A 65,539-nucleotide genomic window follows, 5' to 3' on the forward strand; every position below is an offset into this window, starting at 1 on the left:
ATGCTCATGTACATTTGTGTGCGGATGATGGTGTGCTATTGACTAAGGACCTAAATAATTTGCAACAAATGTTAGATTGTCTGATACAATGATGACCATGGATCTGAAAATTAATGTAGTCCGATATAGATGTATTTGACAAGAATATGAAATGAACAATTTTAGTGATTAAAAACTAGAACAAGATGGGGGTAGGGGTGGGGATGATGATGATGATGATGATATCACCTTGGTAGAATTTTGGGAAATAGAGGAAGAAATTTTAAGATGCTGGGGAAAAGGTACTGGTGGTATATGGTCTGTGTGAGGAATGAATGATTGTGCAAAGGGAGAAGAAAGCTGAGTGTAAAATGTGCTTCTCCCAAATTTTGCAAGTAAGTAAGTATGTTAGATGACACATAAATTGAATGATGTGGTAATGAAGTACTTAAGAAGTATGTATAGTAACATAAGTAGAGATTGATCAAGAATGGATGGATGCTGAAGGAATGTGTTAAATGATCAATGTGAAAGGGGTACACTAAAACAAATATGTGAAATAACAGTGATTGTGTCAAGAGGGAGCAGAAGAAGGGAAAAGTCATGTTTGGATTGAGTTCATGAAAGAAGTGAGAAATTTAAAGGATAAAAAAGAATGTATAAAGGAGATTATGAATGAGAGCACATAAGCTTTGCAAGGACAAAAAGATATGGAGAAGTCTATTGAATAACTGCTTTCCTTTCTTTTCCTTTCCTTTCCTTTCCTCTCTTCTCCTCTCCTTTCCTTTCTTTCATTTTGCATAAGGTTGTAAAGGGAATAGCATGATATGTAAGTTTATGGATTTAATGCATGTATTTTTGTTTAAATGTACAATCTAATTCATTAATTATTTTGACGGGCAAAATAAATCTCTACCATTAAAACAAGTTGAAGGGGGGGAGAAAAATGAAGGTAATTTTGCTGGCCAAACAAGAAATAGACTAAATGATGGTTTACACTTATGGTCATAAGGCTGATCTTATGAAGTGGCTGGGCTTGTGTAATTGCAACCAACATATCACATACAGTTCTTCCTCTGAAGGTCTGGAAAAGATTCTGAAATATTCAATTCTTGTAGCACTGGAAACAGGATCATCCACCAAGGAAGGATCAAAACATAGAAGTAAGCAGCCACGGCAACACAATCAAAACCATGGCCCTTTGTATAGGCATAGAATATTGATGCTTATATAAAAGGGGTAAGGTTTGATTGTGTGGTTACAACCACCATCTTGACTGACCATTCCATAGATGCACTTGAGTGGAATTTTAATTGTCTATCTGTAACAGCTGTGCAAAATCTCAAGTGACTATATAGGAAAAACAGAGATACAACCCAGTTCCTATGTTGTAGAGCACTAAATCCTATATGGTTCCTTTTCTGCTGATTTAATTTGAATAATTAGGAAACTATACATTCTGGTTTTGCTAGGTTAATCCCAGTTTTAGATGAGGTAAACATGGAAAATAAATCAATTTTCAGGGCCCAATCCATCTGGCTGTAGCCCAAGTCTGCATTTGCTGCTCATTAGGTTTGCATGATATCTTGAGTTCTTGATGTAGATTATGTGATAGCAGGAATATTTATAGAAATGGCATTTCAGTATGAGGCTCTCTTGAAATACCTCATAGAAGAATGGAAAATGGATGTGGAAAAGAAGATCTGCTTTATTCTCCACTTTCTGACTGATAGATAAAGGGATCTCTTGTTGGGCTGCTAGATTTGGTCTGCGTTAGAGTTAGTATTTTCTGTATCTATTTCCTGTCCTACAGTGGCCATTGGCATGTTAGCACTGCTGATTTGGTAGCTGTAGTCTGTTGTTTTGTTTGTTTCTTAGTCCTTAAGAGGATTTTATCCTGACATGGTTTTATCACAATGTAAACGTGCAATAGTGAGCACAAAGTATCTGGAATTACTGAAAGACTAAGAAGAATAAGGAGAAGAAGAAGGAAAAGGAGAAGGAGAAGAAGAAGAGGAAGAAGAAAAGAGGAAGAGGAAGAGGAAGAGGAAGAGGAAGAAGAAGAAAGAAGAAGAAGAAGAAGAAGAAGAAGAAGAAGAAGAAGAAGAAGAAGAAGAAGAAGAAGAAGAAGAAGAAGAAGAAGAAGAAGAAGAAGAAGAAGAAGAAGAAACAACCCTTGCAAACATTGAGGGGGTGGGATTTCTCTCTGAAACTTTTATTTGTGTTAGTAAATGTATACAAATTAATACATCCCTCCAGAAGATCTAGTCACCTTATGAATTATGCAATCTTCTCAACTGGTGCTAATTGTGGAAGAAGATGTAATCAGACCTATTTAGAAAATCTGAGCTACCATGAGTCTCTGAATGGCAAATGTGATTAATAAAGAAAACAAATAAATAATGCATCTTTCAAATGAGCATAGATTCCATTCCTTTGCATAAAAGAATGTGAGCATTATCTGACTACGTCTAATGAAACCATTCACTGATCTCAGCCACTGAAAACAATCTTCTCGAAGAAGGAAAACTATTTTTTCTCACCCAAGCTAGGAGGACACTCTTCAAATGAGCCACATTTTGTAAACTAATAGATTGAAAATAGATAACAGGACCCCTCTAGTGCTCCTCTGTCTCCTATATTTTAATAAATAAAATGTTATTAAAATATGTTAAGTAGCAATGAAGCCAGACATGGGTGTTGAATTTAGTAACAATGGCAAAGGCTTCATACTGTTTTGGATGGCACTCAATATACTACTGAGGAAAAATGTTAAGAACTTTTGGAATACTAATGGTGTTTAAGATGTGGCTAATTAAAATCAGGTTAAGCTGCTACTAATGTTGCCATACAAGAAAAAATAATTTAAACATGCAAAGATATAAATGCAGATGGAAGATGAAATGAACATGGGAAACCTCAACAATGGAAGATAAATGAATGAAATTAGCATTTTAGGCAGCAGAGAATTGTAATGCCATGGAATTGGCCATGTTCAGCCAGAGAGTTATGCTGTTTTTCACAGGCATAAAGAATATAGCAAGGACAGTACTAGGCTATAGTACAGTCAATGACCAAAAAAACACAATTTTTACCTCATGGATAATCCTGTCATTTGGTGATTATCCAAGTTTATGCTCCAACCAGTGATGAAGAAGAACAACTTGATAATTTTGTAATTAACTTCAATCTGAAACCAACAGAACGTGCAAGCAAGATGTGATAGTAAGGAGGACAACATAGCTGGACTAGGAACAGAAGCAAGAAAAAGATTTATCGCTTTCTGTCAATTCAACAATTTATCACTACCACATACTTCAAACAACCAAAGTGATGCCTTTATACTGTACATAGATATCACAAGACAGAATATGCAGAAGTTGATATATTATTAGTACAAGAAGGCAGAAGAGCTATGGAATGTGTGTATACCTATTTATTTATATCTCCAATGCCACAATAATTATTAATGCCATTATATGTGTAACTCTGAACATGTATTTGAACTTCCCCATGTTATAACTGAGAGGAATTTCTGAAACACTTTCTCATACAGCAGGAAAGGAATGATAAAATTCTGTCAAAATAAAAATTAATCAGAATTACATACCCAATTTGCATATCAAACAAAGAATATTACTTGTGCCTGGGTACATGTAGATATGATGTGGATGTAATTTCATGTTCCACAAAATAGGCATTTAAGAGCTGGAAGCCACTACTCATTTGGGAGGAAAACTGTTCATGTGCATAAGCTACTTTTTAATAATTGTTAGGTATTTCATTTCTCCCTGTGTTCTCAGTAAACAGCTAGAGAAACATGGCTTCAGAGAAACCTGTGTGAGACAGTGAGAGTGAAGTAAGGCTTCATTCCTTTAGTCCACAGAAGCTTTCTGTTTGCATGGATCAATTGAAATCTCCTGTTTTCTCTTTCCTGTCTCTGGAAATACTAGTGGCTTATTGGTTCAAATATAAAACAACATTTTGAGAATGAATAGGACCTGAGCCAGTCAAGTCACCTGTCTGAGTGAAAAGCCAAAGGGCATTCCTTCCTCTGAATTTCCTTTAAAGCTGGCAAGGGTAGCTCAAAGCACTTTTGACACTAGTTTGGAAGACTCAAGACAGATACTACAATAAACAGTTGCAGCAGAAAGAAAGACTTTGTTACAATTATTGGCTTCCTTCCATCACAACATTTGCTAGCTGGAGAGCTTAACTCAATGTAGGTCACGGCAGAGGTGAACCTACAAAAGAAAGATTTATTCTTGTTTACTACTGTGAGCTAGAAATGAGGATGTGTTTGTGGGAATGTAGCAGAAAGAGCAAATGTTGCCATCCATCTGGTAAACTCACAAGATTCATTTTTTTTTCGCCATGTACATGTATATATCTGAATTAGACTATGTCATTTCTCTGTTGTATAATATATGTGGGTATATGCATAATTTTGTATTTATCTATTTATTTATTTTGTCATGGTTATGTAGTGTATATTGGAAGTGGTGACCTGTTGAAAGCTGTATGCAATGAAATTTCATTATAATGTATGCTGATTAGTATACATTCAAAGTGACAATTAAGTTATTCTATTCTATTCTATCCCATCCCATCCCAGCCTATCCTATCCTATTCTTATATACTTCAATGATAAAGAAACAACCTTTTTTTAAAAAAAAAAAGTCACATTTTATTAGATATTTTTATCAAGTAGCAATTAATTTCACAAAGGTACCAAAGTTAAGATGTGTCATGTAAGTTGACTGCTTGGAGTCTGAGCAGATTAATTAATTAAATCAAAACACCCTGTAAATGGAAAAGATGAAAGGACTAATCCATTCTCTTCCCTTTCAGCTTATAAAGAAAAGATGAAGGAGCTGTCCATGCTTTCTTTGATCTGCTCCTGTTTTTACCCAGAATCTCGCAACATTAATATATACACATATGATGGTAAGTAATTTTCAGCTGCAGTTGTTTTCCTTAGTGAAGTGTGTTATTTGTTCTTCCATGGGAGATGCATATTTTCCTCTTGTTTTATTCTTTAACAATGATTTCCAACCTGGAACCTGCAAGATATGTTGACTTCTCTTCCCATGCTGCAAAACAGCACAGGATTATGGTTTCTGAAGTCAAGTATATTAGAAAGCAACATGTTGGAAAGATTGATTTGACACTTGATGAAATATAAAGTTTGTATGGCAAACTATGTTCATGTTTGGAAATTGAGATCATATCATGGAAACTCTCACAAAATGACTGTCATGTTATGATGATAAAATTCCACTTAAAAACAGCTTGCGCAGTTCTGATCATTCACATGTTCTTATCCTCTGGTGTATCTTTGCAAATAGAAATGTTTTACAAAGAATCAATATCCATTCACTATTTTTAAGTTTTAAGTGTATCTGAGAAGTTTATATTGAATTCAGAGACCTTCTTGTAATTAGAAAGTATGCTAAAAGCTGGCGTTTTGCTTTTCAGTATACTAACTTCCTATTTAATTGTTGGGTTTAGAATTAAAGGAACAGAAAGCTTGATAGAAGAAGCTAGTAGAGATATCTCTGAGCACAGGAGTTACAATACTGATTGTTTGTCCTAAGAGAACTTTACTATTATTATTAAAATTAATATTTTAATATTATTACCATTCAACTAAATTATGATATATAAATATATATTTTAAATACATTACATTCAGTAAAATTAGATAGATTATATTCGTTTAGAGAAGTCTTAGGTTTTACTATAATTGTGAAATATCTGTAATCTACTAATTATTACATTAGTTGCATCATAACTGACCATGCAATTTCCAGAGATGGGAAATATTAACGCATATTCAATATTTTATATTTTGATATTAGTCTATCTATTCCTAAAACATTAATTCATAAAAGATGTATATTTTATCACTGATTTCATTACTGTAGTAATCACAGACCTATTTGCATTTCTAGAGTCCCAATAATCCTTTTATTTTTATTTTCATTTTAATGGGTTTGAGTAAGTCTCTTGGCAATTCTCTCTAGTTTTGAGAGAGGTTTAAGTGACTGAATGGGTGTGTTAAACTCCTGCAAGGATACCAATTTTATACTTAAAGTGTTCCTCCCACCAAAAAAATTCAACCGATCTATTACAATTATTTCAAGCTAGTAGCATCTATTTCTTTTTGTGGCTCCTAAGCAAACAAAATACATCATTGCAAGCCCAAAATAAAATTTTGTTATTAATATAAGCCATCTGTAAACATGCATTTTCTCTGGCATCTATTTTAATGAAAATTACCTATACCTCTTAGTTATGGCCATTACACTTCCACAAATTATCTATTATTGATATCCCATTTGAATTAGAAATTTCAACTTTACCTTCACAGATATGGAAGTCAAACATATCAACAAACGTGCCTCTGGCCAAGCTTTTGAACTCATCTTAAAGCCGCCATCTCCTGTCTCTGAAGCACCACGAACTATAGCCTCTCCAAAGAAGAAAGATTTGTCCCTTGAAGAGATCCAGAAAAAGCTGGAAGCTGCAGAAGAAAGGAGAAGGGTATCTAACCATATATACAGTAGAGTGGGTGCATGATGATATTTCTTGGGTTATTTTATAAGAGCCATGGTGGTGTAGTGGTTAGAATGCAGTACTGCAGACTACTTCTACTGACTGCTGGCTGGCTGCAATATAGCAGTTCAAATCTGACCAGGCTCAAGGTTGACTCAGCCTTCCATTCTTCCAAGGTCGGAAGATTGTTGTGGGCAATAGGCTGAAACTGTAAACTACTTAGAACAGGCTGTAAAGCACTGTGAAGTGGTATATAAGTCTAAGTGCTAGTGCTATTTTAAGGTTTCATTTGCAATCTATGACACATGTGGGTTATTGAACTGATGTGAAAAATTACATCTTAAAGCTCATTCTTGAGTGTTCAGAACTGAATCTATATTTGTTTCATTTATGATATGTACAATGAGATCCATGTTTGAAAATGCAAGAAATTGTAACTTAAGATCAGTCAAATACCTGAGTGTTAAGAAACAGGATTGCTAATCACATAGATACATGTTTTTCTGACTTGTACTTCACAATAAAAAAAAATCAACTTAGATTACCAGAAAAATATGCTTTATTACATCTGCCTGTAGTTTAGAAGCATGACCAGGTTATTGAGATTCTAGGGCAGAATTAAGCTAGCAAAAAAACTCCAGAAACACCTTATCAAAGAAAATAGCTTTAAACTTGTTAATTGATTTCACACAGTCTTAGAATTAAACCTCTCCCTAGTAATTACATTAGTGTTTATTAATCAGTAGTGTCAGCCTCATGCACAAGTGTCAATAGCAAATTACATAATTGAGAATCCCATTAGAATCCTAGTTCTCTGGCCATTTTTCATCTAGGGTTGTTAAATTCTCCTTTTTCTCCCTTTTTAACTTTCATTATTTACTGAGACAAAAATCATATTTTCTGATCTATGATCGTAATAAAAGTGTTTGATTTGACATAAATCATTGACATCTGAGAATAAATAGTAATTTATTCAGGATAAATAATATTTATGGAAAGTAATTTTGATGATGGTGTATAACAGTGTAATATTTGCCTTTCCACTCCTTTTCTCATCTAACTTTTCTAACTGGAATAAAGCCTAAAAGATACGGATAAAGGAGAATACTTGTAGTTTGTGGTTGAAATGGGGGATCCTTAGTGCTGTCTGAGCTTGGTTATTTTCTTGCAGATATTTCATTACTTGAACCAAGTAACATTGTCAGTTTAATGGGGAGTGAGTTTGCTCTCATTTTATATTCTTGTGGCTTGCCTTGTGAGAGCTGGTGGGAGAGCTTGATGGTTCTATGGTTGGGCTGTTTACTTGTCTGGCAGCTTGGGGTATTGTTTGCTTTTTGATTGTTGGTGTAATATTAATCTTGGTGTTAATCTCTGCACATTTAGGTGTTGATTGCTGGTGAGAAAGTTTTTTGATCTTTTTTGCTTCTCCTTTGGCTTGTTGATTGTCTCTTTTGAATTAATATATAGATGTTGTTTATGTCTATGTGCCTGTTGATGTCTGATTTGTCAGACTGCCAGGCTTCCACGAATACTTTAGCATTTTTGGACTTGGCCTAGGATGGTCACAGTTCCCCAGCTGAAACTATGGCTAAATCTGTCCATGTCCAATCAACAGCCCAACTAAGGAACCATTAAATCCACTTCCATCAACACTGACAGGGCATGCCACTAGAATATAAAATGAAAGCAAACCCCACTCCCTACTAGCACTGATGCTGTTACATAGTTTGAGTAATGAAATGTCTGCAAGAAACCACCAAGCTCAGAGCACACCAAGGATCCCTAAAATGCATCACCCTTCCAACTTCCTTCTAATTTGTCCCTGTGCCAATGGCTATTGCTCATGTTTATTTTCATTGTTGAGGTGTGGGGGGTGGATGTCACAGAATTTTGCTACTCTTGAGAAATACTACTAGTTGTTATCCATATATTTTTGCGGAAGGAAGATTCTATTTAAGATAAACTTTCTATTTAAGAAAGTTCTATGAAAGATTACTTTTTTGTTGATTTGCTGATCTGTCTAAATCAAACTCAATAAAATGATAGCAGTCTTCTAATATTTGGCACAAAGAAGAGGAGGTTGCCCTATTCTCAAAGCATCTGAGGGTAGGACAAGAAAAGATGGAAAGAGAGATCGAATATAGAATTAAGGAGAAATTTCCTGACAGAAAAATTAATCAGTGGAACAACTTGTCTTCAGAGGTTGTGGATGCTCCATCACTGGAGGTTTTTAAGAAGAGATTGGACAGCCATTTGCCCTGAATAGTACAGGGTTTCATATTCATGCAGGGGGTTGGACTAGAAGATCTCCATGATCCCTTCCAACTTTGTTATTCTGTATTCTGCAAATTTATGCATCAGAGATTGTATCTGCTTTATATTCAGTCCAGATCTTTTTGAGAGTTTCAAAATTTAAAGGAAAAAACTGTTTAATCTTCCCCTTCCTATCCTTGTGGTCCAAAGAAGACAGAGGAATGATAGGAAAACTTGTACTTATCAACTTTTTAACTTGGGCAAACTAGTCATCTTTTGTTTCTGAACATTAGAGTTACACTAAATCTATTCTATTCTCAATATTTTTGTAATCGACTGGCTCATTGTTTTTTTATTTTTCAACTTTACACAGTCCCAGGAGGCCCAGGTGCTGAAACAACTGGCAGAAAAGAGAGAACATGAGCGAGAAGTCCTTCAGAAGGCTGTGGAGGAGAACAATAACTTCAGCAAAATGGCAGAGGAAAAACTGATACTGAAAATGGAACAGATCAAAGAAAACCGTGAAGCTAACTTAGCTGCTCTTATTGAACGTCTTCAGGAGAAGGTAACCAGGCTGGGATCAAACCAACAGTCAGTCAAACAGAGCTGATAAAGCACCGGCGGTGGAGGGGGCAGGAGTCCTACTAAGATGTTGAGTAGGGATGTCTAAGTAGTAATGTTCGGGTTAGGTAAGATTTTTATTTATGCTTAAGTGAATGTGGGAGTAAGCCCCCCTGCCGGCAGGTTTTACAAAAGCTGAGGATGAACATTCTGACTATTCAATCAAACTCCTGTCACTTTCTTGTACGTGACCCTCCTCCTGACTCAGGCCCCTGCTGATTCAATATGGTCCATAAAGATTCATCCCTCTTCGATATTGAATTCAGAATAATGCCTTAATCTATGCATAATCTATGCATTCTTCCCCAGATAGTCACCTTCTTAAGTATTTTGACTTTCAGCCTGCAAAATTCTGGAAAATCTTGGCGTTGAAATAGAGCGTATCTGGAGAGTACCAGGCTAGGCACAGCTGAAGTATATGAAAAGCTTCAGGCCTTAAAATACATAAATATGTCAATCAGGTGAACAAAGGGGATCACAAATATATATTTTGCCTGGAATAGAAGTAAGATCATACATGCAATATAACCTTCTGGTTCTCTTACCTTTCAACGTACTTTATGTCTATAAATTGGATATTTTGAGCATATAGACTAGCCCTGTTTGGATAGTTAACTGAATGTCTGAGTGCTAAAACTGAAGAATTGCACACTAGTTTCATTCTGTACATATTTTTTCCTTGCACACACAATGTCCTTGACTTTCATGAAATTGGCTTGAAGCAAAACTTTATTAACATTAAAGTGAATATGCTTGGAAGCGCCTTCCAAATTAGTACTTTTCATAAATCAGTTGTGTGATTGCAGGACATTTCCAAGCATATTCACACTAAGTACATTAAGTTCAAGATTGAATTGATGTGATGTCTCATTTGTAGATCTTGTACTCTTCCTTACTTTTAGTTCTCAGTCATTTCTGTGAATACCAGAATAGGGCAGCTATATAAATTTATTGGCACAAATAATGTGTTCATTAATCTACCAAAATGTAGATTCTTGGAAAAGAAGTAGGCACATGATTTCACACAATACAGACTTTTCACATACAAAGACTTATTCAAATTCCTAGGTATCTGCAGAGGGGTGGGATGTGTCATGCCCTTGCTAGAGTCGGACTGAGGGAGAGGAGGAACAGCCGATAGGGAGTGGAGGTGTGGCTCCAGAGGTTGTGGAGGAGGATGGGGAAGGGCTAAGGCCAGCTGGGCACTCAGAGGAAGAACCAGGCGCATCCCCTTTTCATCCTAGGACATGCAGGGAGGAACAGAGAAGAAAACAACTTGGCTTACAAGAGAGGAAGCGGCCATGATCCCCCTCATTGGTTGAAGCTGGCGAGAATAGTATATAAGAGAGAGGGTTAAAACACAGAGTTGCTAGAAGCAAAGCGTGTTTTATTTTGGGCTGAAGTTATCTTGGTTGGCATCCTTCCAACAGACTGTGCCTTGTTATCTCCTTGAAGTTGGTAATTACTTATCCTGGTCCGTTGTGAAAACTCCTTCATTGTAGTTTGTTTTGGTTTTTTATTTCACCTTCATCTGCTCATTGAGTTTGGACTGTATTGCTTACTTTTTAAGACTATTTTTGAATAAATTTAATCTCCAACTGAGAATTATTGAACAGTGGGGCCAAGTTGGAGGCATTAAAGGACATTTGTTTACGTTTGGATTTTATTACGTTTGTGTTACACTCCAGGTCATCACAGGGTGGATGAGCAACTATCACATGGCAATGCAGACCCCATCTGCATATTATCTCATGAGACAGGCACACAAGGCCTAGTTTTGTGTTGTGAAGTTGCAATACACATGTCTTCAGCATTCTAGTGGGCACTAGATACCTAGTCCAAACTGTTCTATTAAGTTTTTCTTTTATTCAGTTTGTGAATAAAACAATTTCAAATTGACTGTAGGGTATGTTATAGACCAGATTCAGAACAGTCCTGAAAGAAAAGGGCAGGAAGGCAATCTTTATCATTCTGTTTTTCCTCTTCCTTGCAATCTGTTGTCTGAAATGGTATAGGGCTTCCTGCGTGAGCAGGTGATTCCAAGGTTCCTTCCAACTCTGTTCTTCTATTCGTCTGCTATCATGAATCAAAGAACAAGAATTGTGTCCCGCTTCATTAAGAACGCTTCTTTTATAGCCCTATTAAAGCTAAAGTTGCTGGCCAAATCTTGTTGCCATTTAACATTTCTTCCCGAAGAAAGAGAGCAAGTCGGATGTTAAACTTGTCTCTACTTTCCCCCTTTATTCCCAGGAAAGGCATGCTGCAGAGGTCCGCAGAAACAAGGAGCTCCAGGTGGAACTGTCTGGCTGAGCCCAACAGTAGAGGGAGTCGGATAACTCCCTGGCCTATATTATTACAGATCATGAAATATTAGTATAGGAAATGTATGACACGGTTTAAAAAAAAAATGAATCAAGAACTCAATAAAAACAAAACAAAAAAATTAAAAACAATGCAGTCTTTGCAGAATGATTTGCTTGATGTTTAAAATTAAAACTTGGATCTTATTTTGTAAATACTTACATTTTTGTTAAAAAATACAAGTATTGCATTATGCAAGTTATTTCATAATCTTTACACGTCCTGTAACAGGCTTTTGATGTTGTCTGTTTTCATTCAGTTAAATTTGTTAGAACTTTGCTATGAAGTTCTTTGCAGCAAAATCCATGCCAAACTATACTTGTTCTAACTGAAAACCAAGTCAGCAGAAGGTCTACGGTGCTACTGTCGCGTCATTACTTAGTAACATGGAAAGCTTTGCAATCAATAAGCTTAAGTCAATAAGCCAATTACAGGTAGGCATTCTTATTTGATTAAATGGTCTAGAAAAATGAAGTCATAGAACATTAAGAAATCATAATTTATTTACAACCCCAGTGTTCTGCTATAGAAAAAACAGAGCTGTGCTATACAGAAACAAGCTTCATGGGGTTCAGTGAAATTTAACCCCCGTAAACATCTAAGGGAAAAAGCCTTTAGAACACATTAGGATTAATGTGGTATAAAACAGTATTCAGTAAAGCTGCATGTCTTAAGTTTAGAAGAAAGAAAGAATTTTCCCAACAAGAAGGGAAATAGATAATAGATACTTTTTAAAAGGCGTTGTATGCAGTAGGGAGTGAACAACCATATTTGACCAAATTACAAAATTTCCCAGTTTCAGTTTCATTGCCAGAAAAATTCATGGAATTTATAGGAATAAAAACTGCAGTCAGTTTCATTTTCTTAGCCTCTAGTCTAGTCCAATGTTTTTCAACCCTGGCAACTTTACAATGTGTGGACATCAACTCCCAAAATTCCTTAGCTTAGCTGGCAATGCCGTCTAGAGAATTCTGGGAATTGGTTCACACAACTTAAAGTTGCCAAGATTGTGAAACACTGCTCTAGTGTTTCAAAATCTGGTGCACCCCTCTTGTGATGGCACTACAATTCCTAGACTGCAGTTCCTGAAGTTCCATAACCCCACAGTATCTGAAGGATACGAGTTTGGGAAATAGGCATATTGTCTTGTCTCCAGTTGCTAAAATCTGTGAAGAGACCAAGAGCATCTTTGCAGATAGAATTCCAGCCTTAAGCTTTGTGATTTCATAACACTGCAAGATGTTCCGTGTGCTATTTTTCATCCCAAATCAGTGAGCTGTTGTTAATCCTACTAACTTCTGCTCTACAGTGTTAGTCTGTCCTGCCTACTTTTAAAACACTATCTAAATCAGGGGTGTCCAACCTTGGCAACTTTAAGACTTGTGGACTTCAACTCCCAGAATTCCTCAGCCAGCTGCTGGCTGAGGAATTCTGGGAGTTGAAGTCCACAAGTCTTAAAGTTGCCAAGGTTGGACACCCCTGATCTAAATGATGAGGGCTGAAGCGGTCAGGATGACTAGCCAAGGTGCTTGTGTCAAATAATATCACCAATCTCAACACACATATTGTCTGAAACAGCTGCCAACTTGAAGGTATCCCAAATTCTCCTGGAAATTGCTGCCTGCGTATTCTACTCTTCATTAATGCTATTTTCCTGTATGTCATTGTGAGCAAGCTGTGATTAATAAAGAATTGGAGTTCTGTGAACTGAAAAAAAAGTGTCATCTTTTGTCTCACTTGATGCCTTTTATCAACACAATACTAATAACTAGTATTGTGGAATGATCTTGTTATTCTTATATTAAACATGAGATGGGGGATTTTTTTGTTAATATTCTGCTACTTTTTTAAACTTCACTATCATAAGTTGTGAGTTATCCATTCCAGCATAAAATTTGGTAAATGTAAAATCTCAACTGTTGGGAAGAATGAGAAGATGTAGAACAATTTAAAATTGGTAACAAACTCAAATATTGGAAATATTTTTGTAGGCAGATGAAAGTTACAACTGATTCAATTTTGATGGTTCTAATTACTTTTCCAAATTCTGCATAGCACTGCTAGGTTGATCTTTTGCACTTCTGTTAGATGATGGTAAAGCTGATAAATAACAGGAATGTCTATTTGATACAGGAGAAGTGTGGTCAAAATATTATTGCACAAATCAGGAAAATCAGCAAATATGTATCTTTTCTCAGTAGCTCAGACATTTTTGAACAATTATTTATCTTATTTAACTTAATTTAATTTAAAGGCTGCCCATCTTACTTCAAGGTAATTCTTTAGCCTTCTAAATTCATACTATACCACCTATGAGTCACTAGACATTCCATTAAAACTACTACAAAAATATATGAACGGGGGAAAAATCATTCATACTTTGTGACCTCTTACTTGGGTTATTACAATGCATATTACATGGGCCTGCCCTTGAAGAGCATTCAGATAATTCCAATGGTGCAGAATACAGTCCCATGGGTGATTGGCGCATGTGACACCAGTCTGCTATTGAGTGTCTTTCAAGGTGCTGGTAGCCCCACAATGTATATAGAGCCACATTACTATGAAGCCATCTCATTCATACATGCATACGTACATACACACACACACACACACACACACACACACACGCTTACAAAATACACGTGAAAATAAAGATAGTGGGGGAATAAAAGAAGGGGAAGAGAGAAGCGTGGAGTAAAGGGAAAGCAGGGGGAAGCATTAACTTTCAACTCTTTTCAGTGCAGTAGAATAAAAGTAATCAAATTACAGTCTCAGCTTTTGAGCCATCTCTTTCTGACTGCTAATGGCATTGACTAAGGAGTGTTGGCTGGCAAGGCCCCAAAGAAAAGCCTCTTCCGCTGTGGCACCCAACGTCTGGAAGATCATTCCTCTTGAAGGATAAAGGACACTTCATTACCAGGTGTCAGAAAGCTAACAAACCAGATACCAATCTGGAACCAGTCAATAGGGAGGGAATTCCGGAATTAAGAGAGATACCACTGGTATCTTCTAGCAGCAGTTCACTGCATCTCAGGATAAAAGAGCAACCAAAGAAAAATTCTGAAGAGGATTTTAGGCTATGGTAATCCTCCAGGAAGATGCATACCTTTACATACAGTGGTCCCAAGAGAGTTCTTCTTTTCACCCATTTTGAAAGAGGGTGGGGCTACCATGTCAGGATATATAAATTTCTGGACTAGAAGGAAACAATGAGATAAAGAATTGAACAGAAACAAAGCCCGAATATAAAGTGCAAGTGTGCGTGTTCTAATATATGCAGTAGTTTTTCCTTCAAATCAGAGTTAAAAATCCTTTAGAGAAGAGGGAAAATAGAGTTTAGCAAAATTTACTTCTCTGTCAAGTTGTTACAAGGAGGCACAATACATAATTTCATTGTACAAGGTGCAATGACAATAAAGTAAAATAAAGTAAAACATAACCCGGATGTATATCTGAATAAATAGGATTGTTTAGAAAGCAATATTCAAGTTATTCCATAGAAAAATAACAGTGATTAGACTGACAAATTTAGAACGACATACAAGGTACCAAAACTGAAAACCAAAAGATAGAACAATAGCCTGAAATCAGCAGCAAGACCAGCATCAGCACAAATAAAAATCAAAGATATTTATTTAAGTAACTGGTGGAATCACAATATTGAAGACATTCCTCCAAAGATAGGAAATTTCATACCCAGATTACCACATCTGAATAAATCTAAGTTCAGATAAAATGATCATAAGCAAATCCCATTCAAAAACATTTATCCTGAACTGGTGCATATCAGAAAATACTTTTCATCAAATTCTTTGTCTCAAACTATGCTGGATCTTATACGTCAAGAAAAAAACATTGACATATGCTGAAAAGCAAATAAGCAGCTGGTACATCTTGTGAAGAATAGGTACTATATAACTATAGTTAAATGTCTGCAGAGATTCTGTCATCCAGGTCATGGTTGTCAACTTTAGAACCAGGAGCACTACCCAGGTGACCCTGAGGACACAAATAAACCTCCAAGTGCTCCAACGACCCTCTAAAACAGGACTGTCAAACTCATGGCCACGCACTGGCCATTACCCCGTCCGGTTTAGCAAAGGGGAAAAAAGTCCCGATACGTCATGTGACGCTGCCATGATGATGTGAGTTTGACACCCCTGCTCTAAAAATATGCAGATTATCAGCTGTCTGCAAGGAATATAAATCCTTCCATTCTCCATTATACTGTCAGAGCTGAATAAGCTTCTTAGATAAGAAGCAAAACGTCTTCAAAAGAAAAACCAAGGAAGTCCGGTTGCCTCCTGAAAAAGCAGCTTTGGGATATAACTATGGTCTTTCTGTAACCAAGTCATATCACCTAGCTGCAGCCACTGAGCCAGTGAGCCATGACCAACAGCAGCTCCATGCAGGCTATTAAACTACCCACACTTGAGGTGTCAGAGGTAGGCACCATCAGGAACCCAAGAAAGGCCAATAATTCACTTGAGGGAAGTGATGCTGAGACCTTGCCACAGTTAGTTGTTTTTTCTCACCTCTTTCCAACTCTCTAAGTCTAGTTTCTAGTCAAAGAAAAAGAAGCGAAAAAGTGCAAACTGCAACTGAGAGAGTTACCATTACCCTTGATTCATTGGCCGTCTCTTTGGTAGGCAAGTAAGCACAGCAGGCTGAAGGTGTCAATGGGAGGCTCACAGAGTAATCTCACTGGATGAAAAAGCTATGCCCAGCCTAAAAGGCTGGAGAGATACCGATCATACTAGTTGTTAGAAACAAATACCTCAGTTTCAACATATTTTATCTAATTTCGCATTGGATTTTTTTAAAATGTAAAATTGTAGCTCATCACCAGGGGGCGACATAGGACCATGAAGCAAGGAGAAGTAATTCTAAAACATGGGGCAAAGACAGTTATGATTTTTTATTTATAGCATGCCTTTCTTATTTTTATATATAACTCAAAATGGCAAACATACCCAACTGAACTTTTTAAAATTAATTTGTCATCTGCTTCTACAAGTGAATAAGCCTTTAGCATGCTCAATTCTTACACATGTAAAGCGAATGTAATGAACACAGTAGAAATCTTTAGTGGTGTTTAATCATCCAGTAAGGACTAACCATGCTGATACTGCTGCTTTAGAAATGCCTCCTTTAATGGTACAATTGGGTCATTTTATATTCTGCTTTCATTTATTTATTCCTTTATTTATTTGATTTCTGTAGCTGCCCATCTCAACAAGTGATTCTGGGCAGCTATAGAATGATAAAGTGTGGAGAGCATGTTCCTTTGGATATGAACATGTATTACTTGGAAGGAAGTACTATTTTCTGGTATAAACACCAAATATATGTTTTAAGCATTAAAAAAAACCTAGCATCTATAATATAATTTGTTAAAAGAAATTTAAATTTTAAATATTTGCTGGTATCCCAGCACTGTTATTAGTAGCTCCCTCGGTTACAAGGTCCAGGATTGAGGTTCAGCAATACTGCAAGCATAAATTCTACATGTTCTAAGTCAGGATGCATCATATGTTGGCCATGCCATGCCCAGTTTAGTGAAGTGGAGGAACTTGCGACACGTCATGTGACGATGTTGTGACGACGCAAGTTTGACACCCCTGCTCTATGTGTCTTCAAGATTAAAACACTTTTTAAAAAATCTGGTGCACTAAATTTAATCTTTGTAATCCAAAATATTTGGAGGATAACAAGGTGGGTTGGCAGAAAACACACACACTTTGCAGCTGCAGTTAAATAGAACTGGTTATTTGAACAACAGATTTGTGTTTTCACGTATGATGTGCTTTTTCATGAACTACACATCTCAGATCTTCATAAATCTAAGCAGGAGAGAGAGAGAGATTGACCCTTATAGTATTTATCAACACTAGTTATATTTTGCAGGTCTAACTTCTCACTTCTCTTCCTTTTACTTATGTCAATTAAGGAGGTGTCTGCCAAGTCACTTTTGCTAACCTGCTTCTTGTTTGGGACTTAAACCATGTTTTCTCCTTCTTTTAGATAATAGATAATAGAATTCTTTATTGGCCAAGTGTGGTTGGACACACAAGGAATTTATCTTGGTGCAAATACTTTCAGTATACATAAAGGAAAAGATACATTCATCAAGAATCATAAGGTACGACACTTAGTGATAGTCATAGAATACAATAAGCAATCAAATCATACTAGGAAACAGTCAATATAAATCGTAAGGATACAAGTGACAAAGTTACAGTCATACAGTCACAAGTGGGAGGGGATGGATGATAAGGTATGATGAGAAGATTAGTAGTGCAGACTTTGTAATAGTTGAACAGTGTTGAGGGAATTATTTGTTTAGCAGAGTAATGGCTTTCGGGGGGGAAACTGTTTTTTATAATGGATCTTGTCTACTTCTGTCAAGATCATCTTCCTTACTCTGTATAGAAAACACAGTTCTTTTACCTTTACCTTCCTGCTCAAAATTTAATAATCCCCTGCAGTATCTTGAAGGCTATTTCTGGCTCTGTCATTTGTTCCTAAATGGGTTGGTTATATAGTAAATAACTGTTACTTGCTTTGAAGTGTCCCTACCACATCTCAAATGTCTTTCCTAGAGAGGTATTGTACTTCTCTTGACAGACCCACTATCTAGATTGCCTCTTCAGCCTTTCTCAGTAGAGAAACTATTTATTGTTTCCTTCATGACACAGTTTTCAAAGAGCAATATTAGAATACAATTTATTTAAAGTTTTCTGACCTTCCTTCTTCAGAATTCTCAAGTCAACTAACAAAAAGGATATCTTAAGTTTGGGTGTTACGTTATATTAAAAGAACAGAAGAATTTTAAAAAGAGGAAGAAATTAAAAACAGTGTAATATAGAAAAAACGATAATGATGATGGAAAGTTTTATTTCATGATTCAAGAAATTGCACATATCATGGAATTCTGATGTCTCTGTGGGAAGGGATTAAGTGACATATTTTAATCATTTAATCCTTTCTCTATTGCAATTGGCCCAGATTCTGGACTATGCAACTAACCATAAATATATGCAGTTCAATAAAGAAGTGTTTAGTGCTACCATCCTGTTTAACCTTCTTTTCTTGTTTCCTAATCAACCAGTTCAAAAGCAAGCATGCTATTATAGGCTATCTGAATGATAAAATTGCTCTTACAATTCAGCATAAAGCACCAGCAACGTTCTTATAAAAGAACTGATGGGGAACAAAATAAACCTGCCATTTATAGCACTCCTTAGAGACCATGATTACAATAAGACACAGTGTTCCAGCTCATTAATTGTTGTGTGCTAAGTGGACTTCAGTGCATGCTTCCTGAGCTACCTAGCTGCGGCCTGCTATGGTTCTATACTGTTTTTTCCTACATCACTTTGGAAAACAGTCTCTTCCTTAGATGATTTCTTATAAGACAAGTGAAAAAAGAGAAGCATGCACTGAAAGTGGAGAAATTTGATTTATCATCACTTCCAATGTGAATCATTTCAACAAGGTTTAAAAACTGTTTGGAAAAAATGTTTTCCTATGTCAATTTGTTGTCTAATTCAGTTAGATCATATATTTAGGATGGGATGCATCCACTCAAAGGAAAAGAAATCTGTTCTAGATAGCTGGTCTTGCAATGATTCCCTTTTGCTCTTCATACTATTTGACCGTATGATGTTAGACCTAGGTTACAAATAGGCTCATTTCCAACATGGAAGATTTTGCCTTCCCTGAGAAGATGATCTCTATTCAGGAAACATGCCAACCAGAAAATATTATGATTTTGAGCTTCAAATCTTTTTGCCCTATTATTCTAAATACACCTATAAATTTCCTGGCTTGTTCTCACCCCAAGTATCTAGATTAAGGAGATACAATGTACTGTGAACCTTGGGTTTCATTAAACCTGTGATGGCATGCATTCCCAAAGGAAAAAATCAGGACCACACCTCAATTTGCATTCAGTCGATTTAAACCAAAGTATAATTAGAGTAAAATGTAGTTAATACATAATTTCCTCTTGTTTTGGACTCAAGCTATGTTTTGCTCCTCATTACTTTGTTAACCGATCTTTGTTCTCTTTACTTCCTGCATATGGCAAGATGTAGAGTTCACAAAGGTTTTAACCAAATTATGTCAGCAAATTTAGAAAATATGGCTAATAGATTGGAAGAGATCAGTTTATATACCAATACCAAAGAAAAGGGACAATTGAGGGTGTGCAAACCTCCACAATCTCACATACTTAAAAATAATAATAGTTATGTTAAAGAAGAAGATACCCAAATCATGGTCAGAAGCTTATATTACACTTGTCCCAAAAGAGGAGGCCGATCCATTACAAATCAAGAACTATAGACCTATTTCCTTACTAAACGCAGATTATAAAATTTTTGCTTCAATATTGGCAGAAAGACTTTAAAAATACTTAAACAATTTTATCCATCCTGATCAAAATGGATTTCTACCAAAGAAACAAATTAAAGATAATATGAGAGTAATCTTGGACACTTTGGAATACTACGAGGCACACCCTGAAAAACAAATGGCTTTGATATTTCTAGATGCACAGAAGGCATTTGATAATGTGAATTGGCGATTCATGTTATTACAGCTGGAACAGATGGGCTTTGCTAAAAAATTCAAGCAATAGAAGCTATACATCATAAGCAAACAGCAAAGGAAATGATAGAGGGAGAACTGGCAAACTCTACTGATATAAGAAAAGGAACAAGACAAGGGTGTCCACTATCACCTCTGTTGTTTGTGTTAACCTTGGAAGTATTAAACAGAAATATTAGAGAAGAAAAGGGTATAAAAGGGATGAAAATTAAAAAGGAAGAATTTAAGTTGTAAGCATTCGCAGATGATCTGGTTTTCATTTTAGAAGACCCCCTAGAAACAGCATCAAAATTGATAGAAAAGATAGAGGCATATGGAAAGGTGGCTGGTTTGAAAATAAATAAAGATAAGACAAAGATCTTGACAAAGAATATGCTATCAAGACAAAAGGAAGAACTGGCAGATTCATTGAAAATTCAGGTCACGAATAAGATAAAGTACTTGGGGATACATTTGACAGCAAGATGTAGTACACTAAAAGAGAATAATTATATCAAACTTAAGCAGCAGATAGCACTAGATTTGGCAAAATGGGAAAATATACAACTGTCATTAATAGGGAGAATATCAACAATCAAGATGAATATATTACCCAGAATTTTATATCTGTTCCAAACAATTCCAGTTAGGCTTGGAAAAGATTATTTTGAAGATTTAAATAAAATTGTGTTGAAATATATATGGCAAGGTAAGAAAGCGAGAATAAAGTTAAAAGATGCCAGAATAAGAGGAGGATTTGGTTTGCCTAATTGGGAGTTGTATTACCAAGCTACAAATTTGATGTGGGTTAAGGAATGAATAACATTAAGAAATACTAGATTGTTGACATTAGAAGGACATGATCTGTTGTTGGGGTGGCATGCTTTTTTATGGTATAAAGGAACTAAATCACAGGGGTACTTTAGAAGACATTATATATGGGAGTCTCTGTGGTTAAACTGGGAGAAGATTAAAAGACAATGTTATTTGAAAATTCCAGTCTGGCTATCGACTATTGAAGCATTTTCTTATCCTATAATATACACAAAGGAACAAACAGTTAGATATGGTGAAATATTGAATGAAAAGGGTGAACTTAAATCTATGCAAAAATTAGAGGAACAAGGAATAAAGATGGTTTTCATATGCACAAATACATTCAAGGTATGATAAAGATTCTAAAACAGAAGGTTTCTATGATAAACTGACTGACTTAGATAAGATTTTGACAGGTACTGATGAAAAGGTGATTAAAAATTGTATGGATATTTATTAGAAATTAAACTAGAAGAAGAACAAGTTAAAGAAACAATGATTGCTTGGGGAAAGAATTTTGGATATGGGATTGATCTAGAGAAATGGCAAAAATTGTGGTTTCAAAATTATAAAATGACAATGTCAACAGCATATAAAGAAAATTTGTATAAGATGTTTTACAGGTGGCATTTTCCCCCAACAAGAATAGCAAGAATGTTCAAGAACAAATCTGAAAAATGTTGGAAATGTCATCAGACACCTGGCTCATATTACCATATGTGGTGGACTTGTGCGGATGCTAAAAAATATTGGACTAAAATCCACACGTGGTTGGAAAAAATGACAAAAAAGCATATAGACTTGAAACCAGAAATATTTTTATTGGGAATTTTACCTGAAATATATAGTAAAGAGTCAAAATACCTGATTGTAAATGTATTAACAGCGGCTAGGAATGTATTTGCCAAAAACTGGAAAAATGAGAAAATACCATTACTGGAGGAAATCATTAAGAAAATATTGGAATGTGCTGAAATGAGTAGATTGACATTTGAAATCAGAGAACAAGGTGATAAACAATTTTATAAAATTTGGGATCTATTCTATCAATGGTTAGACAATAAAACATGGTGATGAAATATGTAGATTCTTAGAAGATAATAAATATATAAAGATGTATTCTTTTCTTATTATATCTACAAAATGATTGTAGGATAGATTTGAGATGATAATATGAACTGTCATAAAACAAATTAAGTAAAATATGGATTATTTCGTAAAACATGAATGAATAAAAGTATAGTCAAATGATTGATTAACAATGATATTAATGTATTTAATATTGGATTGAAATTATGAGAATATATACAATGTAATTGTAAGTGAAGACTAAGAAATGGAAGCAGAAAACAATTTGTAAACCAACCGGCACACTGTATGTATATATATGGAAGAAGGCTTGATTTATTTATTTTTAAACAAATTTTATTAGTTTTACAATTAAAAAACAAATCTACAACACATACACAAATAGAAAAACCAGAAAAGAGCAAGCAAGAAAGAAAGAAACGCGAAAAGAAAAGAAAAAGAAAGAAGAAAAGGTGAACACTTAAAAACATTTTCATTTTTGACAGTTTGTAAGATCTTTTCTCTTCTTAAATTGTATCATATACGCACATCTTATCCATATCTATATTTAGATTACACTCATATAAGTTTATCCCATTCTTTTTTATACCTTATGATACACGATCTATCTTTGGTCTAACCATTTATACCAGGAATTCCAATTGTTATAATATATTGAAGAATCTTTGTTTTTTAGGGCTAGGGTTAGTTTGTTCATTTCTGCACAGTCTGAGATTTTCTGGATGATCATCTGTTCTGTAGGTATGTGAGGTAGTTTCCAGCACTGAGCAAACGTTAGCCTGGCCGCTGTTAAGATATATATTGTTATATACTTCATTTTTTTTGGTAACTGTTTGTCAAAAATCCCTAACAGGAAGGACTCTGGTTTATATTCAGTTTGTTCTTTGGTTATCTCCATTTTCTAACTCTTTGCCAGTATTTCTGAGTTTCCTTACATGACCACCACATATGAAAAAAGGTTCCGTCTATACTTTTACATTTCCAACATTTTGGACTCGCTTGATGTTTTTATGTTTTGTTTGTATATGTTTGTCTTAAAAACCAATAAAAAAAAATTTTTAAAAAATAGTTAGGAACATCCAACAAAGATTAGAGCCCTACATGGAAATGGATATTCATAATGTTCTCAGAAAAGGCTGAGAAACAGGTCATATTACTGGTGTTTCACATGACTAACCAAGAAAGCCAAAAAAAATAAAAAATAAGTCAATGTATAACTCATTGACTATAGAAAGACCTTTGATTGTGCCAAGTGGTAAAATGTGCTTAGGAAAACTCCTGAAACCTTCTTGTTCTCAGGATAAACCTAACACAGGTTTAAAAGGCAAGGGATATTACAAAACAAATTAGTTTCAGGTTGACAAAGGAATTAAACAAAGCTATATACTCTATCCTTATTTATTCAGACTACATGATGAATGTATATAAATTGAGGGAAGCAGAACTAGAAAAATAGCTTTAAAATTGGATGGTGAAATATCAACAAACCATGTTATGCTGATGACATTAATCTGATAGCTAACAATGTATATGATATGTAAATTTAGATATGAACATCAAGGACAATAGTGAAAAAAACTGGAATAATTAAATATAAAGAAGACCAAAGATAACAAAGATAATAAACAGCCTTAAGAGTAACAATGATGGTACTGAAGCAATGCCTAATTTCTGCCTTTCAAAAGCAACTATCAACAGTAAAGATTCAAGCAATCAAAGAATATGCTACAAGTTACTATTTCGTAAAATAGAAACAAAAGCCTTAGGAAAAAATATTCATAAATGTATACCTATCAGAATTGTGTAAAGGTTTTATCTTACGGAAGCAAAAATTGGATTTTAAAGAAGCAAGATAAAAATATCATTGGTGTTCTTGAACTTTGATGTTGGAGAACACTCCTGAGAGTATTAGAAAAAAAGAATATCCAAGAAAAAGGCTATCAACAGCTATGTAGATGGACTTAATTATAATAGTGATGGGTGCATCATTGGAAGATCAGAAGTATCAAAATGGAAAGATTGACATTACTTACACTGGAGGAATGATTAGTGAAGATTATGGCACTTAGTGACAGGGATAAACTGACTTCTTTGATCAGAAAAGAGACAACATCTACATTTATTGCTGGCTGCAAAGCTCTTAAGGACTTTTTAGTTTAGTTTACTTTATTGTCATTGCAACTCGTACAATGAAATTAAATACCATCTTCAGTGTACATTATGACTATGAAAATAAACACAAACACACAACCTTCACATTCTATACATTGAATTGAAAACCCCTGATATTGCATTAATATTGCACCATACAGTAGAATTCAATAGAATTACTGCCCTGGAATAGAAGCTGTTTTTCAGCCTATTTGTGCATGTTTTTAATATTCTGTACCGTCTGCCAGATGGTAATAGTTCAAAAAAAGGGTGCCCAGGATGAGATGGATCTTTGAGAATGGTTTGAACTTTCTTAAGGCAGCGGGAGCTGTAAAGCTCTTCCAAAGAGGGGAGAGGGCAACCAGTGATCTTCTGGGCAATGACGTTAACCCTCTGGAGTGCTTTCCTATCTGCCACTGTGCAATTGGCAAACTGTACACAGATGCAGTAAGTTAAGATACTCTCTATGGTGTAGCAGTAGAAGGTCTGTTGGCATAAAACAGAGAAAATATAAATTAGGTTGTGATGATTAGACAGGGTAGATTATATAAAGAAGGATATTATGTTGTAAACCTAAAGAAAGAGATAAATTTATTATTATACTTAGTCAGTTCTTTGTATCTTTTTTTCTATTTTTCTATTTCTCTTTTTCTTTTCTCTTTTATTGTACTTTTAGCTTTCTCTTTGATTTCTTTCTTTTACTTTTTCTTACTTTATCAGGTTTTTTTTCCTTGTAAAATATTGGTAAGGAAGAGAAAATTAGTTACTTTTATCCACCCTCTAGCAGTTAAGGGTGTTTTCAAAAGCTTTCCTCAGAGTGTATCTTATGGCACTAAGTGTTGATAGAAGTGTCTAAATAAGCAGACTGAATCCATGAGTAATGCTATATATTTAGTAAGCGTTACTTGACTCATAAGAGAAGCAGGATTGATAGTTTAAACAAAGAAACAAGCAAACAAAATTTCAATGACCTTAGCAGAGCAGGATTAAGAACACTTCTTGCTCCAATTACAATTATCAGGGCTTTACTTTAAAAAAGCAAACAAGATTTTAAAAAAATATTCTTCCTGATCTTGGTGCAACATGCTGTTAGACAGATGAGATAGATTGTTAGGATTACCATACGTGGATTGCAAAGATCCATATGGCCATGAGATATCAGCAGAGAGAGTTGTCTACGTTTCTTTGCTATCATTTTGTGATCTTCTACACCAGCATTTCTCAACTTCAGCATATTTAAGATATATGGACTTCAACTCCCAGAATATCTTAATGTCATCAATATTGTGAAACATTCTTCTTCACATTTGCAGTCCAAATATGGTAGCCCTACTTTAGGTTTGACCCTAAATGGCTCCACCACATTTTTTAACAATCTAAGAAGAAATCAACCCTGTGGTTACACTTTGGTAAAATCTCTTGTCATCATTACTCTAACTCTAGACTGAATTTATGTTATCCTGTGAAATTAATAAAATAAGAAGTGATGGATAACAAAAGTTGGTTGGTGCCACCTATTACTAGAAAAATAAAAATAGAAAAAAGTAGAGATTTCTTCAACTTGAATTGATATCCTGAATGCATGGACATACTCATTTGCCATTGCCCTCTTCTGAGTTATTGTGTTTTTGTTGTTTTTACTACTCAGTATAGCCTTCAGACCTGATATTTGCTGATTTCTCCTTCCAAATTAGCAATCGGTTCTAACTTAATTCCTCATTTTCAAAATCAGTAAGAGTCAAAGGTGATATTATTTACTGTGAGGAGGGAAAAGAAAAAAAGAAAAAGAAAAACCCACAATACAAGTTCCATCTCCAACTGAACTATTGTACCAATAAGAAGTAGTCACTTTATGAATCTTGGTGTTTGAGACCTTTTTTTAACTGCAGTAAAATAGCCTGTTTGTTTTTATTTGAAGTTGTAAGCAATTCGTTTATCAGAAAAATATTTATTTTATAAGAAGGTTTTTGGGGTCCAAAAGGGGCTTAATTCTGATAGAGAGGAATGTGGAAGAAAAAGAAGTTGGTATCCAAAATATTTATCTTTTATTTAACATTGTCTGTTTTAAAGACCAAAAATCACATTATGATGGGCTACTTCAGCCTTGAAATTTATATGGGGATAATATCAGTAATGGAGTAATATTTATTTTTCTCTGCAGCTGGAGTTATTCTTTAAAACTACACTATTATTACATATTACATATGTACATATTATTAAATACGTGTAAGCCACATTGGCAAAATTGTACAATAGCCAATTCTTGTGAAACTGAGCTCAAATATTTTATGTCATTCTTTGGGTGAAAAATCCTGCCTTGCAAAACAAATCTTTTAGAATCCATTCTTTTTCCATGCTGAACTATTGTTCCTAAACACTATTGTTTCTAAAAATGGAAATCGTGTATTTAATTGGTGGGAACTGACCATAAAATTCTGTATAAATGTTACACAGATTTTAGCTTGTCAAACCAATATGTTTTTCCAAGAATGTGAAGGGAGTAGACCTGATCTAGGTTATGGGTTAATGGGTAACTAGACGAAAATATCACAACTACTTTATTGTTCAACATAATAAGAGCCCATGTCCAGTGGTAGTTCAGGAATGAAGAACTAAATGTTAAGCTATGTGTTTGGTGAAACCTATCCTTAGAACATGTTTAAACACGAAGAAAAAAAATACTTTTGACATAGGATGCAAGAAGAAAATGAAATGAATTAAATAAACATTTGGCCTTTGTATCTCTCAGGGCATTGCACTCTGTAACTGTGACACTTTTTACTTCCACTGAGTGCTTATTAGCAACCAAGTTATGAACTGGAAAAGCAGGACCACAAAAAAGGGCAGGTATAGCTCATAAGCAGAGCATTTGTCATGCAATCTGTCTCTGCGTCTCCAATTTAAATTACTAATATAGCTGAAACAATCCTATAATATATGGGTCTTTAAAGGACAACAAAAAATGGTCTAAACATTTCGGTGTATTAGTTCCACATATATCAGCCTTCAAACCTTGACCTGAATAAAAGGTTGGTTCATATTTGCATCATATGAGGAGTCCCCAAGGAATATGATATTATATGTATGAGATAGGAAAATACCTATATCAGGGGTCTCCAACCTTGACAACTTTAAGACTTGTGGACTTCAAGTCTCTGGGAGTTGAAGTTCACAATTCTTAAAGTTGCCAAGATTGGAGGCCCCTGACCTATATGGCATATATTTACAAATGTTCAAGGACTTTATTCAATATCTTTTTTGAGGGGGGCATAAAGTTGGTGAAGTACAACAAATGGATGGGGTTAAAGGTTCTTCTCTTAATTTGTTTTGTCTATTTTATTTTGTTACACTTTTCATGTATTTTTCATCTAACAATAGAGGAAAATTGTGTGGTCAGTTTCAGGATTTATGATCACAGAGAGCTCTGATGGCCTAGAAAGTGTCATGAGGCTAGAAGTAATCCTTAGATTTCAGGTAGATAACTGCTGTTCTTGGGAATATCATCTTTGATATCGATAAAGTTATAATGACACACTTCACAATTATGTACAGTATATATGAACTGGGATTACAACTGCCAGAAGTCCCAACCAACTAGATATATAGGTTCCAGTACATAGTATCTGCAGCTGTCATACAGATAAAATGTCATACTATAAACAGTCAGCTGAGAAAATGTCTGTGGAGATTCTCAATCATCCAGGTCAAGATTGTCCCAAAGGTGCTTTTGCAAACAGTAACTGGACTTTCTGGGTTTTTTACCTTTGAAACTGTTTCACTTCTCATCCAAGAAGCTTCTCAGTTCCATTTCCTTCCAAACATTGTTTCAAAGAGAGAGAGAAAAACAAGAAAGTCCAGTTGCCTTTTGGAAAAGCACTTCTGGGACAGTCAGTTGGGAGGGCTAGCATTGATTGTGCTGTCTTATATTTAAATATGCAAAACTGTTTTGCATAGGAAACTATTAATGATGATGAGAATGCCACCACAATGCTTGCAGCACACTGTTTTGGATTTGAAGAAAACTTACAAGTAACACATGGATTCTCATTCTTCCTTTTTTACATTTTCTTGTGAAACAATCATGACCAAGGTATCCTGTTGCTTTAATATCCACAATTTCCCATACATTGTTTTGAATTTTTCTGTTATAAATATTAAAATAATGTTTGTTTCTGTACATACCTAACTACAATATATAAACTATGTAATACTCATTATTGAATTTAATTTTAGGCGGAAGAAGCTAGAACGTCTCCAGATAAATGATTCTTTGCTTACTCTTGTCCACGATTATTGACCATTGGGTGGGGAATAGTTATTTTTCTTGCTGCAGTAATTCACATGTTTCATAGAGTGTTATTCTGACTACATACACTTCCCAACAGAACGGAAGGACCTTTTGAATAAGGACTATTCAGGACTAGTAGAGGATTTCCTCTTGTTGTTGATAGCTTCCTTTAAAACGATGATGCAATAATGCCTAAAGCAAATTCAAAGGGAGAATCTACAGACACTAAGGCATCAATATGAGGCGAGGGACATTGTTTAATTTAACTGCTGTTTTCCTTGCAAAGTAATACAGGGAACAGCTATTTTTAAACTGTTAAAGAATGGTTGGTACATTTGCAATTTCCCTCAGCCTTGCTGTATATGTCCTATGTTCGTGAACTATTGCACCATAGATATAGAGCGTCTGCCTTGGATAATAAATACATATTTGCATTTATTATACAGGACTTTTAAAATGCAAATTGTATCTGTGGGATGTATATTAGATAACTAATTGAAATAGAGTAATGTAGAGGAAAAACGTCACCCCTTTCTTCCACAGTTTCATTTACTTTCAATACAGATTTTGTTCAGTTGTGGCTTCTATGGGAAGCAGAGCCTCTTCAGTTAACAGTCCCTTTCTCTACTTTGTAGAAGGGTTTCTTGAAGGACATACATCAGGTATTACGCTTCAGCAAAAACGTGATACTACAAAAGTAGTTTTTAGCTTATTGTTATTAGTAGTAGGTAAACTAAGTCTCGCTTTCTATTGTTGGATATGTTTTCTATAATCTTCATGCTTTGAGTTCACCTGTGGTAAAGGGAGATATTTAAAAAAAAAACCTAAAGAACAGAAGCAGAAAATTATTGCTAGTGCCAAGTTTGTAAGAAGTAACAGAAAAGAGCTAACAAAATGCACAACTTTCTGTCACTAAATTCATGGTTCTACCTACTATTTATCATATAATTTTCAGAGGTGAATTCCTTAATCCTTTAAACTTTCTGAAATGTTAAGTAGTGACTTAAAAAAAAACTGCTGCAGGTAGTTTAACAACCATAATTGGGACTGGCAACTGGGTCATTAGGCAAAGTGATCGCTAAGTAAAATCGCAACTATTTATAGCCTTACTTCAGCTTTGCTTTGCTTTACAGACCTGCGAAGATCATTATTTTACCCAAACAAAAACTAATCTTCTTTAATACCCATGTTTCACAGTTCTTGTCTTCAATCACTTACATCAGGGATGTCAAACTCAAGGCCTGTGGACCAGATTCAGCCCACAGGGTGCTTAGATCTGGCCTGCAGGGCCACCCTGGAGACAGCGAAGGGTCAGCCTGTGGTGCCTCTGCCAGCAAAATCGGAGCTCGGGAGGGCCACAGGTGGCCCTTTTGAGCTACGTTTTTACTGGCAGAGCACTCAGGCCATCATAGGTGCCCCTGACACGAGTGACATAGAGCTGGCCACGCCCCTCCTGCCCCCTCAAGATCAAACACAACCCTGATACAGCCCTCAATGAAATTGAGTTTGACACCCCTGACTTACATCTTCTGTCCATTCATTTGTCCTCAGGAGCATCATTTGTATCAGAAATGTAGGAAACACAAATGTTGGGATAGGAAAATGTCTTTAATTTATATCTTATATAACAAAAATAACACTAGTAGCTTGCCACAATGCTACCCGTGTGCATAGTACCATTTTACTGTGTCCTACTGTCTGAATTCAATAGTAGCTTTTTTCTCTTAAAGCAAGGATGGAAAGAATCCAAATTTTTAGATGCTCCGCTTCTACATAAAGCAATTTTCTTTACAAGATTTACTATTATAAAATACAATAAGGTTAGGGAAATCTCAGCAAATGGGTTGTTTTCATTTAGAATCCAATTTCTCCACCAGGGTCCCAAGGTTAATGCTTTCTAAGTCTTCTTAATTCACCCTATGTGAACTTGTGAGGAAGCTATTCACTTAATTGATAAAGGAAGAATGTCCAGATGTTTAGGATGTGAATCTTTCATCGTACCATTATATCGCCAGCGTTTTTGCAGAGCCAAGCCACAGGAATACGTTAATTGATGAGAAGTAGTGATGGCTGATTCAAACACGTAAACAGGATTGCTTTGAGGGGAAGTTGGAAGGTTATAACTTTTATTTCCTTTAAAAAGCTATTTTAAAGCCTACATGGTATCTTTCATGTATTCCCTGCCTCAAAATGATGGAACACCATGCCACCAGTTTTCAGCACATAACAGCCCTCTCCCAAAGAATTGTTGTTGTGGCACTAGTATATCACCTTGAGCTCCTGTACAAAAGGCAGAATATAAACTTAAATATAAAATATAGTGGCTTAGAATCTTCAGGTATTATTGGGGACCTAATACCAGAACCATGAATTGCCCGGGAATCTTTTTTTATTACACCAGTGACTGCAGTAACCAGATTGAGAAGACAGACAGATGGTAGATGGGTGCATACAGTAGATAGATAGCTAGATAGATGATAGCTAGATAGATAAGATGTAGATTATAGACCTTGCTTATCAACTTATCAACTCCCTTGTGCAGTTACAATAATATTGAAAAAATAACTTTGTGACCAAGGTGCACATTTCCAACCTTCAGTGTTTCTCTTTGTCTCTGTCTCTGTGTGTGTGTGTCATGCCCCTGGTGGAGACTGACTGAGCAGTCAGAGGAAGACCCAGGCCCATCCCTTATCCATCCTAGAGCACACAGGGAGGAGAGGATCTGGGTAAAACATGGTCTACTCAGGAGGAGAGGGCCATGATTCTCTTCATGGGTTGCAGGTGTGAGATCTGCATAAGAGTTTGGACCTGCGTGCTAACAGACACTGGAGACAAATTAGAGTTTTATTCCTAAAGAAGGTTTATCTTGGTTGGCGTTCTTCCAACGGACTGTATCTGGTTATCTTCCTGAAGTTGGCAATTATCTATCCTGGTCTGTCGTGAAACTTTATTCAATGCGGTTGGTTTTTGCTTTGTTATCGGCTCTTTGAATTTGAATTGTGTTTCTTTCCTTTGAAATGTTATTTTGAAAATAATTTACTCTTCCACTGTGAACAATTAAACAGTGAAGCCAAGTTGGAGGCATTAAAGGACTTTTAGTTACGTTTTGGGTTTTGTTATGTTTCTGAGCTACTCTGGGCCACCACACTCTGTTCAGCATTAGTCATTTAGCATGGATTCTCCTGTGCCTGACCCTATCTTTTTTTTATCCCCTTGCAGAGCAGAGAGATTGCTTAAACAAGCAATCCCTTTAACCCGGTGATCCCCAACCTTTCCAGTTCCGCGAACTAGTGGAGGTGGTGGGAGAGGGAATAGGGGAAGGTTCTGTGCATGCAAAGCTCCATTTGTGCAAATGGAGGCTTCGTGCACATGCCACTTGCACAAATGAAGTTTTTCATGAGCACTTGCGCGTGCCCGACTCTTACATGACCCAGGAGTTTGAGACCCCTGCTTTCAACAATCTCTCCTGTGCTTGACCTGTTTTTTTTTTCCACCCCAATTACCATAGCAGAGAACGTGTGGAGGAAAGGATTACAAGAGAGTAAGTGTGCAGGAACGCTATGAAGGATATACATGGAAAGGTATGAGCTAGGGTTGGCTGTTTGCTACCAATAAGGAGCACACTAGGCAAACAACCAGCACCAGTTCATTCTGATCCATGTGTAGGACTGTGGCCCTCTTATTCTCTTGTGATCTCTTCCTTCCTAATGAACGTTAATACAGACATTAATTCCACTCATTTCTAATTATGGATGAGCATTCCAATTCCCTGCACTGGAAAGGAAGCAAGTCAGAACTCCATTTACACTTTTTAACTGAAATCTCTTTAACCATAACAGCTCAAAATTTTGCATTGCCTTGCCTATTGCAATACTCTTTGCACACAAATATTTTATTTAACCAAGCTCTCAGTACCACAGGATTGGACTCATCTGATTTAGAGTTTACATTATTTAATATGCAATCTGTAAAAAAGAAATTGTTATTGTAGGTAACTTACGTTAAATACACATCTTAACCAAGCAATTAAAATATTGGCGTATAAAAAAATTAAATAGGTTTAAAAATGGTTCAGGGTGCATATTTTCTTTGTAAGTTCTGGTAAACTAAGGGCACAAAATGCGATAGAAAATAACACACAAAGCATTAAGTTTAAAGCAACCCCAAACTAATTACAGTAATGGTGCAACAGGTTGAAAAGTTTTTTTCTTGTTTAATTAAATAAACTTCCCATCAACTTGATTGTTCTTATTCTTTTATTTAGGCACAACACAAGTACAAAAGTATTCAAGTTCAACTGGGTGAAACTCTGTTGAGCATCTTTAAAGAATATAAAACCAGCCCAAAATATATACAACAGTCCTTTCCAAACTGAGGAAATCATTTTTAATACCCTCAGTTTTATTTTGTTTAACTCCTCTTTCCAAAGTTTAGTGAATACATTTTGTATAGAAACAGGAGTCTGCAGTATTGAGTAATTATTTTTGTTGTTGGTAACAATATTCATCTGCTCTGTGGATCCCAGGGTAAAATGCTTAAATTCTTATTATGCAAAAGCTTTGGTTATGTGAAAAGGATCCATTATACAGATTTAAACAAATAATCTCTTTTAAATTATTCACAGTATTCATTTTGCTTGTACTTTTAAATGGATATATGTTACATTTTCCTGCATAGTTTTGTTATGGACTGAAAAATTCAAATTCAAGATGTTATAGAGCATTAAATGTATAAATAACCATGAACTATAAACATGAGAAGTCCTGAAATAAAGCTTCAGCTCTGAATTGCTGAGAGATTAAAGAAAACCTTCAACTTTCTCAAAACTTGCTAATTATACCTTATGCCCTATCCTATTTTTTTCAGGAATGACTAAATTTCCAAAGGATGCTCTCAAACTTTTTCGTTCTGTAATTTACAACTGATAGTAACCAACTTTCTCTGATCACCAGCAGAACTAACCTGTCAATGGAAATCTTTATTTTTTTTCTTGTATCTTTTCCAAGGGAGATAAATTGCATGCTGAAGAGAACCCAACATGACAGTATCCTTGCATAGTTCCCATTGTTATATCCAAGACTACATATGATGAAGTGTAACACAGAGATTATGTTTTATTTTTACACTAGTGAGACAGGAGCCAAGTAACTGAGCTCTAATCTGTTCGTCAAACCATCTTGGTTTTTGGAGTCAGTAAGTAGGACTTCAAGGTATGAGACGAACAAAAGGAATTTGGGAAGAACAGGAAAAAGTTACTGGAATGACTCATGTCCTGCTTTATAAGCATGTTAAAAATAATCACATGGAGTGAGCTGCTATCTAAATTATTCACTTAACTGGTCACCAATCCCTGGGCTGAATCTAGCAATGTAAATTGCAGTATCTCATTAAGATATTTTCATAAATAAATGGGAAATAGGACTTAGGTAATGCAGCACCATCATGTCTCGTTCTCAAAAACCCAGACTGAAAAAAAACTTTAATGTTACAAACATTCTGTTTATAAAAACTAGGAGGGCAACTGTAATGGTTTCAAATTAAATTAGTGATCTTAATTCCAACTGAGATCGCTGAATAAAAGGCACACTAAATCCAATGGAAAATAAATTATTTGAAGTTAGGCAGCAAATCTGATTCATTTAATGGCCTTAACTGCAAAAGCAGAAAATGGACAGAGGATAAAAATTTCAATCTATAAAACTTTTGCAACTCTTGCAAGAATTAGTTTGCATGAAAAGTGGAATAATTCAGCACAAAAGAGCCCAAAGTATGGGTTATACTGGGAAATAAAACAAGTCAACAATGCACGTATTTTGGAATCAGTACAGTGGTTTCATCTGATTTGTCAATGGTTTTGTTCAGAAATATAGAAGTCAGAACATCGCTAACGAAGTATTTTGCTTTAAAAACATCTCAGATCTACAATCAAACAATGCAGAACAACCTGTGTGTTAAAGTCCTGGGCACAGAAAAATAATGTCCTGGACACAGAAAAATAATATATAATATAGACAGAAATTCTAGGGTTTTTTTAAACCAGTGTTTTCAGACAAATGGGATCATTTGAAAACATGACTAATACAGTAGTCAGCATAATTCATTAAAATTAACATCTATATGATTCAAAGATTTAGATAAGCCTCTGCCTTCAGTCTGCCATAATAAATGATGAGGAAGGGAAGAAAGAAGAGAAACCTTTTTTGGACACATCCTGTTAAAACTGAAACTGTACCTTTTACACCAAACTGTTAAAAGTGTTCAAACTGAAGTTGGAAGCTCCACAGTTCAGATGGATATTTACAGTCCCATACACACACACACACACACACACACACACAACTCTGGTTCTTAAAAAGCTCCAATCTCAGTCCCCCATGGTCTGTAGGGTTTGCCTAGACCGGCTGACTGTGCTGAGGCAGGTGGGCTGAGAGCATTAGGAGACAATAGGTGGAACGAACCAAAGGAAAAGGGGAATGCAGATAAGGAGGCCATAGAAGAAAGCAAGGGAGGGGAGAGCTTAGAAGCAGAAGTGACCACAGGGAGCACTGGTCCAATGGCACCATTAGGGGGCAGTCTCAAGGAAGAGGACTCAACATGGGGAGGAGGCACATTTCTGCTCTGGTGATGGCCTTCTGAGGAAGCCGCTGCACCATTTGAAGTGGTACGCCCATTCTGAGGCAGCAGTAAAGGATGGGAGATGTGAGGGTGATGTCCAAAAGCACCGCCCCAAGGAATCTGTCCGAGCCCACTGTGTGAGTTGCTTGCCGCTTCCCGCTGAGAGGCGTAATTATTCAGGTGAGACACAAGGCGGACACGAAGAGGATCAGAGCTATCCAGCCCCTCTATAATGCTAAGGTAGCGGGCTACTTCAGCCAAGCACTCGCGAAAACCTAGGCTCCGGTAGTCCATCGCAAGAGCATGAGCATCAAAATAGCCTAGAAGAAAGGATTAAAGAGGGGTGTCATTAGAAGGGGGTTCCCGTCCATTGGCTGGGTTTACAGCTAACATTGCCCTGTGCTTTCATTTTTACTACAGATTGATTTATAAACTGCAATAGCTGGCTTCCCATATTGTATTATGCCCAAACCTTAATACATCACATTCATCTTAAGGCAATGTATGCACAGAGTCATTTCTTTCTTGAATATTTACTTCATTGAAGTAACAATCACTTTCCCTAAATAAAATACCATTAAAAATCAGAATAAAACCGCAAGTACTACTGTCTACCCAAATAGATGAGTCCTGAAACTACATCCAGATGTGTGGCATAATAAATATGTTTTAGCGATGATAGCAATTACATGCGGCACATGTGCCTAGAATATAACAACTGTAGGTCAAGAAAGAAAAATATGCCCCACTTCAAACTATAGAACATGTGTCTTCTGAACTATGAATCTCATCTGTCTCTTCTCTTTGTTTCCCACTCTTAACCCCAAACCCAACTTAAATGTCCACAGACACAAAACTTATTCGCGGAAGAGAACTTAACTTATTATGGAGGTGAATGGAAGATGATAGCATTTGATTACTTTACAGGAGTACTGTGAATATTACTGTGATAAAAAAATGGCACATGGCCCCTTTTTTTAATGATTCTGTATTTTAGTGCATTTTTAATAAGCTACATAATAAAACTAAAAAGAGAAATAGTCAGGGCTTAAAATTTTCTAGTTAGGTGATGATGAGATTCAAGGTAGGAATTTAATCTTTGTCTTAATGCAGTCCCAAACTTCTGCTAAGACAAAAAGGCCATTGATCCTAATAAATCTTTCGTCCAAGTAAGTGATCCTTGAATGACATGCATTTTTACTATCCATGTTTACTCAGAAATGAGTAAACCCAACATGAGTTTCCCCAGCACACTGTTTTATTAATCATTGTTTTCTGAATTATCCCTTGGATTAGCCCTATCCCTTTGGCTCACACAACACACAGGGCCATAATCTCTAAGAAGTCACAATGTACAGTCAATTCCAGCCTAACTCTCATAAAAGGGCCTCAAGTAACTACAATTTTAACTTCAGAAAATCACAATGAACTGATTACAGTACTATCACAATATAATTAACAAACATTTATGGTCAGCAAAAAAATGCAATCATCACTTATAATCCACTATCTAGAGCCTCAAATAAATTGGATTGCAATTCCCATACTCTAACCAGTATGGAAATTTTAGCCCTACATTTCTGGATGTTGTCAAATGAGGGACTCTCATCGGAACACTCTGAAGCAACAATTCTGTTTTTTAATAAGAGTATTCTCCAGTTAATAGGATGCAAATTATAGCCTATAAATTGCACTACTGTGTACCAGCTTATTACAAGGATGCATCAGTAAACAGTACATTATTGTTAAGAAATTACACCACTTTCTTGTATCCATGCTCTTCTATGATTTGTAACTACAAATCTATTATATCTGTATCCTGCGAGGGGAGGAGGGTTTGACCTGTTAAGAAACTCACAGGATAAAATTATGGCAGTTATCAGCACAGCAATAACGTAAAAAATAGGCATCGGGTACAAACCACAAAAATGACAAAAATGTGTATTTAAGACATCACTCTCTAAACCTTATTCTTGCATCAGTACATGACTACACTTGTTTTGTCACTTGCCCCTACCTAAAAATATAATAAGAAACTGTACAATTTACATAAAGTGCCTTTGGTACAAACAGGTTATTAGATTGTAGGAAAGGAGAAATTATACATACACACACACACACACACACACACACACACACACTTGAAAGTATCTCTCGTTATATAGAATGGGACTTACAGCCACTGAATAGCATGAATATTTCACTTGTTAAGTGCAAACACTGCATATGTTTCAGTTGAGAGTCTAGTCACATTAGCCCTATTGTACTGTGCAATGCAGTAACCACACTATAAAATGCTACTATATAGTTTCTTCTTTTCAAGTTTCTAACCATTAATGTTCTTTTCAAAGAAGATTCCATTCCATTTTCATTTTCCACTACTGAATTTTTGCATTCTCCCCACCCACCAAGGCAGCACTCTATCCTGACCAAGCCTCTCTTGGGAGTTCTCCCACCAACCTTTTTCCATACAAAGGGTATTGTACTTCTGCAAATCTTTTGAGCTCCCACAATCACAATAGTGTTGCTTAAACAATATCAGGAATACCCCTGGGAGAACACAGCTACTTTCTCAGTCTCAGCTTCCAGCTAATCCTGTTGATCTGCAGTTCCTATAATTAACCGCCAAGACAGCCTTTCAATGCTACACACACACACACACACACACACACACACACACACACACACAAATCTTACCTTTCCCTCCTGCTGTGTGCAACATTTTCAGATGATCTACTGTCATCTGCAAGATTTCAGCTTTCTCCAATTTGGCCGAGCCCTAAGAAAGCAAAGACAAATGTCAGTGCAAAGGCAGTTGGGCTCCAGCCAAGCACAAAGAGAGCCAAAGAACAAGACTAAATTGCAGCACTGAACTGCCTCAAATTTACCTGCTTTTCGAAAGCACTAGGCACCAGCCTCCTCAACTCAGATAGGCTATTGTTGATCCGATCTCGGCGACGCTTCTCAATAATCTGAAACGGAAAGGATATTTGTTTTTTTTTTTAATCTGAAACGAAAGGATATTTGGGGATTGGGAGGGGGGGAATTTTCACATATCAGAGCAATTCAAGGTGGGGGGGAAACTTACACCTCTACGTCTTTTTCTTGCCAAGATCTGTGAAGTGGTGTTTGGCGACATTGAACCTGGAGCAGAGCTCAAATTTCTAAAAACAGCAAGAAGGAAGAAGTCAGTACAGACCCAAAACAGAAAATGGGACACAATAACCACCCCTACAAATTACTATACTAGACCCACGTGTAGGTGTGCAAATGGGTGCAGATGGTATGATAACTCTGATGCCCAACACCATCCATTTCTTCCGGCTTTGAGAGCCAAGACCTGCTACAGCCAGTCCCGTGCCAACCAATATGTATTAGTTCAAGTCTTGGGAAAAGGGTTAAAACCCAGAAAGGCTGCCTCAAGCATGTGCAGAGTGCTCTTTCTTGGTCATAACTTCTAAGGGAAACTGGGTGCCCAGGCAGCTCTGACTGCCCTTCCCCGTTTCTCGCTTTAGATACTAAGTTCATTCAGAAATAAATCTCACTCACTCCAGTACAGCGCTAGCCGGCTTTCTAAGTGAGTAGAGGTATCCGATTCGAAACCGATTGGTTCGGAGGCGAGTTTCGCTGGGTTCGGCGAGCTTTAGGCAAGTGAGCATAACTTTAGCTTTAGGATCAGAGCGGGGGAGGTTCTTTCTACATGGGTATACGGCGTTGCCCTACCCGGAGCCGAGATGTCACGCAGCATCCACGCCACAGTCTTCAACCCTGAAGCTCACGTCGCGGCGACAAGTCGAGGGGCCAGGGAACCCCCCCCTGCCTGCCTGCCTGTCTGCCTGCCTACGCGTTGCGACCGATTTATCCGGCGCCCTCACCCGTTCTCGTCCGCGCTCTCCTTCTCCACTTCGATGGGTTCGTCCAGCTCGCTGTCGGAGGAGCTGTAGTCCGGGTGCGCCCGCTTCATGCTGCCGGACCCTCCAGACAACCACTCCAAACAGAAAGGTTTTGGGACGGGGGAAGAGTTCCGCTTCCCGTCCGTGTGAACGAGCGAGTGGGTGGCGGCGGTTCCCCGGTGCCAGCTCAGTGCGCTCCTTGCAGCCGCCACCGCGCTCCCTCCGGCTTCGTCTCCCCCATCCCGTTCCCACGCTTCGCCTCTTACCCGAGGGAGGGGTGGGCAGTCAGAGAGGCGCGCCAGGCGCTCCCGGCCGCGTTCGACTCCTGTGTAGCCATTCGCTCTCCCGCCTCCTCTGATTGGTGAAACCTCGGCGGGGCCGGCCAATCCCCGTCCACCCGAAAGTCACTCAATGACACGCCCTGTCTTACTCCCGGTTCCCATTGGCCGACAGGGTTCGGATTGGCTCCACGGCCGAGTGCGGAGCCCGCCGTCCTCCCCACCCCCGCCGCCCTCTTGTGTACCCGCCGCCTCTCCTTCCTGCAATTGGCTGGGCCGGAGGCCAGTTGGGCGCTAACGGAGCCACACGCGTGGCTGGGCGGCCGTGGGAAAGTTGCTCTGTACCCGGCTGGCGGCCAAGCGGGGCTGGCGGCGGCGGCGGCGCTGAGCGGGGCGTGCATGAGCGGCGGCTGCCGCGTGTGAACCTCCCCTGGGCGCGGGGTGGAGCGGCGATGGCACTCGGGCCGCCGGCTCTACCACCGGCTTTCACAAAGCGCCGCGGCTCTCCGCCGAACCGGGGGCGGGCCGAGGCAGGCTTTGGCAACTCCGAATCCTCTGGCCTGCGGGCCTGCCGTTTGCGAGGAATCACTTCAGGCTGTACTCCTTCCTAACTTAATTCGCTTCACCTCAGCAGACATTAATAAATGCAATCGGTAGGGCTTTTCGTTGGAATCTGTTCGCCCGTAAGACCGCCGCTCGCCAAGGTTGCAAGAAATAAACGAGCTGTACTAAAAGCCTTTCACAATGCAGACCCTCCACTTTTATTTTTGTAAATTAAGAGCGGCCTGGATATAGGCTGTTGAGGTTAACATAAAATAGGCTCCGCTGAGCAAACTGCAGGTAGTCCTCCACATAGGACCGCGATTGAGCCCACAATTTATGCCACTAAGTGAGAAATGTGTTAAGTTTTGCCCCATTGTACAACTTTTCTTGCTGCATTTGTTAAGTGAGTCACTGCAGTTGTTAAATTAGTAAGATGGTTGTTAAGTGAATCTGGTTTCTCCGTTGACTTTGCTGGTCAGGTGAGGTGATCGAATGATCCCGAAACCTGCAACCATCATAAATGAGAGTCACTTGTCAAGCATCCGAATGTAAATCACGTGACCATTGGGATGCTGCAATAGTCGTAAGTGTGAAAAAGAGTTATAAATCACTTTTACAGTGCCATTGTAACTTCAGTCACTAAGTGAACTGTTGTAAGTTGAGTACTACCTGTAATGAGTTGGCCTCAAGCCATCAGAAATCGATCAGAATCCTCACAGATCTGAATCATGATTTAAAAACAAACATTAAAAACATAGATTGGATTGATCACAAGCATTGATCACAAGCAACAAATTGGAAATTCAGCATTTACTGCCTTCTTGTAGACTGATCCATTTATACAACCACACAATTGTAGTTCTGTGTCATGTAATGTCCAGCTTTCACTGCCACTTGTTAGCACCCAAAAGCTGACTTAAGTAGAAATCCATATGTACATATGCTCCTAAAAATATTTGTGTTAAATGGAGATTACATACAATAATTTTACAAAAGAACACATCTGCTTCTATGCTGTCTGCTCTGATTGACCTAAGAGACCTCAGATTCTTTTAGCTTCTCACAGAAACTTCAAAAGGAAGTTATGGAGACAATATCTAGGCATGTTAGCATAAGTACTTGCAGATGAATTAGGTACTGAAGGGAATTGTTCCCTGGAACTGAAAGGCTATTTTACTAGATCCTAGCCTGATACCTAATTTTGGCTACTGTAATTGTGTTCTATAGGACAACAGACCAAAATGAAATTATTTTCAAGCAAGCCTGATACCCAGCATTTTCTCTTATTCCCAAACTGTGTGACCAATGGCTCCGCTATTGAAGAGGAGGGAGAGCTGTAGCTCAACATATCTGAAGAGAACTGAGTTGGGAATGGCTGCTTTATTGTTTAAAAGTCCTTTAAAACTGTCCTTCTGATCTTGAGTTTGGGGCCTAAGCAAGATCAGATGTTTAGATCTGGCAGATTTCTTTCCCATATGGTGCTCATATCCCCAAAGAATAGTTTCAGAAGCTAAAAACTGAATGCAGCAAACTTGAAGGACTGGCCAATTTCCCAGACCCCTCTTGTTTCAATTCTCCTTATGCACCTTAGATACAGAAAGCACTACCTAAATCTTGAGGGGAAGTTTAATTGTTTGGGGTTCCCAGCTAATAAGGCAGCTGAACTGTTTTCCAGGAAAAACAGGGTCAGCCCTGAAAGTGACATTTTCTTAGCCAACATTGGAGGTCAATGTTTATTTTTGGATGCATTTCCTGTCCTTTTCTATTTCCTCCTCCAGGAGACTGTTTCATGACTCAGTCAAAATAACACTAAAAAGAGAGAGGGATGTTTTAAGGCATCCTGAAAAGGAAACCCACTACTATTAACCTTTGCTCTTGCAAGTACGCTAAATTAACTTTGAAAGCATATTTCTCTTGCATGGTTTTTCTGCTCAAAAGAAGAAGAGCGCTGAAGATCTTCTGTCAACTTGTTATTCTCCTTTGGATTGCTGACATTCCCACATCACTGACTTGATACCCATATTTCTGCTGGAGGCAATAAGAGGCAGGCAATTCTTCATTGCCCAACGGCCAAATCAAGGGAGGGAAGGGAGTTATCCAAGTGCCACATACAAGCAGTGGCTTTATGATGTCAAAGTAGGTGAAGTTAGAAACAATATGTTTAAAAAAACCCAAATACCTTTTTCTTAAAGCAGACAAAAATATTAACTGCTTATAATAAGCCAAAATGAAGTAGGACCATGCAGAAAAAAAATCCATCTTTTTCTATAAGCTGTTCAATATGAATTATGGGGGTAATGCCCTATGTATTCTCCCTGGTCAATAGTGGGTGCACTGCATTTTGGATTAACTGTAGTTGCTGAGTGAGGTTCAAAGGTATTGCCATATATAAAGTGCATTGTGATAATCTAGACACATATAAGAAGGGCACAAGTCATCACTGAGAAGGCCTTCAATTCCAAGTAAGCTTCCAACTATTCCACCCGCTGAAGCTACGCATCACCTTTTCTGGTCATGACCTCCACCTGCCCATCTACCAATAACTGAATCCAAGTGGAACTGCACAGTCAAGGACCTGCTCCTTCATGGGTACAGCTACACCACCTAGAATTAAAACTAGAGGTAACAGATCCATGCTGGACAAAGGAATCCCACTTTGTCTTATTGACTCTGTTGTGTCCCATGGCATATTGCGACTTTTTTCCCCTTCGCTAAACCGGGCATGGGTGTGACCAGCACATGACGCATTCAGCTGTGAGTTTGACACCCCTGCTCTATTGTATGAGGCAGTAAGGCTAGAGCAATAATCCAATCAAAACTTTCAATATTATTCCCAAATTATTGACTTGCAGGTCAATAGCCTATTGTTGGATGGATTTATTTTAGAAGTGGTGTAATTGTTGTTCATGCTGTGTTCCCACGCTACTATTGTTTGGGCTTTTGTTTCCTATTCCCATCACATGTGCTAATTAGCTGGAGCCACTGCCTTTCTGAGGAGATCTGTGGTTACAGCAACAGCTGAAGGATCATTTCCTAGAGGGCTGTAAGAAAACTGATCCAGCCCCTTGTTTCCCTTACAAGCAAAGATCCAGAACAGAAAAATAGCCTTTGTGGTTAACCTAGTTAAACGTGCAGGTAAATTTTCAGATTTGTTTGGCTATAATGCTTAGAGTAAAAGCTCCATATTCTGATTTTTTTTTTTTAAATAAAAGAACTGGCTATACTTCTGAAGCTAAAATTAAGATAGGAAGAAGAAAGGCAAAAGAGATATTAGTTGGAATGCTCTTACTAAATACTATCCATGCTTTGGATATGCAACCTTTAGATATGCAACTATGTGGCCTTTAATGATAGATAGTTTGGGGGCCTCCAATCTTTCGGGATGTTGGTTGCTCATTTGGAGTTTTAAAACTTTATTATGGACATTTTTGCAAAATACTGCAATAGGAAAGGGAATTGCTGTTTATAAAATGGCTAATATGTCAGATGTGACAAAACACAAAACTCTTATCAGAAATTAGACTAGTAAATCAGCTTCTTCCTCCTCCCTTTACTCTCTAGGATGCTTCCCATGGAACTATACTAGCCCGCACTTAGCAACCACAATTGGAACCAGTAACTTAGTTGCTAAGAGAGATGTGACAAAGACTTCAGTTGTTATTTCTGCCTTCTCAATTAACTTCGCTCCTGGCGAGTCAGTTGCAAAGCCCACAAATGTAAATCCTGCGATGCAGGACCCGAAGGTGGCACTTTAGGTTCTGCAGGAGTCTGTGCTTTCTCCACTCTGGTTTAATATCTACATGAAACTGCTGGATGAGATCATCAATCGTCATGGGTGAGAGAGGATCAGCAACCATATTGTACATCTCTGTCTGCAGTGAGTTAAGCGGTGCCACAAAAACCCTTTCAAAGTTCCTGGAGGCTGCTGAGGTCTGGATAAGGAGCAATAAGTTAAAACTGAACCCTGGCAGAATGGCTTTGGGTTCAGTGCTCCTTGGTTCTCAGAATTGCCATTGTTAGTTGTACATAGGGTTGGATTGCCCCAGATAGACCCTGTGTATAATCTGGAGGTTCTTTAGGACTCACAGAAGTGGGCCCATGCACAGCTACAAGTTATGTACCAATTACACCCATTCCTGGACCAACACACCGACCACACAGTCACCCTTCCCCTAATCACTTCCTGTTTGGACTACTGTAATGCACTCTATATGGAGATGCCCTTGAAAAGCAAGGGAAAGCTTTTGTTGGTTCAAAATGCAATGGTCCACAAAGTTCTGTGCAAGTCAAGATTTGTGCACCTCTTGCAGGAGCTGTATTAGTTATTGATTTCCTTCCATGTGTATTTTAAGGTGCTGGTTATCACCTTTAAAGCCCAATATAGCTTGTGGGCAGGTTATTTGAAGGACTATCTCTCCACAGTTACATCTACCCAGTCCATCAGAGCAGGAAGGTAAGGTGTGTTGTGGGTCCCATCTATTAGAGAGGTACATCTAGTGAGACCAAGGAAAAAGCCCTTCTCTGTGGTGGCTCCTTCCCTTTGAAGAATCTTTCCCAAAGAGATAAGATTGGCATTTTGTTACTTTTCTGGAAGGCCCTGAAGATGTGATTTTATCAGCAGGCCTAAGCCCCCCGGTTGATGCAGAGTTAATCGAGCAGCTGCTGGGAGTGTATGGTCCCCACTAGAGAGATGGGTGGGGAATTTATGAGGTTTTACAATGATTTTTAATATTGTAAGCCATCAGATTTGCCATGTTTGAGTTGAACAGCCATATAAATTTGTTAAATAAACAAAGATAAAGGTTCCCCAGTCATGTCCGACTCTAGGGTGTGTTCATGTTTGTTTTTTAGCCGAGTGAGCCAGCATTGTCCAAAGACACTTCTGTGGTCGTGGCCAGCATGACTATACACCGAAGCGCACAGAACACTCTTATCGTCCTCCAAAGTGGTACCTATTTATCTACTTGAATTGAGTTGGGACAAGTAATGGGAGTTCTCCCCGTCACACAGCACCCAGATCACGAACCCAGGTTGTCGACTTTCCAGTTGACAAGCTCAGCATCTTTGACGTCTAATCCATCATGCCCCCTTCTGAAATAAATACATAACCATTTAAAAACAAAGTATGACATAACACAATCTGTAAAGCGTGTTTTTCATTGCATTTCTCTGCACGTGTTTTTAAAAATTGTTTTATAGGACTTATTCCCCACTGTGTTCAACAGACTTTACTCTTTTGTAACTGTCCTTAATTCCCTGGGAGACAGTTTCATTATGAAGTGTAATTTTTATTGATGTTTGCATGCAGAAATATATGAAACCTATTTATTAAAATATTTTCAGTGTATCACTTTTTTCTCCTCTCATTGTTTGATCTCTTCATGTGTCTTACTGTCCTGAATTTCTAGGTTTCAGAGAAGATAAGGAGTATTTTTTTATCTAAAACAAGCAAGTATATCCAAAAGTGGAAGGGAGAAACTTTATAAAGAAACCTTGATTCTTTATTGATAATAAACAGGTAGACATATTTTAAAACAAACTAAAACACATTTTTTAAAAATTGAAATCTGCTAGTGAAGGGCATGGAATACAAGCCAAGATAAAAGGTACTGTAAAGTTTGTCCAACTGACCATGGCTATCAGGACATCTTCAATCAAGATAGCATCTGTGGCTGAATTTTGTCCCCTTTGTAGGTGTATCACAAATACAAGCACCTAAAAATGGGGCAAGGTTTCAAAACTGGCATTCTGACTATTGAAATGCCCTTTGCTTCTCTCCCATGGAATCCCTAAAAGTTATAGTTATTGGCATTTTTCAGAAGAATTGGTTTTTTTTACAAAGAGAAAACTAGAATTTGAGCAGTAAACAGAGAGATAACTTCATGTTGTAAAATACTGTAAAATCAAATAGGCAGATTTAGGATAGAAATCACATGTCAAACAAATTATGGTAAACATTCCTTTATGACAAAATCAGGATTTGAACAAAGTTATACCGCTTGCTGAATGTAAGCCTTATTTCCTGTTAATTCCAAAGAAAAGGGCCAAGTCAGGACATGCTTGTTAAAACAAATCACCCACCATTTCTTGAAAGGAAAGGAATCTCTGATACTAAAAAGCTAATAGTTTTTAAAACACAAATGAGAAAATGAAAGCTCTTCTTGATTCTGATATACTTCCTTTTCTAAAAATAGCTCACTATTGTCAAGCTTTTTATATATTTGAAACATTTACATTACATTAGAAATAATTACAACTGGTACTAGCCTAATATATTGTACACATATATATTGATCTGCTAGGAACTAGATAACCTAAAACTAGTAGCAACTTGTAGAATTGCTTCAATGCCATCAGAAGGAACTACTATTACCCTATGAGCTAATGTGAATCTGATGGATTTTTATTTATGAATATAGTTTTAATTTCAAATAAGTGACATCAGATAATACACAGTTATTTAGCTGTGAAACCCATTCGGAAATTTTAAACATGATTATAGCACTTCAGGTTTTCTGACTTCTTGTGAAACTATTTATCACTGTGCTGTTTGGTTGAGGTTTTGTTTTGTTTTGTTTTTTGCCTTCCAGCAAGGCTACCTGAAGGATTTGAAGTGTCTTGGTAGGTATATATAGATACCAAGGTTCAACAAGGTACCGTCAGAGTCCCAAATGAAGATCTGCCTGCAATAAATATACAAATCTCTATACATACTTGTAAAACTCTGAAAAGAACATTCAAGGTTTATGCAAGAGACAAGAACGCATGATTGATTAGATATTTTTGTGTTTCTCAATTTCCCTTATAAAATTGGGATATTTGTAAAGTGGAGATCAAAAAATCCACAACAGCAGCAGCAACCATGTGATTAAAATCCTGCTGGCACATAAAAAGGTGTGGTGCTTCAAGCATACTGTTATGGCTGCCATCTTGATTTTTAACTATCTCTCCTTTTTAACTATCCTGGAGTTCCTGCTGCTCCTTTAAGATTGAAAGAGATTAGCAAGACTCTGTTTATCTACTTTATATATTATATCTTTTATGTTCCATGCTCTTTATTTCAGGAATAAACAAACTACCAGTATACACAGGTGATACTTACTGCTTATTTTTAAATAGTGAGGTGGGGTTGCATTGTGAACAAGGCGGGGGGGTGAGGGAGAGAAATTGAGATTCTGAAAATGATAGCAAGAGTTCTTAAAAGATATTGTGTTTTAGGCTTATCCCACCAGTTGTGTAGTGTATGTCTAAAATGGCAGGAAATTGAAAGTGAACTTAACAAAGCTTTCCTACTCTCAATTGCTCAGCAGTCTGGATGGATCAGTGGTAATATCCTTAAGAAAGAAAAGATTTTTTTTTTTTAAAAAAAGAGGGGTACCAGGTATTTTCTGTATTCACAAGGGAAAGTGTTCTCTGTTGTAGTCCTAGGGGATTTCCTCATGCATTGCTTTTTGCCCTTTCATAATCCAAGGATTTGCTTTGTTTTTAGTTTTGTCTGCTCCTCTCCCCTGTGTAGTTTTTTTTGGGGGGGGCAGGGGGGGAACCTTAAGATTTAATTGTAGTGGCCAATACAGTGAATTCTTACTTCCCCTTTTGGGGAAATGCAACATACACTGGCAGCAACTGGGACTATGGAAAGTATTGCATATTGTATTGTATAATCAATCCATACCATAAGCCATCAGCAATTAAATGCATTGAAATTTCTTTATTTTCAGTAAGGAAAAAGTTGTGTGAAACCAGATCAAGTCATTTTTTTTCTCACTTTGGTGATCTAAAGCTTGTTATAAACATTAATGCATGTCTAGGCAGATATATCTGTTAACTGCTAAATAAACACAGCCTTATTTCTCTGTTCACCCCTTTCTTGTTGGGCTGATAACAGTTGCCAAGCATGTTATTAGGTTAAAAAAAACAAGTTACACTTTTTATGCAGCTTGACTTCTTGTACCATATTTCATTAGGTCAAATTAAAATTTCCCGTATTGAATGCTGCTTTGCCTTGAACAGCTGCCTGACAAGCCAAAACAGAACAGAGCTTTTCTCAGTGTGCAGGTGTCTGAATAGAAAAATCCCAAGTTTGTCAGACAAGAATTCAAGGTAGAAGAATCTGCTTTGGGTGAGCAGAGATAGAAAAAAAATGGCATCCTTCGATCAAACACTTAAGGAGGAAGAGTTCTTAGTCTTCGAGCTCCTTTTCTGCCAGAAAGAAGAATACAATAAGTTGCCATGCTACCCTGCATGTAATAAAAATAATTTATGGTGCACCTTTGACTGTCTCACCTTCCCACATTTTACTAATCTGCCCCAGCTGGGTCAGCTTTAAGCATTCCAAACTTTTGAGTGGCTTCTTGCAGCTGTCACTACTTGTTCTTTAGCAACCTGCTAGAGCAAGATGATTAATTCATTGCTGTACTGAAAAGTCCTTCCTTCCCTTCCCCACCACAATCATATTGCTTTGAAAATTAGTTCCAGTAAAATGTGCATACAGCAAAAAAAGGGGGCCTTTCTTTAAAAGTGGGGAGGGGATAATAGGGCAACTGCCCTAGGCTTTACCCACAGAGGTGGTCAAATATTGTTCAGCATTTAAGATGATCAGATATATAAGCACTGCCCAGTCAAGGAAGCATTCAAAAGCTACAAATAATAGCTGCATTGACATGGGATCCAGTGAAAAGAATGTATGTGGGATTGGACTCAGATCTTTTCTGCTGCTGTATATATGGGCACAAAGCCACATCTCTGACTGGTTGTCAGTCACTGCTTGGGTCTCAGGCATCAATTCTATCAATTGCTTTTATACCATAATATTTTGACTAGGAATATTCCAGCTGATCCTGAGATATAACTTGCATAATAAACATCTACTACTTCAATAAAACAATTTTTGTATATGAAAAGAATCAGTGTCAGCTATGTGATCAGCGCCGTATAAAGTGATTCTGTTCTTACAACCAGTTTTAATTGGATTAAATGCTTGAAATGCACAGTATGCCAAGGCTCTCCTAATCCATTATGCTTACCGAGGCAAAGTGAAATAATGATGATGAAGGTATGCACTCCCATTTTAAATATAGAAGCCATACTAGTAATTTTGCCTTAAATTTACTGTCTCTTGATACACCTTTGCATCCCGTATATCTTCCATTAAATATATGATTAGGAATTCTGTATAAGAAATTAAAATTTATCCTAGAAAGGGGAAATTGAATTGCTGTGCAGATGGAACCTGTGAGGATTTTGCAGTACTATACTACTTCAGTGTCTCCAGCTTTGCAGGACCAGCTCCCTCTTGTCCCACTAACTCTATAATAAAATTTGCAGACGACACCACGTTGGTGGGACTCATATCAGGAGAAGACAAGACGGCCTATAGGTCAGAGGTTCTCAGACTGGTCTTGTGGTGCAAGAGACATAACTTCGCCCTGAACATCAAAAAGACCAAAGAATTGATTATAGACTTCAGACGATGCAAAGCAGAGCCTCTCCCACTATATATCAATGGAGATTGTGTGGAAAGAGTTCATAGTTTTAAATTTCTAGGAACTCATATTTCCAACAACCTTACTTGGTCGGTCCACACTATGGCCACTGCAAAGAAGGCCCAACAGTGCCTGCACTTTCTGAGATTGCTGAAAAAGAATGGTCTGGGTGAGAAGTTGCTGATTACTTTTTACCGATCTACCATAGAGAGCATTTTGGCATACTCTGTAACGGTGTGGTATGCTGGGTGCTCTGTAGTGGATAAGAAGATGCTCCAGAGAGTTATAAACACAGCACCAAAAATAATCAGTTGCTCTCTTTCTTCTTTGGAAGAGATTGTGAAGACCAGACTCCGCTCTAGAGCACTAAAAATCTCCACACACCGTTCTCATCCTGGTCGTTCATATTTCAAACTGTTACCATCAGGGAGACGTTATAGGTGTCTTAAAATGAGGACTAATAGACTGAGAAACAGTTTCTTTTCCAAAGCAATAATTGCCTTGAATCAAACAGCGCATTTGTGATCTAGTTCTATGTATATAGTGGCATTTTTAAACTTACTAAATGTTTTAGATAGGTTTTAGACTAGGTTTTTAATTATTTTTATTATTATTTTTATTATTTTAATTTTTAAATACTCTGTAGTGTGATTGTGATGTGGTGTTTGGGGCACTGTGCTGGAGTAGCTTTCAAATTTCATTGTATTTGTAGAATGCAATGACAATAAAGATGTTCTATTCTATTCTATATAGCTGATGAAATTATCAACTTAATTTTGTGTCAAACACATGGGAAGATTCCTAAGGACTTTCTGACAGTAATGTCTTTTGTGAGTATGATTTAGAATGACCAGGTTATCTTACTCTTGCATAAAGCAAAAGCTGTTCATTCTCCAGAGTTTGTCAATACACACCAAGGGAAATTCATGTATTATGCAAAACTGATAGTTCCTGGTTGCGAATAAGTCAGGTAGCATCAAGAAGGAAGCTTCAGCAGCACAGCAATTATGTGACTCAACCCATATGAAAATACCAAAATGTATGTACATAACAGATCTGGGCTGTTACATTAAGCACATTTAAGTTAGCCCGAATGACCACAGCAAAAATTGATTTCTGTGTAACATAGATAGAATTTCCTAGCATATCTGATTTAATAGATCTTCACTTTTTCCCGGGAAACCTATAAAGAAGACAACAAATTCTTAATACAATTGCCAAACTGCATTACATAGCATTCTTTAGAGAAGCTGTAGCATTTAAATGAGAATAAATATTTAGAGGAATATGATATACCTGCAAGCTTTCGGGTCATTTCCTCCTCTTCCTAACTCATAAGATTACAGGAAATTCCATTGTACAACCAATGAAAAATTTATTGGAGAAGACAAGATGGATAAAATGTTCCCCAAATCCTAGCTCTATTGGTCAAGCAGAGCCACTTTCCCCCCCATCCTAACAAGCACCCACACAATGCTTGCTTGCTTTACTCCCTCTAGTTTTTCACCAGATGGTTATTCCCAGTGGGTTGTTAAAGAAACTTTCCATCTCCCTCCTTGCAACACCTGGCCTGGGTTTTCTACGGAAGATACATGATCTGGAGTCAGCCAAGCAGCTGAAGGACACGTATGGTTTCCCAATGTCATAAGCTTCCAGCTTTGATGGACAAGTGTGCACAAACTGACTAAGGGCAAAGCATGCTGCTCCATTTCAGGAGTATCTTTTTCTGCTTGTCGAAGAAACAAATAACTGACTTTGCTACATTATAATACGGAGAAGTTATCTCTCTCACTCACATGCTGATTTCAAGCTCTTCAGTTGTCTCTCACATCAAAGACTTGAATTCCCTACTTGATTTACACATTGCTATGTTCTGAATCAGTTGAGCTCCGGGCCACCTTATCCCTCTGACCTATAAGTCCTATAAAGATTAAAATGTCCTTCCATTATTTATTCTATATGGGAATAAGCTATATGTTCATCTAAAGTAAATTTTGGTTCATTGAGCCACAAATGATATCTTTAAAAGGTTTTACTGGGAATTTAGATAAACACTTACACATCCCAATTTTTTTTCTTGGAATTTAAAGTATATACACAGTACTCCTATTCCTTCCATGTTTTATATATCACAACAGTCCTGCAAAGTAATGTTCAAAGGTACACACCAATTTAATTGAGCAGGATTTGAACTTAAGTTTCCAATAATCTGTGTCAAAAACTTTAAGCACAGTGCTAGATTTGCTGTCATTACTCTTCAAATTAAAAAAAGTAATTTTTCAAAAAATTATTTCTCAAATAAACAATGGAAAGTAAATGGCACAAGAATATATTTTGTGTTGGTCCAGAATAAACAGTTAAAAAAAGAAAAAAGAGACTTTGTAATATATGCAAGAATAAATAAATCTGCTTTCAGTTGTCTCCCATATTTTTTCTTAAAATTCAAGATAAACTGTTCCAAACTATTGTTTGTTTTAAAAACCAGCAAATATCCAGCCAATTTTTATCATGGTAGGCTACTTGTCAAATGAAACACATGCAATTTAAATCAAACCAACCACTTCTAAAATATTTAACTCTCTCTAAAGTTCATTCATGAATTTTAAATCTTAAATTTATAAATATGTTTCATTTATCATTAGTTTTTCAAAATCTGTCTAATCCTTTCAAGTTACCAGTTTAAAATCTTATATCTAGCTTTATTATGTCAGCCTTGTGATGTAGACCAGACAGAAATCATGGCCAACTAATTCTACTGCACTCTAACAAAATCTGGCAAGTTTGAAAATACATTTCAGCCCCTATTCCCTTACACCCCAAAACCCAGGAAAGTCCCTTCTGAGCATCTTGCCCTGCCCACATAAGCTGCCTCTTTTCTGACTGTTCCCTTGGCTTCATCTCTTTCCCTGTTTCCCAAGATCATTCCCACACACCATTTTATCTGTGAACAGTTTGACATTGAGATATGTTGGTGGAATTTACTACTGAAGGGAGCAGCAACACTACAAGGTTCTGGGACTACACTAGCGTCATGGGGGAGATGTTACCATGCAACCTGCAAGAAACGTTGTGCCAGTCTGGGTTGAGCTTTATTAGATGTTCTCCTGCTAGTTCCCATTCTTCACAGAAAGAGCAGAAATGGCTACCTTTGCACTCTATAGTTATCACTTTTCAAGCTGCATTTCTTGAATGTATGCCTGACAGGGTAAAACTATAGAGATATGCTGTGAATCATCCTGGTAATATTTGTAAGTTGGGACAACTTGAGACAGGACGTTCTGGGATCAGCTGAATCCAAGAACAACCTTGTGAAATGTCAAGGAATAAAGGCAACAGTGTGAATATATAACTGTGGAGTTTCCTTCACCATCATTATTAATCAAGAATGAAAGCATCTGCAGAAAAAAAGGAAAGCACATAAGCTTGGGCCTGTTTTGATTTGAACAACAACCAAAAAAAAAAACCTTGAGCAATGTTTAAGTTTCTTAAAATGGTGCCGCTAACTTGAACTCAAAATCACATTTGATACCAGTGGCTTATTTTCAAATAGAAGGAAAGAAAAGTGGGGTGGGGAAAAGAGGGAGAGATTTGCCAAGCCAAGGCAATTGGAAGTCAAATAAAGGAGGATTGTCCTGAAAGTGGGTTGCATAATAAAAACAAACCCAATATTCTATTAACAAGGGTTTAGAGGTCAGGTTCTCATCCCTGCCCACAAAGACATGTGCAAACCCAGGAGATTAAGAGGACGGGAAAATGAACAGGAGGGAGACTGTTTCCTCCCCACCTCCCCTGCCAAGCTCTTGCAGAATGACGCTGAGAGAGAAAAGGGGTCGTTTTTTAAGGCGCCTGAGGTGCGATTGCACTAGAGAATGCCATGCATTTTATACTTCATCCTAAGCCAGCATTTTCTGTGCCAGACAAGGAAACAAATGCTGCCCTGCTGTCTCCTGGAAGTCCCGCTCTCATCCCTGCTGGGTGAACTCATTTCAGCGCCAAGTGACTTTTTGCACTCCCCTAATCGAGCTTTAAAAGGTCCAGCTTTCTTCTGTCCTCTCCTCCAGCCTACACCACTACCACCACCCCCACGTCTTTCCGCATGCTGCGATCCCAGCCCTGAGATGCTGGTGCATTGTCCTGCCTTGCGGTGTGTCATCACAAAACATGAGGCCGAAAGAGAAGAACAGGAGTGTGGGTTAGTCAGGAGAGAGAAGGGGAAGCCCGGGCAGGCATGAAGATTTTGTTTTTTTTCCCTGCAGAAATCTAAGCCACTCTAAAATACCGGATCTTCAAAGGTAGCACTAGCCACAAAATCCCCTTTGGAGTCTGACCTTTACAGCTGCCTGGCTAAAAAGCCTGAGCAGATCTTTTCCCTGCTGTTCCTAATATTCACTCCCACCAAGATGTTTTTCTCTCTCTCCCTCTTCCCTCTCCCCCAGCTTGGAAACAAAAGGTTTTATATGAAGCGTGCCCTGCCCTTCGTATCTTCAGTCTGCCACCACAGAGCCTTTCAGTTGCAGAGAGCAAAGTCGGAGAGCCAAGACGGGCAACTATGATGCAACCAGGTCTGTAGTAATTAAGTTAGTTCCTGGCTTCTGTGAGCTGCTCTCAGTCCTTCACCCCAGCTGCCCGCCTCTGTCTCTCCCCCCCCCCTCCCTCCCTCCCTCCCCGGAGACTGTGTGTGTTTAGGAGGTGATGTTTCCCACAGCTCTGATCTAATTCAACTGTAATTCAATCTCCGTGTGACCAACCCTCAGCCAGCGTTCTCCCACCCGTCGGCAGACTCCTCTCTCACAGGCTGTGTGTATTAGACATTTGCACTGTCAATCTGACAGACTCCCCTCAAACAACCTCTCTCTATAGATTTATACCATTAATCAGGCAAGGTAGGGCCCGTCTGTAGCAATAACTTTTCACAGGAGCATCCTTCTTCCCCCAGATCTTATACTGGGCCTTTCTGACAATACCACAGATTTTTCCAATCTGGTCGCTTCCAGACATGTCAACTTTCAACTCCCCAAATCCCCAAACGATGTATCGAGGGATTCTGGGCATTGAAGGCCAACATGTCTTTTCAGGTTCATTTTTGTTTTTCTGCAGTGTTCCTGTAGAGATCGGAACTCTCTTGCATGATCAGCTTTGGGCTTAAGCAGCACACTTGAAAAATATTACTTGGAGCCAAATCCACAAAAATAGGTCAGGAGACAGAACTGTTTACCTGCTAAATTTCATAGGTAACCTGCATGCGAAAATATGCAAAACATAAGTTTGTTCTGGAATATTCTTTCTTTCCATGAATGGGCTGGCCTGCACATTCTGAATGTGATTCATAAGCTGTTACTGGAGGTTTGGGAATTATTTTTGAACTCTTGGAATAATTCATTTCAGGAAAAAAAATTCAAGAATGATCAGCTCCAATTCATCCTTGCCTAAGAAATATAAATCAACTTCCAGATTACTATAGATCTGGAAATCTAGCAATATAGATCCGAGCACTGAGGACTTCCACATGGTGCCACTTTCCTTTCTCATTCCACATGCCCAAACTGTTTGAAGCCAGTTGTGTGATGGTTGCCATCCCTGATAACTTCTCAGTACTAAAAGAAAGATTGCCATGGAAGAATTGGTCATCCTCCTGGGACAGGATATGGTAAAAACAGTTAAGATGACCGCCACAATTATGTGATTGTGAAAAAAAGGGGGGGAGGGTTTGTTTTTTTAGTGTGCTTCAATGGTAGACCCTCTATCACACCTTTGTGCCACAATTTTAATCTTTTTTTTCTCTATATTCTGCAGACATACCATGGCTTGGGTGATTCCCTCCAGTCCCCTAAATTGGATTCAACTCCAGAGTTGGTTTGAAACAATAGCAATAACACTTAGACTTATATACTGCTTCATTGTGCTTTACAGTCCTCTTTAAGTGGTTTATAGAGTCAGCATCAGATGTGGTATTCAGCAGGTTCTGACCAGTTCTGGAGAACCAGTAGCAGAAATTTTGAGTAGTTTGGAGAACCGGCAAATACCACCTCTGATGGGAGATTTTACAGATTTTTCCCTGCCACACCCACCAAGCCACGCTCATAGAACCAGTAGTAAAAAAAATTGAATCCCACCACTGGTCAACATATTGCCTCAGCACTCTGTTTCCTCATTTTACCAACCTAGGAAGGATAGAAGGCTGAGTCAACCTTGAGCCAATGAGGATCGAACTCCTGGTAATTGGCAGAGTTAGCCTGCAATACTGCATTCTAGCCATTGCACCACCACGGCTCTTTAGCTCAAACATATTTCAGAGAAGTGTCCATCGATATTTTAGACTAATAGTGAGTTGGAGATATTTGCAGGTCAAAAACTAGGATCTAGCAGTTGATTTTCATTGACTTTTGATTGCCCCCCCCCCCCAATTTAAGTACCCAATATTTGGCATTCAGTAACTTGAAATACTAACTTATTTAGTGGATTCTGTTCTCAGTCACAAAAGCTAAAGGCAGCTAAACTGGGCAGTTCTTAGAATCTGAAACAGATGTAAAAGAAATCAGATCTAGTTTGCCCTTGAAACCTCTTATACAAATGTCCCATCCAATTTAATCCCTCCCAACCATTTACAGAGATAATTCAATTTCCAGAAAAAATGCCCGTTGTGGACATAGGTTCACTGAACGACTGCCACGTTTGCTTAAGGATTGGTAAAAAAAAAAAAAAAAAGGCTCATAAAATTGAATCCGTCAATGGGTGCCTCAAATTTAGACCATCACAACATATAACTGAAGTTTTGGACTCCATTATGATCATAAGAGTATGATCCAAAAATCAAAAACTACCTGTAACTCCCTTCAAGGGGAAAATTTCACAAAGAGAAGGCTTTGGAGACTCCGTCTGCCTTTATTAACTACATTTGTATCCCACTGCAATCTCGTAGGTCTCTTGGGAATTTTACAGGGATATATAAGCTACTAAGATTCCTACATTCTGTTTAAACAATACAAAGCAAAATACAAAAAATATTAAGCCTTAGTAAGGCCACACCTGGAATACTGCATCCACTTTTGGTCATCACATTACAAAAAAGATGTTGAAAAGTGCTAAGAAGAGACAATTAAAGGACTGGGGACTAAAATATATGAAGAACAGTTGCAGGATTTGGGTTTGGCTAGTCTAGAGAAAAGAACGACTAGGGGTGACATGATTTGAGAGGTTGCCACAAAGAGGAGGGGCTCAACTTATTTACCAAAGCACCTGTAGGCAGAACAAGAAACAATGGATGGATACTTATCAAGGAGAGAAGCAATCTGGAACTAAGGAGAAACTTTTAATGGTGAGAACAATTAAACAGTGGAAGAGCTTGCCATCGGAACTTGTGGGTGCTCCATCACTGGAGGTTTTTAAGAAGAGACTGGACAGTCACTTGTCTGAAATAGTATAAGCAGGGGACTAGAAGATTTCCAACATCCCTTCCAGTTTTATTCTGATTGAAAACTTTAAAATGTTCAAAAACAAAAAATCCAAAACCACCATCAAAGCCCAAAGAAGTTCTGCAAGAGTTCTGCTCTTAGCTGCTCACAGAAGGTGAACTAAGCTCAAAGCTAACCTAAAACTCAACAAGACACTATTCCAGAGGATCAGCACTGCTACAGAAAAGGAGTAGCCCTGAGCCTTTCCTCCCACACACTTATCTTTCAACTTTGAGAATCCAACAGTTGCTTTTCCCAGAAAAATTAAGTAATTGGCTGATTCTAAAAATATAGTTTTGAAGGTAATTCAGTGCCAAGATATAAAGAGCTTTATAGATTAACAACAGCAGTTTGAATTGTACTTCAAAGTATGTAAGAAGCCAGTGCAGGGCCCACAGCATTGATGCAATGTGTGCTCACTGTCCACTTCTGACTAATACATGGACATTGCATTTTGAATCAAGTAAAGCTTCCAAGTGACCTTTAAAGGACCCATGTAGAATTCTTTACAGTAATCTAACCAAGTGATGACCAGGGATTGGGTGACTGCTACAAGGTCCTTTCACTGCCCATGACTCAACTTGCTGTTCAAGCAAGATGTATAAACCCAGAAGGAACCCAAACCATAAACCTGTTCCTTTGGGAGTACTAGAGCACCACTGGAGCAACGCAAGAACCTCACAAGAACTTTTCCTTGCTTTAATTTTAGCCTGTTTTATCACATCTAGACTCTCACAACTTCCAGAGAACAGGATAAAATCTCACCTGTTTCAATTCCATAGGTTAGGGTGGAGATGTAAAGTTCAGTATCATCAGTAAAGAACCCAAACTGATGTATGACTTCTCTCAGTGGATTTACATGGATATTAAACAAAGCAGGGGGGGGGGGACACTAAGTATTGGGGCACTCCACAAAGCTAACTCAACTTCTCCTCATTGTCTAGAATCATCCATTGAACAAAGGCAGAAACAATGCAAAGCAGTAGCATCAGTCCCCAACCCCTGGTCTAACTTGATACCATAATTGATACTACTGAGAGGTGCAGAAAGATTTAATAGGACCAGGATAAGTGCAATATTGCATTCAGATCCCCATACAATTCCAACCAAACGTACTAGTACAACAAAAGTTGCCTGTATTCCATGCCCAGCCTAAAACTTGACTAAGGATTGAGATTATCATTTAGGGAACTTTTCACCATCATTGGATCCAAGAAAAGCCTTTTAACAAGGGTACATACATACCCTTGTAAAATTATTTTACAGTCTCCTTGGACAAATTTAATGACAGCTATCAGCATTATTGTCATCATGACAGAGGAAATTATTTACATCATCATTCAGTATGTCTATAATAATAAATTCCATTCTTCCACATTAACATTTCTATCCACAAACTAGAAAAGGAGTGCCAGCCATTTTTATTTTCAACTCTCAATTATTATATTTGCACTGGAACCATCATTTTTCAGAAGATGCTGTGCTCATTAAGCGCTGTTTTTCAGCATGGAAGTTTGCCCTTTTGCTTCAAAACCTGGGAAGGGTAGCAGAGACCTTTTAATGAAATGTCTCCAAACCCTGCAATGCTGTTTAAGAAGTCTTAAGTCTTTGAAGGGCCATAGAGGAATGAAATTGCTTGGGGATTATTTGAATGGTTTTTATTTCCGTCCATAATGGCCAAGGAAATGCAACAGATGCCTGTGGACTGATCAAATGATTCGCAAAATGCTGCTCAAGTGCCTTTGCTTAAGCTAGAGGATCAGTAGAACAGGAGGAAAAATGCATCCCACCCCTATTTATTTGGTCGTAAGCAATAATGGTTTAAAGGATTAAACAATGAGAATGTCAAGGGTTGCACTGCATTGAAAGAAGCCGTACACACAGATCTCCTTTAAAGTGATTTCAAAGTGACTCTTAATAGAACCTGGAAGAATCAGGGTTGTATTTAGCTAGGAATAATCTTGATAAATAGCTAAAATTAATTTTGGAATAGTTTTATTGTTTCTATTGCTAATATGCTGAATTTGAGACATAATAGCAATAGCAATAGCACTTAGACTTAAATACTGCTTTATAGTGCTTTACAGCCCTCTCTAAGCAGCTTACAGAGACAGCATTTTGCCCCCAGCAATTTAGTTCCTCGTTTTACTCACCTCGGAAGGATGGAAAGCTGAGTCAACCTTGAACCTGGTGAGATTTGAACTGCCAAATTGTAGGCAGCTGGCTGCAGCAGAGGTAGCTTGCAGTACTGCACCCTAACCACTGCCCCACAGAGACTGTTAAATGCTAGATCTTAACTCTCTTTTTACCGTGGTATGAGAAGATAGACTGAGATGGTAATGAAAGGAAGATTATATTCTTTACAGTTTCTGTGTTAAAAGAGTAAAGTGTGTTTTTAATGTACCATTTTGTACTGTAAATGAAAAAAAAATCCAAGGTAGTTTATATTAAACCTCTATATCAGAGGTTGAGTTTTAAGAGCTCAACATTCAATATTGGCCTTCTTTCCATAAAAGACAGTAAAATTCTGGAATTAGCTGCTAGAATAGACAGCTCTTAGTGAACCTTGACAAATTCATAGAGTGCAAGTTTCTCCAAAAGATACTAAGCACAATGCCCATGATAACTAACAACTGTCCTGTAATCTGTTCTGATATTTCACAAAAGTTTCTGACAGAACAAGAACTATCTAGCTCCCCTGTAGTGGGTTTGAAGTTGTTTAGGATTCCTTTTTGAGCTGAAATTGGGAGAGGGGGAGAGAGAGAAGCATTCAACATATCACCAGGGGTGGGATGCTACCAGTTTGGCCCGGTTCTATTGAACCGGTAGCTCCATAGAGCAGCTGACACCGAACTGATTCACTGCAAAGACCTTCTGGTCATCTGTTTGGCCCGCCCACCCGCCTGGGCTCTTGTCTGTCCTTTATTTCCTGCTTTTTCAACCTCAGCTGCTTTGAGCAGCACGACTGAGGTTGAAAAAGCAGGAAAGAAGGATTGATTTTCAAACACTGCGCACCTGCGCGCAGTGCTTGTCAGCTGTCCGGGCGGTACAGCTGATGATTTTTTGTAATACGCACTCTCACTGAATTGGTTGTAGCACCGGTTGAATCCCACCCCTGCCTATCAACAAACAAGACATTTTATGTTCCAGGACTGCAAATATCTCAACCCCAAGTACTGTCCTGCAGTTAGGTTTTTGTGAAGAAAAATAAGAAATGGCCAACTTAATTTTAATGTATCGGTTGCTGGGGATGATATGGTCCAATTGTGTCCTGTGTGGTCTTCCTAGAGGCATCTAATTGGACATAGGATACTGAATCAGCAGAAGTCTTATGATAACTACCTTTCTTTTGAAACACCATAATGAATTTACTTATTCAGTTTTAGAGCCTGCACTAATCTTTAATAGCTCCTCTTGGTTTATGAACTATGGGAGAATTCTGAATTCCAAATAATTTTTATTTTTGTTCTTCAATGCTCAAGATGTAATGTGTGAGAACGCTAGAACAGAAGTTTTCTGAATGATTCCCCCTCTTTCAGCAAAGCTGAATATAATAAATGTGAGATAACACAACTCAATAACAAGACCCTGTGTCTTAATTACAGAATGCAGATTTGAACTTATTTTGTATAGCACAGAATAAGAAACATATGGTGATCGTGAACTTTTCATGAGATTACTTCTACGAAATGTTGCATTGCATGTGGACAGCAGCTGACCTGAAACTGCTCCTCCCTCATAGGCACAGATGGACAAAGCCATGGCTTTATCACCCTTGAATGCACACAGTTAAGATAGTAAATTAAGAAAAATGTCAAGTTTTAGGACATCTTTCATGGACCTGGTACCCACTTGCATGTGTTTTATTTCATTCCCACACCAATAGCAATAACAATACAAGAGCAAACAATAGATACAAACTCAAGGTTAATCGCACCAAACTTGATTGCAGGAAATACGACTTCAGCAACAGAGTGATCAATATCTGAAATACTCTACCTGACTCTGTGGTTTCTTCCCCAACCCCAAAAACTTTAACCTTAGACTTTCTACTATTGACCTCACCCCTTTCCTAAGGGGTCTGTAGGGGGCATGCATAAGCGCACCAATGTGCCTACCGTCCCTGTCCTATTGTTTCTTTTATTTTTCTTATATGTATCCATGTATTCATAACTATGTTTTTACTTATACCTATTATCTTGTAAGCAATTGACAAACCAAATAAATAAATAAATAAAAATAAATAAATCTGTGGGTGGGTTTCCCCTCCCCACCATGCATGAAGGGAAAATCCTCTGGAGGATGTCTCCTTCCTGCAATGCATGGACATTTAGAGACAGAATTCTTTCTGCAAGTGCCATGGAGAGTGAATGCCCTACTGGGAGTTGAAATCAAAAACATCTGAAAGCTTCAGATTGAGGAAGGCTATTCTAGTAATAGCATCCTTTCTTGCTCGTGTCCCATTTAACTTCATTCTTCCTGCTACTTTTTTTTAAAAAACCAAAGGTTACAAGGAACTGTTCTATCAAGCTCCTTTTAAATATATAGAACAGATTGGCTGCTTTATAGTCACACTGTTTCTAGTACAATGTACTTTCTTCCAAAAACGTATCCAGACATACTAGGATAAGACAACTTTCATTTCTAAGTTTCTCTTCTTTACATCCTATACAGATTACCTCACGAAGCAAGACAGGATAGGATAGGATAGGATAGGATAGGATAGGATAGGATAGGATAGGATAGGATAGGATAGGATAGGAAGCAGATAACAGCAAACCTCTTCCATATTCTTGCCAAGAAAATTTCTTTCTGTGTAGATCCCAGGAATCAAGCTCCACTTAAATAGATTGTTCTCTTATTAATTAACTTGTAAAAAGCAAAGGTAAAGGAAAATAAAATGGGCTATTTAGAGATGCTAAACTGGATTTTATTGAATTTATACACCTTAAAAAAAAAGTCTTCTCAAACCATGTGAGTCAGCACACATACTCACAACATCTCATTATATCAGACATGTCCTCAGGAATGATTGAAAAAGTCAAAATGGCTTTTGAAAAAGTCAAAATGGCAGCCACAATGATGAGTTTGAAGCTCCATCCATTTTAATGTATCACGCGAAACTGAAACTAACTTCTTACTAAAAGTATTTTATTGATGGGTGGGGTTCCTTGGAAGATATTGTCCATGGCTTACATCCACCATTTTGGAGGAATCCAACACAATCCTATGAGCAGCAGCTGTTTGTGTCCTATGCACGAGTCCTGCCATTGTGTCAGTTAAACAGCAGCTGTGCTAGCAACAATGGACGTACGGTAGTTCCGAAAAGAATTCTCAACTTGATAGGGTGGGTGGCACCATTTCAGAAGAGCACCTTTCAGCAAGCTGAGATCAGGAAGTTCACATTTAAGTCGTACCATTTCTCATTCTCAGAATTGTTTCCCTCTGCCAGCAAGCTTTCCATTGTTTCCTAAGCATTATCCTGGAATAATTCATGTCCTTGAGAAAACATGTCCTGTTAAGCAATTCATTGTTGCTGTTGTCTCGTCCCACCCATCCCTGGGTTAGACTTGCAAGATTCACAAAAGCCAAGCAAGGGTTGGTTGTGTGTTGCTTAAATGTTTCTTAAGAGAGAAAGAAGGCTGTGAGGATTTTTACACAATGTCCCAAAAGGGCTTTTTCAAGAGGCAACTGGACTTTCTGGGTGGCTGTTGTTCTTTTTGAAGATGTTTCACTTCTCCTCCAAGAAGCTTCTTCAGCTCTGACTGGATGGTGGGGAATGGAAGGACGAAACTATACAGTCAGAGTTGAAGAAGCTTCTTGGATGAGAAGCAAAATCTTCAAAGAAAAAAAACAGAAAGTTCAGTTGCCTCTTGAAAAAAGCACCTTTGGAACAATCATGGCCTGGATGACTGAGAACCTCCATAGATGTTTTTACACAATGTTCAAAATACCAGTATGAAGCTTTTCAGCTTTCCCAGTAGTTGCTCTTTTACATCTTCTCTTTTGCTTTTCTCTTACAGGTGGAAACAAGAAAGCTGCTATCTTCCCATCTTATTAACTGCATGCCTCTAGACCAGGGGTGTCCAACCTTGGCAACTTTAAGACTTGTGGACTTCAACTCCCAGAATTCCTCAGCCAGCTTTGAGTTGAAGTCCACAAGTCTTAAAGTTGCCAAGGTTGGACACCCCTGCTCTAGACTCTAGATTGTATTGTTCCTCACAAATTCTTTTACCAGCAGAGGGTGAAACATTCTACCTATACAAATGTGAGTCAGAGGAAACACTTCCAAGAGTGAAATAGTTTCTCCTAGTGAAATAGTTATTCTAACTTCAGATCAGTGAGCACTGTTGGGCAACAGTTTAGAAAAGGGGACAGTCTTAAAAATACAGGTGGCCCTCAACTTACAACAGTTAACATTTAGTGACCGTACAAAGTTACAATGGTATTAGAAAAGGGACTTATGACTGTTTTTCGCACGACCATTGCAGCGGTCATGCACATGATCATGTGATCAAAATTCAGATGCTTGGCAACTGACTCATATTTATGATGGTTGCAGTGTCTCAGGGTCATGTGGTCACCTTTTGAGACCTCCTGACAAGCAAAGTCAATGGGGAAGCCAGATTCACTTAACAACCGTATTACTAACTTAACAATTGTAGTGATTCACTTAACAACTTAACAAAAAAAGGTCTTAAAATGGGGCAAAATTCACTTAAAATCTGTCTCACTTAACAACAGAAATTTTGGGTTCAATTGTGGTCATAAATTGTGGTCATAACTTGAGGACTACCGATATTCCGATGTTCATTTTTTCAAAAAAATGTTCAACTATTAAAAATACACTTATGCATGTAGAGATCTCCTCATAGAGCAAAACAATATTTTTGCAATGTATCTGCAATGTAACTTCGATATCTGTGCTACCTAAATACTCTATTATTTGCCCTATGATAGAACAAGTAGCCCCATCACAGATGATCCTTAAAAAAAACCCTTCTTTGCTCTTTTGTGCTTCCTTGCTTAATTTTTATGCCCTTCACTTCTTTCTGCATCTACCTACATTTGCTTGAAGTTGAATTGTTAGTAAAGTGTTGCTAATTGAAATTAAGAATTAATTAAGCATCACAAAATAAAAGGGCTAATTTTAATCTTCAATGTCAATAATAATCAGGTTTTTCAGGATGAAATGAACAATAGTTGCAAAAATACTGCCATTACAAGGGGTATATGCTTTGTTTTGTTTTGTTTGATATGCTTATAAATGTGCATTGACCTCTAGATATGGAGCACCAAACTGAAGTATTCATTCAAAATTTATGCCACCAGATAAAAAAATTTATGCTACCAGATAAAGACTGAATGCACCAATTATCACATTAAACAACAGGAAAACCTTCTACGCACCAATTCCACCCGCGCTTTCTACAATTTTGTAAACAACAAACTAAAAGACTCAAGGTCCATCCCACCCCTGAAAGGACCTAATGGTAAAGACTGCAATGATGACACCATTAAAGCCAACCTCTTTAACACATTCTTTGGCTCAGTATTTGTAAACAGCAATGGATCATGCGCAGTATTTCCTAGTCTAACCACAGACAACTACAATGATCTAATACATATGGTCAAAATTGGGAGTGTCCTATCAAATTCTGTACCTGTCAACAGTGGTGTCCCCCAAGGCAGTGTTCTAGGACCATCTCTCTTCATACTCTACATAAATGACCTCTGTGATCATATTAAGAGCAACTGTGTCCTCTTTGCTGACGATGTAAAGCTATTCAACACCACAGACAATACTGCTACCCTACAAAAAGACCTCGACTATGTATCAGAATGGTCAAACAAATGGTAACTTCAAATCTCAACGAACAAATGCTCTGTCTTACATATTGGCAAAAAAATAAATAAATAAAAAATCAGAAAATAAAATACAGGCTGAACAGTCAAGACCTTGTTGAGGATCCAAACTCTGTCAAGGACCCTGGAGTACTCATCTCTAATGATCTAAGTGCTAGAGCCCACTGTAACTACATAACCAAAAAAGCATTAAGAGTTGTTAACCTAATCTTACATAGCTTTTTCTCTGGTAATATTACACTAATAACTAGAGCATACAAAACTTTGCTAGACCAATACTCAAATACAGCTCATCAATCTGGAACCCACATTATGTATCTGATATTAACACAGTTGAGAAAGTCCAGAAATATTTCACAAGAAGAGTTCTCCACTCCTCTACTCGTTGCGGAATACCTTATGCCACCAGACTTGAAATTCTAGACCTAGAAAAGCTAGAACTACACCGCCTTCGGTCTGATCTAAGTATAGTAAATAAGTATAGTATATAGTACATACCCAGGGACATTGAAGAAAAAGTTGTGGGCAGCTGGACCAGGAAAAATCAAGTTCAACTCCCCACTTACCTATAAAGGTCAGTAGTTGACTGGGGTGATTACTGATTCTCATTCCAACCTAGCCTGCAATAATTCAGATGCTCACTAAAGGGCAGTAAAGAGTTAAACTGTTCTATATCTCTTTGCTGCTATTTAGTGGTAAT

The 65,539-nt window shown here is 37.7% G+C and overlaps 2 protein-coding genes across 6 annotated transcripts in view; one reads left to right on the forward strand and one right to left on the reverse strand.

The window, feature by feature from the left end:
- STMN2 (stathmin 2) overlaps nt 1-13,490 on the forward strand; it is a 178,680-nt gene extending 165,190 nt beyond the window's left edge. For all 3 annotated transcript variants that reach the window (XM_087961918.1, XM_087961917.1, XM_087961919.1), the window contains exons 2-5: nt 4,831-4,926; nt 6,353-6,525; nt 9,164-9,355; nt 11,662-13,490. In XM_087961918.1, coding sequence (XP_087818044.1) covers nt 4,845-4,926; nt 6,353-6,525; nt 9,164-9,355; nt 11,662-11,721 — 507 coding nt within the window. In that variant the 5' untranslated portion in view covers nt 4,831-4,844 and the 3' untranslated portion in view covers nt 11,722-13,490. The remainder of the gene's footprint in view (nt 1-4,830; nt 4,927-6,352; nt 6,526-9,163; nt 9,356-11,661) is intronic.
- A 19,459-nt stretch (nt 13,491-32,949) lies between these two features.
- Nucleotides 32,950-39,926, reverse strand: HEY1 (hes related family bHLH transcription factor with YRPW motif 1). Of its 3 annotated transcripts, none has more exons than XM_026691436.2 (5): nt 39,202-39,926; nt 38,415-38,490; nt 38,215-38,298; nt 38,024-38,105; nt 32,950-35,646 (listed from the first exon to the last, which is right to left on the reverse strand). In XM_026691436.2, exons 1-5 carry the CDS (start codon nt 39,288-39,290, stop codon nt 35,060-35,062), a joined length of 918 nt encoding a protein of 305 aa, XP_026547221.1. In that variant the 5' UTR covers nt 39,291-39,926; the 3' UTR covers nt 32,950-35,059. The 3 variants fall into 3 exon arrangements, with proteins under 3 accessions (XP_026547221.1, XP_087818047.1, XP_087818046.1); XM_087961921.1 differs by having other exon boundaries at nt 39,050-39,209; XM_087961920.1 differs by lacking the exon at nt 39,202-39,926 and adding an exon at nt 38,876-39,027.
- Nucleotides 39,927-65,539: the final 25,613 nt, after the last annotated feature.

The sequence above is a fragment of the Notechis scutatus genome, chromosome 3 (genome assembly GCF_049901735.1).
Source record: "Notechis scutatus isolate UNSWTSFEM ecotype Mainland chromosome 3, rNotScu1.2, whole genome shotgun sequence".
Taxonomy (NCBI): domain Eukaryota; kingdom Metazoa; phylum Chordata; class Lepidosauria; order Squamata; family Elapidae; genus Notechis; species Notechis scutatus.

What these genes read in the sequence shown, in the direction of transcription:
- HEY1 (XM_087961920.1), bottom strand. Translation starts at nt 38,985, where the DNA reads ATGCTCACTTGCCTAAAGCTCGCCGAACCCAGCGAAACTCGCCTCCGA. An exon ending in CAAGAAAAAGACGTAGAGGT is followed by an intron (nt 38,299 to 38,414) that starts GTAAGTTTCCCC and finishes TTTCCGTTTCAG; the next exon opens with ATTATTGAGAAGCGTCGCCG. An exon ending in CTAGTGCTTTCGAAAAGCAG is followed by an intron (nt 38,106 to 38,214) that starts GTAAATTTGAGG and finishes TTGCTTTCTTAG; the next exon opens with GGCTCGGCCAAATTGGAGAA.